The sequence below is a fragment of the Macaca mulatta genome, chromosome 9 (assembly GCF_049350105.2).
Source record: "Macaca mulatta isolate MMU2019108-1 chromosome 9, T2T-MMU8v2.0, whole genome shotgun sequence".
NCBI classification, from domain to species: Eukaryota; Metazoa; Chordata; class Mammalia; order Primates; family Cercopithecidae; genus Macaca; species Macaca mulatta.
In genome coordinates this window covers 15,925,246-15,997,334 of record NC_133414.1, presented here as the reverse complement: position 1 = coordinate 15,997,334, position 72,089 = coordinate 15,925,246, and positions in this window count along the sequence as shown.

Genomic DNA, 72,089 nt, shown 5'->3' with positions numbered 1-72,089 from the left:
GTATTTTTAGTACAAATAGGGTTTTGCCATGTTGGCCAGGCTGGTCTCGAACTTCTGACCTCAGGTGATCTCCCCACTTCGGTCTCCCGAAGTGCTGGGATTACAGGTGTGAGCCACCACACCTGGTCTGAAAACTCTTTCCTAACCCTCAATACTGTCACAAAATTTTCTGCTAAACAAAGTAGATAGGTCAAATAATCGAAGAGCATCTAAAGTCATATTTTAGAATTTTCTCAGAAAGGAAGCTGCAGGAGGACCGGCTGCTTCTCTGTTTTGATTGTTGATGTATCCCAAGGGTCTAGAACAGTGCCTGGCATATATGGGTGCTTACCAGACATTTGTCGAATGACTATCAGATAGTAGACATTTCTAGAAGCCATGACTTTTTACTAAGGATGAAAGCTATGATTTGCCAACTATTTTAATCCCCTTTCGCCCTCATTCCCCTCAACCCCCAACCAAAAAAAAAACAAAAAACAAAGAAACAAAAAAAAAAAACCTTCAAAAAAGAAATCTCCCTCTGTAGCAGACCACCAAACCTAGGTCAAGTGTGGTTTCCAGACCTAGAGAATAATAACTTTGAAAAATATTGCAATTAACAATGAAACACAACTTCTTAAATTCATAGTCACTTATAGACAAATGCCGTAAAGAGAGGATTGAAGCTTTTGAAATAGATTTCATTTTTCAACAGGGTCCAAATTATTTTTTTTCTGGTACATTTTCATTTTTGTCTGAATTTATCTGCTTTATACTTCATACAAAGATAGTCACTGTGGTGTCTGAGGCAACACACACACATTATTTTGCCATTTATGTGGTCGTGGTGGTAGGTTTCTTTTACAGCCTTGACTTTAACCTCATTACTAGCCTTTTCATTTGTCTTCCCAACTAGGAAGTTTTAAATTCTTTCCATCACAATGAAGGGATACTGCCTTCAACCTAGATTTTAAAAAATTCTTTGTATCCCAGTGAAGGGACTGCCTTCCACCTAGATTAAAAAAAAAAAAAAAGAAAGTGAATGCACAATATATTGAATGGTGAGAAGAGCTGTGGAAAAGAACATATAAAAGAAGATAAACAGACAGTGATGAGCCCAGAGTGGAGGTTGCTGTTTCAAACTGGATGGTCAGGTGACCTCACTGAGAAGCTGATATTTTCGCACAGCCATGAAAATGGTGGACAAGTGGCTCATGTGATTGATTATCTTGGAGAAGAACACTCTAGAGGGTAGAGGGAGAAACAAGTGCACAAATCTTATTTTTAAAATGCACTTTTGCTGAACTACAGTTTTTAAGAACCTCATCTTATGAAGCAGTACTTGCCTTTATTTGTGTAAGAATGGTAGCGTTTTCTAACTAGTGCCTAGTACAAGGTGTGCTCAAATTGTTAACTTCCATTCATGCTTTTAGCCTCAGTACTACGGGATTTGATACAAAAGTATGTTGTTTTAATCCATTTTTTGTTGCTATAAGGAAATATCTGCAGCTGGGTAATTCATAAAGAAAAGGGGTTTATCTGGCTCCTGGTCCTGCAGGCTCTACAGGAAGCATGGCCCCAGCATCTGCTTCTAGTGAGATCCTCAGGCTGTTACCACTTGTGGTGGAAGGGGAAGGGGAGCCAAGGTGTGCAGATATCACATAGTGAGAAAGGAAGCAAGAGAGAGAGAGGCACCAGGCTGCTTATAATAACCAGTTCTTGCGGAAATGACTCTCCCCTATAGGGAAGGCATTAATCTATTTATAAGGAATCCATCCCTCTGACCCAAGCACTTCTCATTAGGCCCCTACCTCCAAGACCGCAGATCAAATTTCTGCACGAATTTTGATGGGACAAACATCTAAACAATAGCATATGGATTTACTCTAATTTTGTCTTTCTGAGGTCATGAACTTTCTTAACCTCATCTCCAGACTGAGACCCATTTTCTTCTTGCTGTCTGCCATAATTTTTTTGGGAAAGGCCTACTCTGCTATCTTCCCATTGATGTTAGTTGTCATTACCCACTTTCAGTTTCAGGATTTTGTGTTAGACTAGGAGGATAATATCTTATGCTGCATTTGCAATCCTTGTGCATTATGAAGCAAATAGCATCATGTTTGCTATCTAGGATCCCACGTATCTTTGAGTTGAGTGCTTTAGGGAAGAATTAAAATGATTCTGATATTCTTATTTATGAGCCACTGTCTTCATCAGGAATTGTTTCATTGCAATGAATGGAAACCAATTTATTAACGTCTCGATCAGTGGTGTCCCACCACGGGCAGTATTCTCCTAGCCTGGGGGCATGTGGAAATGGGTGCAGACTGTGTTTGGTTGTCACAGTGACTGAGAAGTGCTCTGTCATTTAGTGCCCAGGGGCTAGTGATGCTAACGTACTGCAAGCTAATGGATGGTCCTACACAATGAGGAATGGTCCCATTAAAAATGCTATTAGAATTCTGTTGAGAAACACTCGTCTCTGGAAGAGATTGGGATTTGCCATAACCCAAATAACACTGGGTCGCCTTCTGTCCAGTCTCGGCGTAGGCTCTCATTAAGAAAGAAATGCAAGATGGTTTCCTAAGAAGACTTTGGAAAATAAAATCTTTACCAAAACAACCTGAAGAGTTCCAAAAAAGAATTCCATTTAAACAAATGGTAAAAACTTCTAAAACTCTTTTCTAATGTCTCATTCATTATCCTAACTGCCTTTAGTCTTATTTTATTCTCTCAAAAGATCTCAAACTTCTCCCCAAACAGTCTGTCCTGGGTATATTTCTCCAGCGTAGGTTCCCATCTTGAGTAGTTTTCTCTTCGAATACACATCAAGTCTAATCATTCTGCCTTCTTTAATTCTGTACTGGCTATATGTACCAATTATATGAGTGTGTGTAAACGTGAATGTGACTGAGTGTGAGAGACAGGATGAGGCTATAAATACTCATATTTATCACTTTTATAATGACACAGCTAAGTGGAGATTAAGACTACAGGCAATCTTTTAAAACCCAGTAGCATTCACTATGCAATGCAGATATGCATTGACACATCACACTATATTCCATAAATACGTATAATTATTATGTGTCACTTTTAAATGTACTAACACACACACAAACCCAATGGCCAGGAGTATAGCAGTGTATCACAGCAACCAGGACACCATAAGGCATGCGTTATCTCTAACCTGTTCTTTTTGGGGTAAATCTTTCCTCTATGATCTGTGATATTCCCCGCTCAGTTACCGGTTTTCTCAGCCAGCTTCCTGGTTCCTGATCACCATGACTTTACCTTGTGTTTGGTTTTTACGTGCCAAGTGGCACCCGACTTTATGTGGCCCTGATTTCAATTCAACACCATCTGATGAATTCACAGTTTGTTTCTCACTTTCGAATTCCTGTGTGGGAGGATCTCATGGTCCGGTTTAGATTGGGCGCCACCTTCCCCAATCCTAGCAGCTGTCATGGGTGGGGTTGCCCCTTCTGAGCTGTGGGTGAGGCAGATTCTTGAACAAGGGATGGTGATGAGGAAGAAATAATAGATATCTTCAGCTCAGCAGCACAAGTCCACTTAGTTCATGGTGACACTAAATCAATACTAAGAAATTCCAGCTTAAGGTTAAGACAATATCTTGAGCTCATTATTCCTTTTAAACAACCAAACTAATCCTGCCAGCAGATTAGTATAGAAGTGCAGAGAAGCTTAATGTGATATGCCTTATTCATTTCTGGCCTTTTATGTTCCTAGAACAAGTACAAAGCTGAGTTTTAACCTTCATTTTTGACTTTTCCTGGTTTTCACCCAGTTTGGTCAAAATATTAATACTTATAACATCAAGGGTGGTCTGATTATAAACTCTATGAAAATTCTAAGGATAGTCCAGACTTCTAAAATGGAGATGAGTTGCTTACTTAGTAGTAGTGCGTTAACTCTGGGGCACTGAAAATAATAATTTTAATAGCTACAAAGTCATTAATTAATATTTATGGAGAGACAGTGAAGTATACTCAGTTTGGTGCCAGGTAACAAAGAATCAAATTCCTTGCCTCTAACTAGCATTTGTTAAACCTTTCTTACATGAGACAGCAATCATTTGCATTATTGACTTGGGAAATAAAACCTAAATTATTTTTGTGTAGACAGTGAAAGAAAATAAATTATAGTTATTCTTTTTATAAACTGATGCATAGAAGATGTATATAATTTCATGTGATAATTTAATACATTCATATAATTTGTAAGGATCAGATCAGTGTACCTGGGATACCTGTCACCTCAAATATTTGTCTTTTCTTCATGCTAGAACTATTTGAATTCTTTTTTTTTTTTTTTTTTTTGAGACGGAATCTCACTTTGTCGCCAAGGCTGGAGTGGAGTGGTGTGATCTTGGCTCACTGCAAGCTCCACCTCCCAGGTTCATGCCATTCTCCTGCCTCAGCCTCCCAAATAGCTGGGACTACAGGCGCCCACCACCATACCCTGCTAATTTTTTGTATTTTTAGTAGAGACGGGGTTTCACCATGTTAGCCAGGATGGTCTCGATCTCCTGACCTCATGATCCACCCACCTCGGCCTCCCAAAGTGCTGGGATTACAGGCATGAGTCACTGTGCCCACCCAACTATTTGAATTCTTATCTACCAGCTATTTTGACATATATAATAGCATATTGTAAACTATAGTCACCATACTGATCTACCTAACATTAGGTCTTATTTCTTCTAGCCAATGATGTATTTGTACCCATTAACCAACTTCTCTTCATTATCTCCTTTCCCCACCCCTTCCTGCCTCTGGTAACCACCAACCTACTTTGTATATTGATGAAATCCACTTTTTTGCTCCCACTGCTGAGTGAGAACATGTGATATTTGTCTATCTGTGCTTGGCTCATTTCACTTAATGACCTCCAGTTTCATCCATGCTGCAGCAAATGGAAGGATTTCATTTTTTTTTTTATGGCTGAACAGTATTCCACATTTTATTCATCTTGTTCATCCATTGATGGGCACTCAGATTGATTCCGTATTTTGGCTGTTGTAAATAGTGGTACAATATCTAGTTATTCAATCAAATTGAAGACTTCAGAAATTCTGCTAATATAACTAAAACTCATCTTTTATTGAAACAGAGAAAGATAGCATTGACTGTGACCTTAGATCGAATTGCAGCCATTTGTGTTTTGGGGAGATTGAAGCCTGGATAAAGGGGCTATAGGGCCAGTTCAAAGTCACATTGTAAGGGGGTCTCCACTCATAATAGCACATTCACTGGTGACTGTGGTCTAAAGTTGTTAAGTGCTCTCTAAGTGGAGTAGAACGTTGCTTGGCAAGAGAGGCCCAATCATTGCAAACTAGAGAGGTGGTTTCCACGTTATTTTTGGTGCTTCCTTAATTAGAAGTCTTAGGGTTCTAAGAACGGTGAATAGTGATCAACTTTCCGTTATTTTTGTAAAATCGTATTCTAGTGTGTCCAAATGTGTTTGACAATTTGTGTATTTGTTATTTTTTTAGGTTTTTCTTTTATGGTTTCAAGTTTTGTGGGTTTTGTTTTTCAGAAAAGCAAAACGAGTTCAGACAGTTATCTGTCACTATAAGTCATTTAAGAAAGAGTTAATGGAAAATAGGGCCAATAGATATATACTAATCAAATAGCAGACAAATAGACCCAGGAATAAAGGATCCCCAAAAAGCAAAAGTGGAGAAAGGGCCTTTTCAGTGGAGAACAAAACAGATTTTCACATAGATTAGAAGCATCATACCGTAGCTATCTACTTTCTTAAAAATTGAGGATGTCATAGAAACAATAAAATAGATAAAATGCACTAATCATAAATGTTCATCTGGATGAGTATGTGAGTGTGTGTGTGTGTTTTCATGCAACCACTACCCACATCAATACCTGCAGTATCCCATGGAGTTGTCCCTACTCTACCCAATACCTGCAGGTATTGTTCAGTTCTGACAGGTAGCATCACTGGATAATTATATTTCTGGTCTAAAAGGAATTGAAGTTTTAAACTAGGAAAGTCTAATAACTTATTTACCATTCGTCAACTTAACAAGTGTTTAATGATTGCTCTATAATAAACTACACAGGCCCTGGCTACTCGGTAGTGAATACAACAGAAATAATTTCTCATTATTATCAGTAATGCTGCAACCATCCTTATGAACATTTTGAAAGTCTTAATTTCCTTCAATTTTGTCCTAATCCTGTATCTTTGTAAAATATCTTGTAAATATCCATGTATATTTTCTTTCTATAGCTTTAATATTGGGTTTGAAATAATTTTCTTGAGGTATAATGGGCTTGACTTTGAATGTAGACAGAATTAATGAGAACAAGGGAAGGTAACTGTTCCTCTCTTAACCTGCTGGGATCTCTGGCTGTCAGGACCAAGCAGCCTTAGCTATAGTGCAATTATTAACCAGGAGCAGCATGTCCCTGGTGAAGGCAAAGTGCCCAGACTGAAAAGAATGCATGTTCTTGTTGTGAGTTATATTATTAGTGACTGTGGTGCAAGAGGAGAATAGTCAAAGAAGGTGGTAAGAAGATGAAGATGGAATGTCATAGGGGAATGCTGCATGGATGATAGCTTCTGTAGGTGGAAATAAATCTCCACACCTCATTTCATTTTTGAAATACACAGGTTTTCTCCTAAGGGAGAAGTAGGAGGTGAATCTTGGCTGTTGTGTCAGAAGCTTCTCTGCAGTCCCCACATCTCAATGACAATGGGATGCTTGCTGAGTGTCTTCCCCCAGAAAGGAAGAAATTCCTAAGATAACTGTAAATTCCAAATACTCCTCTGGGCCCGTGCTCTTGGAGATTTCAGTCCTATCATAGGAGGTCAACATACGACTTTCTTAAATGAGAACCAGCCATCCCATTACTGGGGATATACCCAAAGGATTATAAATCATGCTGCTATAAAGACACATGCACACGTATGTTCATTGTGGCACTATTCACAATAGCAAAGACTTGGAATCAACCCAAATGTCCATCAGTGACAGACTGGATTAAGAAAATGTGGCACATATACACCATGGAATACTATGCAGCCATAAAAAAGGATGAGTTTGTGTCCTTTGTAGGGACATGGATGCAGCTGGAAACCATCATTCTTAGCAAACTATCACAAGAACAGAAAACCAAACACCGCATATTCTCACTCATAGGTGGGAATTGAACAATGAGATCACTTGGACTTGGGAAGGGGGACATCACACACCGGGGCCTATCATGGGGAGGGGGGAGGGGGGAGGGATTGCATTGGGAGTTATACCTGATGTAAATGACGAGTTGTTGGGTGCTGACGAGTTGATGGGTGCAGCACAGCAACATGGCACAAGTATACATATGTAACAAACCTGCACGTTATGCACATGTACCCTAGAACTTAAAGTATAATAATAATAATAATAAATAAATAAATAAATAAAATAAAATAAAATCTGTAATTCAAAAAAAAAAAATGAGAACCAAACTTAGATGCAGTTGTTCTTAGATGCCATTCATAGAAAGGAGAAAAGTACCTTTCAGTATTGTACCATCTTAAAGAGATGTCTACTCTCATTCATTCTAATAAACAATGGGCACAAAGGATAGAAAGCCAATCTATCTCCATAAGGAATGGCTTCTGGAAAGTGGGACTTGGTCTACAAGAGTTTATGGGGGCAGCAAAAGCAATCACCAGACTGGCCATTTAGCATTTACCAAAAAGATTTAGGAAGAAAATAGGGAGAGCTTGCAGACCAGTGTCCCAAGTAGTTGCTGGAGTTTGCTATTCTCTTTCTTCTGAGAGAATCAGTGGTAAGCTTCCCAGATCAACACTTATTTCAGACAATTAAATAGAGGGACTCATGATTGACATGTTTTCACGTTATTCTTTCCTGGTTTGACATAGAAAATCTACTGGAATTGGGCTAATTTACAAATGAAGGGGTTTCTTTTCTCTTTGGTTTGTGGACATAATTGTCTCCATTAGCTTTAATGGGGGTTCGGGGGGCTGGATCTGAAATAGGAATGATGGCTTACCGTGGAGTGTTAGCTCTGTGCTATTAAAACCATAGAAAGGAAATGCAGTGTTCATTTTTATGTCCAACCTCTGCTCTGTGAAGAAAATAGGAGCTGTTTGAAAACATTTACATTTTTCTCTATCAGTGCCTTACAAAGAAGTAAAAGGAAGCCCCAGTGTACACAAGAACAGTTTTATGTGAGCATTGAAAAGATTAAGGATCATCTTAAAAACATCACAAACATTTCGTGTTGAGTAATGGGGTATAAGCAGCAATAAACACAGGTTGCCCAGCTTCTGCATCTTGTCACCAATACAAGTGTGTCTCCAAAAGGTCAGGTGGGCCAATAAAAAGTTCCATAAAATTCAGAGAGTGGCAACCTAATCTCTTGGGAAATGAATATGAGATATTATCTGGGAAGTATTTCACAGTGAGGGTCTCTATTTTGTTCTAAGACTGTGTATCGAGTGCTATAGGCATTTGGACAAGATAATGAAGTTCACACTAAATTGGAAACCAGCTTAATTAATGAATTAACCATCACTTGGCATTATGTACTCTGTGAAAATGACAAAGGGCTCTGGGTGAAAGAAACTCTACTTAGGATTTAATTCATTTCTATGAATGTTAATTGTCTTGTCCATAGTCTGGCACATATTTGGCACTCCATAGCATTTGTTGAATGAAAGCATGAATGACTGCTTATAATATGCAATGCATTATTCTAACCAAGAGAGTTAAATATGGCTGTCGGTCTCAATAAACTGTTACAGGAAAGAGGTCTGGATCCAGACCCCAAGAGAGGGTTCTAGGATCTCACGCAAGAGATAATTCAGGGCGAGTCCAGAGAGTAAAGTGAAAGCAAGCTAATTAGGAAAGTAAAGGAACAAAAGAACGGCTACTGCATAGGCAGAGCAGACCCAAGGCGCTGGTTGCCCATTTTTATGGTTATTTCTTGATTATATACTAAACAAGGGGTGGATTATTCATGCCTCTCCTTTCTAGACCATATAGGGTGACTTCTTGATGTTGCCATGGTATTTGTAAACTGTCATGGCGCTGGTGGGAGTGTAGCAGTGAGGACGACCAGAGGACACTCTTCTGGCCATCTTGGTTTTGGCAGGTTTTGGCCGGCTTCTTTACTGATACCTGTTTTTATCAGCAAGGTCTTTATGACCTGTATCTTGTGCTGACTTCCTATCTCATCCTGTAACTTAGAATGCCTTAACCATCTGGGAATGCAGCCCAGCAGGTCTCAGCCTCATTTTACCCGGCCCCGATTCAAGATGGAGTTGCTCCGGTTCAAATGCTTCTGACAAAACCACAATACAACAGATACATATACAAACCTAGAGAATCCTTTTCCCAGCTCTAATAGTTTAAATACAAATACAAAGCAGATTATTCTAAGTGAAGAGGTTTTTTTTTTTTTTTTTTTTTTTTTCCCCCAGAAGTATACAGCAAGTATAATTGGAGAACTACAAAAGGGAGTGATAAATTCTGTCTGAAGAGTTCTAGGAAGGGTTCAGGGAGGAAGCACTAGTTGACCTAGATGTCTGATAGAAACAAAAAGGAAAGACTAAGCAGAGGACCACAAGCGAGGAGACATACACTCTTTAATTGCACAGTGTAGCTAAAGCTAATTGGGTGTGTGTGGAAAGACCATGTAGGTGGAGGAAGGTAGAGGTGCACACATTCTAATCAAATTGTGAAGGATCTTGAATATCATATGAAGGATTTGGTTTTTTTTTTTTAATTATGGAATAATTTTTTTAAAAGACAAGAGGCTGATGCCATGATTCAATCTGAGTTTTAGGAGGGATTTTCACATCATTGTAGATAGTATATTGAGAAGGAGAAAAACGGTGGTAGACATTGATATGCATGTAGACATTGATATGCATGTAGAGCCATTTTAATAATCAAGTGATAATCATGGTGGTCTGTGCAAAAGCAGGAGCAGTGGCAATAGGGACAGGGAAATAATGTACCTACCATCCCCCACAGCCCCCATCCACCCATCCACCGATCCATCCCTTCACTCAATCAACAGGTCTTTGAAGTGCTGCAGCCAACACCAGTACTTCCTCAGCAGCCATTTTATCTCCTTTATTTTTCCAACAAACCATGATTTCTTTCTGTTATTGGGCAGCCATATACTTTTGGAGAAGCTAAACTCTCCCTCAGTCCCAGGCAGCTGATCTCAATTAGCCTAAACCATTAATTCATACATGCAATATTTACTGGCTATGTTTTCAGTTCAAGGCACTGTTTCTGGAACCAGGGATACAGCGGTGAGATGAATAGCCATATTCCACTGATTAAGATGCTCACACCCTCTCTTCGGAGACACTGCCTTTGACTGGATACATTGAAATTAGTTATAGTCAGATTTGTAGTGCTCACTCATATCTTAAGCTATTTCCTGGGCACAGATTTCCCCTTGCAGTTAGGCACGACCAAAGTGACTATTTCTGGCCAATGGACTGTGCATGGAAGTGACAGTGTAAATTCTAGGCCAGCATTCTCCTCCCCTGCTGTTCTGAGTGAATGGGCCCCACATTCCCATTGGTCCAGGCTACAACTTACCAGGCTGAATCTCACTGTCTGCATGGAGGATGGTGTCCCAGAGGATCACCATTACCTGAGCAGGCTTCGCTTGAAATAGAAACAAGCCTTTGTTTACACAATAATTAAGATTTGAAGTGTTGATTCTTACTGTAGCAAAACCTAAACTGACTAATATACTGCTCAACACTAATATTTAGGTATTAGCTAAGTGGTATAGGAACCTTGGGAAAGTAGCAACTCACAGATAAAAGGAGTCAAAAAGAAAGAAGACTTTGAAGGTGATGCTCGAGCTGGGTCATGAGAATTGAGTTAGCTATGCAGATATGCAAGTAAGAGGCTTCATTGTAGTGGAAACATGCTGGGCCAAAGCTGGGGGTGGAGGGGCTTCAATGGCCTGATGTGCTGGGGGAATCATGCCTGGATTCCTTTGGCTGCGAGTAGAATGTGTGGCTGAGAGAATGGCTTTTGTCAGGCCAAGAGTTCAGCTCATTACAGCAGAAAGCCTTTCGAGCATGCTGACTGTGGATGGTGAAAGACAGCAAGAGTTTTAAGTAAAAGAAGAAAATCAAATGTCAGAGCATCTACTTAATCATCATAATTAGGGGTAGAATTAAGGGTTTCCTTTCCAATTCAGGCTTTCAGTCCTTACTGTCACTAAATACCATTAAATGAAGTGATATAACCAATTAGGGTCTTTCAGTCTATTCCCTCTGGGCCCACAGAGGTCTCTTTTGAGAGATTAAAACTTTGGAATCAGTGGTGTAAATAGAAATTATCCAGGCAGAATTAACAGGAGTGGGCGGAGGCCATTTGAGTTGTGTATATTTATAGTCTAAAAAAGGAAACCTAAAAATACCCTCAGAGCAGTGACATATTTTGTCATTGATTTAGTTCTGTAGAGAGGGAGAATTACACCACTTACCAGGCATAATTGTTTTTAAAATGTCTTCTCTATGGCTCACAAACTTTATAATAATGAAGTATGTGCTGTCTGTTATTCGAAGAAATGAAAATACCACATTTCATCAATTCTGAGATGCATTTTTTTTTTTTTAACATTTCAACATCTCCATAATCAGGATATGTCTCAACTCATGGTGTACCATAGTTTAACTGGCAGCATTTGTTGCATCATAGAATTACAGGCATTGTTGATTTAATGAAATGCGGTCAATACCAATCAGCTGAAGGAGTTCAAAATGGCTGCCTCTGAGATGCTACGTAGACGGGGTGGTGAGGGTGGTAAGGGACTGCTATTGTAGTAACAACATTGTGAAATTATTTGACTCTTTATGTATATGTGTACTTTATTAAAAAAAAAAAACTTAAAAGTTATGTTTACAAATTTTTTTTTTTTTTTGGGATGGAGTTTCACTCGTTGCCCAGGCTGGAATGCAGTGGTGTGATCTTGGCTCACTGCAACCTCCACCTCCCAGGTTCAAGTGATTCTCCTGCCTCAGCCTCCCAAGTAGCTGGGATTACAGGTGTGTGCCACCATGCCTGTCTAATTTTGTATTTTTAGTAGAGATGGGGTTTCTCCATGTTGGTCAGGTTGGTCTTGAACTCCCGACCTCAGGTGATCCTCCCACCTCGACCTCCCAAAGTGCTGGGATTACAGGCATGAGCCACCGCACCTGGCTAAACAGTTTTTTTTAAAAAAAGAAGTACATGCTGTCATAGAACTTGTTCCATATCTTGAGGGAATTAATAGCCTAGAAAATATTCTTTGGTCACCTTGCAGAACTAAAGAAAATTTTGCTTTTCTCCAATATTTCTTGGCATTTCTTTAAAAGAAGAAAACCATGGTAACTAATACTTGGGACAAAAAAAACCTCCTCTACTTGAAGGCAGAAATATGCTACTTATTTTTGTATTTATCCCAAAGCCTGGAGTTCAAGCAAATCAAATAAACACATTGATTTAGTTTCATAATAAACGTTGACCAAGTGCCTACTCTGAGCCAAGCAGAGTTCTAAGTTCTGGGGATAAAGTGGTCAGCAAAATAGACCGATTTTTCAGCCATAAGAAACTTGCATTTGAGTAGGGAAAGGAGATTATAAGGAAGTAAATGAGCAAATGTATATAATGTCAGATGGTGTTAAGTGCCATGGAAAAGTATATATATATACTAGGAAACAGGTAGGGAGTGTTACGACTTTTTCCTTAGTTCAGCTAAGAGCTGGGTTCTTGTCACGTGGCCATGAAAGATTAGGCTTGCAGATGCTTTGAAGGGTGAGAAAAAATGGAATTGATTGGGCAAAAAGGGAAGGAAGGGAAACATGGACCCTCCACAAAGCCAGAGTCCTGCTAATGCGCTTCCTGCCTCGTAGATTGAATTCCAGGTACCACCCAGGAAGAGGAGGGGTCGAGCTCCTCCCGCTGCAAAAGAACTTCCAAAGGCTCCACCCCAGGGCGCAGGTCAGTCAGAGGTTCTGCCAGGGAACCCTTCCCACCTGGCTGTCTCAGAAGCATTGGGGCTTGTTTGCTCTTATATAGAGAGTGACTGGAGACAGCCTTACCATAATATGTGCAGAGACCAAGAGGAAATCAAGTCGAAATCATGTGAATATCTAGGAAAAAGAGGGATCCAGGCAGAAGGAGCCAGCAGTGCAAAAACCTTGGCCTGGGATGTGCATCACACAATTTTGGGAAAGTAAAGAGACAAGCGTAGATGGAGTTGTGGGAGCAAGGGGGAGAATAATGGGATACAGGTCAGAGTGGTCTTGGAGGTTAGATTAGGTTGGACCTAGTAGGTCACTCTAGGAACTTTGGCTTTTTTTCTGAGTATTAAGAGGAACCACTGAAAGCTGTCAAGAGGAGTGTGTGGTCTATTATAGAGTGAACTGTATCTCCCCAAAATTTATATGCTGAGGTCCTATCCCCCAGTACTTTGGAATGTGACTATATTTGGAGATATGGCCTTTAAAGAGGTAATTTAGGTAAAATAGAGTCCTATGGGTGGACTCTAATCCAGTAAGACTGGTGTCCTTGTAATAAGAGGAGATTAGGATACATAGGTATGCACACACAGAGGAAAAATCAGGTGAAGACTCAGGGAGAAGGTGGCCATCTACACACCCAGGAAGAGAAGCTTCAGAGTGGAATCAACTTTGTCAACACCTTGATGTTGGACTTCCAGCCTCCAGAGCTGTGAGAAAATAAATTTCTGTTGTTTAAGTCACCCAGAATGTAGTACTTTGTGAGGGCATCCCTAGCACACTAATGCACTGACCTCCCCTTGAAAATAAATCTTTATAGCCTCTGTGTGAGCAAAGGTGTGGGGTGGATGGTCACAGCTGGGAGACCAGGCAGAGGTGATTTTGATAATCCAGGTAAGATTGGATGGTGCTTAGTTCTGAGAGTTAGAAGTAGGGGTGGTAAGAAATGGTCAGATTTGGGATATATGTTGAAGGTAGAATGGACAATTTGCCCTCAAAATAGATGCTGGGTGTGATGTAAATGACGAGTTGATGGGTGCAGCACACCAACATGGCACAAGTATACATATGTAACAAACCTGCACGTTATGCACATGTACCCTACAACTTAAAGTATAATAATAATAAATAAATTAAAAATAAATAAATAAATAAATAAATAAATAAATAAAAAGAATGGAGTGAAGACTGTCTGCAGAGTTTTGGGCCTGAACAACTAGAAAAATGAAGTCACCATTTTCTGAGATAGGAAAGACAGAAGGAGGAGCAGGTTTGGGGGGAGGGTGTGGGAATCAATCAAAAGTTTGATCTGTGCGTGTGGATTTCACATGCCTTTTTGAGAGCCATTTACTGGATGTTCAAGGCCAAGTAGTGGCACATAGAAGGGCTTGAAGAATGTTTTCCCGGTGTGATTTTTTTTTCCTTGTCTGCTGAGCCTGCAGCAGATTATTATAACATGCTCACTGAATAAACGAGTGGACAAATCTGAAGGTGAGACCTTCCGCTTTGCTCTTGTTGACATTGGGAAAAGCATTTCTCTCTGTTTGCATCTGAAAAAATATACATATCTGAAAAGAAATTAATGCTACCATTGAACTATCTTGCTTTAAACTAGTCTGATTTTTTAAATCAATGATGATGTGATGGCAGCTCATGGATGCACATTATTAAAAAATGTGCTGCATTTTTTTGGAGGGAATTTTCCAAATGTATTGAAATAGGACATACAATTCAAACAACAAAATGTTTCATAGTCTATAACCTTTCTGGAATAGTTATTGGTCCTTCCCTCCCAGTAAACTGTTTACTTCTTCATGTTTCTTGAGGTGTGTCTTTGTTGAGACCTCCAAGAAAAGCACCCTTTCAAGGCTATACCCTCACTGACTTGGCTAAGAGTAGCAACTCAAGAGATTATGTCCAAATATAGTAAGATGGCAGCCAGTATCCTTTGAAAGAGATAGAGCAGACTAGAGAAATTGTAAAATTCTACCCAGCTGACACACTGTGATACAAATAAATATTTGTGGATTAAATTTTTCCAGGAATGATTTTTTCTTGATATTATTTTAATAACATTTTAAACTTACAGAAAAGTGTCAAGATTGGTACAAGGAACTCCTGGATACCCTTTACCCAGAATCACCAATTGTTTACATTTTAGCCTACTCTATGTGTGTACGTGTCTGTGTATGCTCACACATACATACTTATATGTGCATATGCATTTAATTTTTTTCTGAGTTATATGAGATAATTGGAAATATCATGCCTCTTTACCACTAAATACTTCAGTATATATTTTTATAAAACATGAATGTTCTCTTATACAATCATGCTATCATGATAAAAAAAATCAGGAAATTTAACATTGACACAATACAGTACTATTAATCCACAATCCAACCATACTCAATTTTTCCAGTGGTGACAATAATGTTCTTTATAGGCATGTTTTTCTTCAGTCTATGATCTGATCCAAGACCACATATTGTCTTTACTTGTCACAGCCTGTTTTGCTTTAATCTAGAACTGTTTTTCAACCTGTCTTCATCTTGATCTTGACATTTTTGAAAAGTAGAGGCCATTTATTTTTTGGAATGCCTATTTGTCTTGTCTGATATATCCTCCTAAGTAGATTTAGGTTCTGTATTTTTGGTAGGAAGAGAACACGTGGATATTGTGTCCTTCTTTGTGCATCATATCAGGGAGGATGTGTCTGTTTGTCCCAATATTGGTGATTGTAGCTTTGCTCACATGGTTAAGATGATGTCTACCAGCTCTCTCCATTATAAAGTTACCATTGCTCCCTTTGGAGTGAGTAAGTAGTTTGTTGGGCAATACCATGAGACTTACATAAGTATCTGGTTCTTTATTACAATTTCACCTACTTAGTTTTATATACATTGATGAATTTCTGCCTTTTGGTTGATTGATTTTTATTGGCTATAGACTGAAGCATCTTCTTCCACAGCTTTTGATGATAGCATATGGCATCTATTGAACATGAGGGATTATTCCTTTCCAGATTGATCTGTAGAGCTCGGCGGGTCATACCTGAGGCACACATGTACTGATGGCATTCACTGGTATCGATACCTTGACTAATTAACGCTCTGACAGGGTGTCAAAAAATTAATGGAACTCCTGGGAATCTGAAAGGGTCTGTGTCAGTCATTATTTAATATTTGAAGACGATCTTATATAGCTGACAGTTCCATGTATGCAGAGTGTGTCATCTACATACACTTCTGGATGTTACAATAAGTGTTATAATATCAATCCTTGACATAAGATTGCTTTGTTTTCATTTGCCTTTTTCTTTCAAAAGTGAAATGCAGCAACCTTCCAGTTGCCTAAGATTTCATTTGTGTTTTAATAAATTGAAGAGTTGCATAGCTAAATATAAAAATATACTTTCTAGCAATTTTAATAATCTTTCTTTTCATAACATGGAAGTATATAGATGTTGCCCTTCACATATCTATATGATGGCTTCCACTTCCTCTCCTTGTTACAAAAGTTTTACATTTGAGTGGGCATGCATTGTAATTTTTTCTCAGTTTTTCCATGAATAACAACTATGCAATACCAGGCAAACCAAATTAAGGTACAGTTATTTATGTGTTTAAATGATAATTCATGGCAAACAGTGAATATTATTGACCGAAGAGTATTGAATTCATAAATAATAAACTTATTTTTAAAATATTTAGCAAAATGGAAAAAAACATTCTCAGAAGTTCTCAGTTCTCTTACATGTCTCAATGGCTTACAGATCATCAAATTTTCCTAGGTGATTGTAACATTTAAAGATCAGTTCAGCCCTGGGTTGGGGCCACACAAACTCTGGAGCAACCACGGCCTGGCCCACTCCAGGATTTGTTTGCTAATAACTGTTTCTTTCCAGATTCTTCCAACCCTAATATGTACCTGTGTCGACACAGGGGCTTAAATGAGAGATTTGAATAAACTTTAAAAAGCTAGTACTTACCAACATGGGTGGTTAACATAGTTCAATAGAATGCTTTTGTTACTGGAAAGGGGTCCCGATCCAGACCCTAAGAGGAGGTTCTTGGATCTCGTGCTAGAACGAATTCAGAGCAAATTCTCTGATTAAAGTGAAAGGAAGTTTATTGGGAAAGTAAAGGAATAAAAGAATGGCTACTCCATAGACAGAGTAGCCCTGAGGGCTGCTGGTTGCCCATTTTTATGGTTATTTCTTGATTCTATACTATTCATGTCTTTCCTTTTTAGATCATCTAGGGTAACTTCCTGACATTACCATGTCATCTGTAAACTGGCATGGCAGTGCTGGTGGGAGTGTAGCAGTTAGAACAACCAGAGGTCACTCTCGTCACCATCTTGGTTTTGGTGGATTTGGGCTGGCTTCTTTACTGCAACCTGTTTTATTAGTAAGGTCTTTATGACCTGTATCTTGTGCTAACCTCCTGTCTCATCCTTTGACTTAGAAGGACTTCACCATCTGGTAACGCAGCCCAGTAGGTCTCAGCCTTGTTTTACCCAGCCCCTATTCAAGATGGAGTCACTCTGGTTCACACACCTCTAACATTCTCAGGGTGCCATTTGTAAAGAGCTTTCTTCAGAACCACATGCAGAGTGACGTAGAATGGGATTTCTGCTTGCCTGTTGTTGTAGGGTTTGTAAAGCAAGTCTCAAGCATTGCTTCCAATGAGGAATGTAAGTGTCTTGGAATTCTTAGTGTGCTCTTATATTGCAAGACCGAACTCACAATCTGTTCAGAGACAGCAAGAGACAAGTATTACACTCTGATCTTGGCTGTATGTGCTCAAAATGAGAACTCCTAGGTTATAGTTCGATTACAGTGGAAGGGATGAGCATGCAGAAACCTGCCAGACTAGAGGAACACTTCATTATGATGATGGCCCAGGGTTGTATCTTTTTGTCAGACGTGAGATCCAGCAAATCTTCAAAGAAAGTAGACACACAGAGACCTTGTGCTCATCATGGGGTTACCATCTTAACCCCTAGTTTCCTTACTATGGACTGAATATTATTGCCTTGCAAAAGGCGTCCCTTCCAACCATGTTGTTTTTAATGGGAGTTGCAAATCCAGCAGCACAGGAATTAATTAATTGTTTTGTGAGAACTAAGCTCTGATTTTTTTCTTATCTTGCCCAATTATCTGAGGGGTCTGGGGAGTCATGCCCTACAAGCCATAAATTCTCATCAGATGTGTTTTGTATGTATCATTGATTTACTTTGCAATCTGACTCTGGCATAACAATATGTGACAAAGAAGAAAATCAAAATATTTTACCCCAAAACATGTTTCTTTGCCATATTTTGAAATGGCCCTGCAAAGCCGTCCTTTGTGGGGAAAAATTTGCATCTGTAAAGAATCTCTATTAACACAGCTAGATCTTTTTTTTTTGCAGGCCATCCCAATCCTGAAGAGATGAATACCTTTTGAAGGTCTGAAAGGAAAACATTTGTCTTGTTTTTTCTCTAAGGGCAGCCACTATGAGACTTCAAAAGAACCTCCACAATCTTTTATCTTAATTCGAACATTTCCTTTCTATTGATCCCAGGTCTTTAGACAAACTTAACCAATTGTCAACCAGGAAATGTTTAAATTTACCTATAACCTGGAAACTTCCCACTTTGAATTGTCCAGCCTTTCTTGACCAAACCAGTGTATTTCTCAGATGTCTTTGATCTCTCATGCCTCCCTAAAATGTATAAAGCCCAGCTGCACCCCAGCCACCTTGGGAGCATGTTCTCAGGACCTCCAGAGGGCTGTGTCGTGGGCCATGGTCACTCATATTTGGCTCAGAATAAATCTCTTCAAATATTTTACAGAGTTTGACTCTTTCTGTTGACATGTATAATATTTGGAGTATGGCTGGGATGCTGTGTAGTCTATAGGATGAATATGCTCTTCTTACCTAGGTATGTGTATACTTGGTAAAGTTTCCAGCAGTGTCCCTGAAGCTTTCAAATATTCACCGCTATTTAGAACTCAGTTAGGGTTCAGTGACTCCAGTAATTCCTTTATGCAAAATCCAACAAGGCATCTATAAATTTAAAGTGAAAGCTTACCCTTTTTGGGAGGTTCCTTACAGAGCCAGGAGAGTCTGGTTGCCTCTTGTTGGCTGTCCCCATGGATTCCGCTTCCCTTCGATGCTTGTTTATTGAACGTGTGGGCTAATAGGCCACTGTTTTATTAAGTGGAAGAGTTTATGGGCGGCTGGATGGTCAATAACATTGACCATTCATAAATCAAATAATTAAGTCCGATGAAGCCTAGACAAGGTAGGCTGACCATTGCATATCAAGTAACTTCCCAGGGGCACCTCAGTGGGTACAGTTTATTTTGCTAGACTCCAAGCCTGGGATTTAGCTTATAGTGGTAGCTTTGAGATCTGGGAATGCGTAGTAATACACACATCACAGCCTATAACTGGGTATTTGTCTCAATTCCCCCACTACAGTGAAAAGGTCACATGTAGTGAGTTGCTCCTTCCCCAGGGGCATTCCTGTCTCTGAACCTGCCAGGACTCAGACAAGAAAGCTGACATCACCATACACACCTCACATTCCTACAGTGTTAGCTGTTTCTGTGGGGAGTCCTTCTTACTGGAAAGGGGTCCCAATCCAGACCCCAAGAGAGGGTTCTTGGATCTTACACAAGAAGGAATTCAGGGCAAGTTGATAGAGTAAAGTGAAAGCAAGTTTATTAAGAAAGTAGAGAAATAAAAGAATGGCTACTCCATAGACCAAGCAGCCCTGGGGGCTGCTGGTTGCCCATTTTTATGGTTATTTTTTGGCGATATGCTAAACAAGGGGTAGATGATTCATTCCTCCCTTTTTAGGCCATATAGGGTAACTTCCTGACATTGTCATGGCATTTGTAAACTGTCATGGCGCTGGTGGGAGTGTAGTGGTGAGGATGACCAGAGGTCACTCTTGTCGCCATCTTGGTTTTGGTGGATTTTGGCTGGTTTCCTTACTGCAACCTGTTTGATCAGCAAGGTCTTTATGACCTGTATTTTGTGCTGACCTCCTATCTTATCCTGTGACTTAGAATGCCTTAAACACCTGGGAATGCAGCCCAGTAGGTTCGAGCCTTATTTTACCCAGCTCCTATTCAAGATGGAATTGCTCTGGTTCAGACACCTCTGACATCCTCACTGGCTATTTCTTCTAGGGAAGAACTGGAAGGTTTTCAGAGCCCTTTTCTCACTTTCTCTCCATGGCTATATCAAGGGCAGGAAATCCTGGAAACAAAAGAACCCCCAATTAACTCAGTGCCTTCTTTAGCTTTTAGAAATCGTAATAACAATGCTATTATTGGCTGGGCGCGATGGCTTATGCCTGTAATTCCAGCACTTTGGGAGGTGAAGATGGGCAGATCACGAGGTCAAGAGATCTAGACCATCTTGGCCAACATGATGAAACCCCATCTCTACTAAAAACACAAAAATTAACTGGGTGTTTAACTGGGCATGGTGACGTGTGCCTATAGTCCCTACTTGGGAGGCTGAGACAAAAGAATCACTTGAACCCGAGAGGCGCAGGTTGCAGAGAGCTGAGATCGTGCCACTGCACTCCAGCCTGGTGAGAGAGTAAGGCTCCTTCTCAAAACAAACAAAAACAAACAAACAAACAAAAAAATGCTATTATTTACCATGCATGGAGCGCCTGTGATGTACCAAATTTTACACTATTATCCTTACACAAATTGCCTTGGAGCCTTAAAGCACTCTTGCAGGCCAGGGACTGCTCATTTTACAGATATACTAGGCTTACAATATAAAGCAATAAGACTGTGGTTCAAACTTGGACCTGATTGCCCTAACAGATTTTAGGATGGATGAGTTAGCCTAAGGCCACAGAATTCTGAGGTTAGGGTTATCCAGCTTCACTGTAACACATATTTCTAGGGTTTAAGCCTGAGCTGGGAGGGTGAGAAGAGGGTGTTGAGGTTATGAGGATATAGATTCACAGAGCTTTGTGATCCCAAGAGGACAGTGACTATTACTCATATAGCGTTTGTAGGGCATAACGATCATTTTTCTAGGCTCTTATGTGTATAATTATGCAATTAATCCTCCCTGTGACCCTGTGAGATGTGTACAATAGGTCCTCATTTAACATTCTTGGTAGATTCTTTGAAACTGTGACTTTAGGTCAAACGGTATATAGCTGGTCCTGGAATAATGCTATTTCCTTCAACATTGTTTTGTTGACAGAGGAAAAAAATTGGTTTCATTTTACATCGTTTTTCTTAAAGTTGCAGTTTCCAAGAACCTATCGAAGATATTAATTGGGAATCTGCTGTGTTGTTATGATCCCCAGTGCAGAGTCTTAGGCGGGCAGCAGCTTTCATACTGCCCTAGTCTGTTTCCTAGCTTTCCTGAGGTATAATTGACAAATAAAAATTGTATATGTTCAAGATGTACAATGTGATGATTTCATATACATATATATTGTGAAATGGTTACCACAAACCAGCTAATTAACTTATCCATCACCTAACATAGTCTTCCTTCCTTTCTCTCTCTCTCTTTCTCTTTCTCTCTTTCTCTCTTTTTCTTTTTTTCTTTTTCATTCTTTCAATTTTTAATTTTTATTTTTGTGGGTACATAGTAGGTATATATGTTGATGGGGTAGATGAGATACATTGATACAGGCACACAATGTGTAATAATCACATCAGGGTTAATGGAGAATCTGTCCCCTCAAGCAATAACCTTTGTGTTATAAGCAATCCAGTTATACTCTTTTAGTTATTTAAAAATGCACCAATTATTATTGACTATAGTCACCCTGTTGTGCTATCAAGTACCAGATCTTCCTGCCTTCCTTCGCTCCCTTTCTTTCTTTCTTTCTTTCTTTCTTTCTTTCTTTCTTTCTTTCTTTCTTTCTTTCTTTCTTTCTTTCTTTCTTTCTCTTTCGTTCTTTCTTTCTTTCTGGAACATTTAAGATCTGCCCTTTGAACAAATCTCAAGTATACAACTTGGTAGTATGAACCATAGTCAGCATACTGTACCTTAGGTATCCAAAACTTCTTCCTCTTAGAACTGAAGTGTTGTGTCCTTTGACCAACTTCTCCCCATTTTCCAAATCCTCAGCTGCTGGTAACCACCAATCTGCTCTCTTCTTCTACAAGTTTCACTTTTTAAAATTCCATGTATAAGTGAGGTCATGCAGTATTTGTCTTTCTGTGCCTGGCTTATTTCACTTAGCACAATGTCTTCCAGGGCCATCCAGGTTGTTGCAAATGAGAGGATTTCCTTCTTTTTAAAGGCTGAATAATATTCTGTGTGTTTGTCTGTGTGCATGCACATCAACTGACGCTTAGCTGTTTCCACATCTTGGCTGTTGTGAGCAGAGTTGCACATAGTCCTCTAAATCTGCATGTTACAGCTAAAACTCACAGAAATCTGACAGCAGTAAGGTCAACAGCTTTTTCAGTTCATTGTCACTATAAAATTTGATTTGCAGTGATACTTTTGGGTCAATGGGTACATTGTCTATTAAAATCTAAGACAACTGTCTCATTGTAGACTCCTTTTGATTTGTTAATATTTGTTTTAATTACAATGATGATTTTTAAACAATGAAATTATTTTTTTTTAAAAAACTTCTAACTAAAAACTTTTCAAAGGAAAAGGAAGGATTCTCAGATATTTTCATTCTTTGAGTAAATCAGGTCATTTAGGAGAAATCTGAAGGAAACCATTACATCTCAGCTCCCTGCTTGACACCTGAATTACTGGCAAGGAAGAATCATTGCCGTAAATGGAACTTACACACACAAGCCTTTAATTGTAGCAAACAAGAAGGCCCTCCAAAAACTCTTACTAAAAATCATAATTGTATTTCTGAGTTACACGGTAATGCACCTACTGGATTTCTGAAGATTAAGTAGCCCTTAGCAGGTCATCTATCCATAGTTGTAATAATGACGTTACTAATTTACATAAAATAGCATATAGTTTAGAATAGAAGAGTGATTAAAAAATCACAAATTCATCCAAAAAATAAGGTAAAAACTATCATAGAATTATTTACAGTTTTCTTACTATTCAAGTCACATAGGTTTCTGTAGAAAAAAATTAGAAAAATTCAAGTAAACAAGAATATGGAATTGTCCATAGTGCCATGACTCATACAGACTCATGGGTGGTGGTTGTTTTTCATGGTTTTATTTCCAAGGACATCTGTGTTTTCTGACACCAATTAGTGACTGTGTGATTCTGCTTCGTGTAATTACTATTGCTAGTCAGGAGGTTGTCCTGATTTCTAGTCACTTCTAACAGTCTTCCTACTGAAGGTGGGATGGTTGTACCATTTTTGGCCAAATGGTGGGAAAAGATATGAGAATAATACAATGCATTGGGACTTCTCATTTACCAACTATAAATGAGAATAACACAGTGCACTAGGACTTACCAATCTAATTCAGTGAGGGATAAGCTGTTTCCTGTAAAGTTACGCCACAAGTCAAGGGCAAAGTTGGGGTAAAGCCCAAGATTGAGGCTTTCCATTTTCAATTGTTCTGATTTTTAATTTGGACAACTCCACCCTCCTGGTAGATGCCAGAAATTTTGGCAATGACATCTTCCCCAACTTGGTGTGATCTTTGTCTTCATCTCAAGCAGCCACTTTCTTGTTTCTTGTCACAGGTCCTCAGATGAATGGGTTTTCTTCCTGGGCACCTCTCCTGTAGGTCTCTGGTGATATAAGCAAAGAGTTCTAGGTGAAGCGGTAACTAGTGTTTTTATCTTCGCTTTTAGCCTCCATTTTAGCTTAATTCTCATAGTAACAAGGGCAGGAGGTAGGGGCCATTGGAGAGGACAAGAGCTAAAGAGGCTAACAAAGAAGAGAGTCACCCATTGGAGGTCAGATAGATTGAAGGCCACAGTCAGGGCGAGTAGGGGCTGGCCAGCATTCACAGGGGTGATGTGAGGGCAGAAATCTAGGAAATGACCCACACCCTGAAACAGAAGGATCAAGAAGCCAAATCAGAGTGACTGGGCTCCAGGAAATTCCGGTCAAGGCATTTCTTCCATTTAGTTTCACAATTTAAAAATAGTAGTAGGGTGTTGGTTTTTATTGAACTATTTCTTCTATTTTACTTAGACACACCAAAAACAGTCTATTGTCATCTGTCCCATCAATTAGCATTTATAAAGAACAAATCTAAATTTTCTATGACTTTCTATAGTCTTCAAGCTTGTTCCCTACAAAGTAAGTATATTGAATAGTAAACATTCTCATTTTACAATAGTGTGTGGAAACAGGCTCCACTTTAGAATTCAGTGTGGCTATGTCAAGAGTGAAAAATATGTTTTCAGTTAAGTTTATAAAAAACGGAGTCTTTGGTCAAATGACTGTTAAAATATAAATACGTATTGGAATGAAAAAAATCCACAGAGGGTTATAAACTGTACTGAGTTGGCAATGATGCTGGTAATAATTTTTTGGCCAGGAAAAAATTATAGCGTTTCCCATGCCATCCACGGGCTAATATCACAATTTATGGACCATATAAAATATTTTATTTAAACTCGTGGGAAATTTCAAAACTATATATACCAAGATACTACTTGAGGAAATAAAGAATCTTGTGTTTTAATTCTATGATATGGTATAAAAATTATTTATGTGTGGGAATTCACAGCTCCCTAATTCCCTTTGTCTTGGCATCGTCTCCAACCCTGCTTTATTGGAAGAAAAAAGGAATACACTACATGATCAGGTTCTTATAAAAATATAAATATATATTTCTTGGAGGTAGAGCTGAGACAATGTGCTAAGGTGTATGTAGCGTGTTGCATGGAAAAGCAAAGGAACTGGGGGCAGAGATGAGATCAGGATGGAGTGGATGAGGCATTTGATTTGAGTAATAGAGGAACAAATCCCAGGAGATTGAGAGATGGAGGGACCAGATAAATAGAAAGGAGAGGATATCTTTTTTTTTGAGACAGAGTCTTGCTCTGTCGTCCAGGCTGGAGTGCAGTGGAGCTATCTTGGCTCACTGCAACCTCCGCCTCCCGAGTTCAAGTGATTCTCCAGCCTCAGCCTCCTGAGTAGCTGGGATTACAGGCACGTGCCACCACACCCAGATAATTTTTTTTTTTTTTTTTTGGTATATTTAGTAGAGACAGGGTTTCACCATGTTGGCTAGGCTGGTCTCGAACTCCTGACCTCAGGCGATCCACCCGCCTCAGCCTCCCAGAGTCCTGGGATTACAGGCATGAGCCACCGCACCCGGCCAGGAAAGGAGATCTTAATACCAGTAGCATGGATGTAGTTTCTGACCTGCCTTAAACATTTGAGTGAGAAGCTGTGATTGAAATTTCCATCTGGATTGTTTTTCTTTTGTGTGACCCTGATCCACAACCACACAGTGAGGCTCAGGGTTATATAAGGACTGTGAAAGCAATGTGTGTGAGACTAACTCCACCCTGAGCTAAATCCATGTTGGAGGACAAAAACCTGCTTGTTCCAAGCTTTACATACATTATCTTCACTAATCCTCATAACACCTATATAATGTGACCGCTATTTAATCCCATTGACAGCCAAGGAAACTGATACTTAGATGGTTGCACAGTTGACCACGTGCTGACAGCTAGGATCTCATATCCAATATCCAAAGCCAGGCTCACCTATGTTCTAAGCCCTTTCCTCCCTTCCTTTCCCTTCCTTTCCCTTCCTTTTCCCTTCCCTTTTCCTTCCTTCCTTCCTTCCTTTTCTTTTCCTTTCTTTTCTTTTCTTTCTCTCTTTATGTCCCTTCCCCCTTTTCCTTCCTCCCCTTCCTCCCCTCCTCCCTTCCTCCCTTCCTCCCTTCCTCCCTTCCTCCCTTCCTCCCCTCCTCCCCTCCTCCCTTTCTCGCTTTTTTTCCCTTCCCTTCCCTTCCCTTCCTTTCCCTTCCCTTCTCTTTGCAAAAGAGTTGAACAGACACTTCACCAAAGAAGATATACAGATGGCAAACTAGCACATGAAAAGATATGCAATATCATTCATTACGAGTAAGATGCAAATTAAAACCACAGTGTGATACCACTACAAACTCCCCTTCCTCCCTTTCCTCCCCTTCCTCCCCCCTTCCACCCCCTTCCTCCCCCCTTCCACCCCCCTCTTCCCTCCTTCCTCCCCCCTCCTCCCTCCTTCCTCCCCCCTTCCTACCCCGCTTCCTCTCCCCTCTTTCTCTCTCTTTCTTTCCTTCTTTCTCCTTCCTTCCTTCCTTTTTTCTTTTCTTTTCTTTCTTCTTTTCTTTCTCTCTCTCTTTCTTTCTCTCTTTATCTCTTTCTTTCTCTTCCTCTCCCTCTAACTTCTTTTTCTTTTTCTTTCCTCAGATGGAGCCTCACTCTGTCACCCAGGCTGGAGTACAGTAGCAAGATCTCAGCTCACTCCAACCTCTGCCTCTTGGGTTCAAGCAACTCTCCTGCCTCAGCTTCCTGAAGTGCCTGGGATTACAGACAGTCACCACCACACGTGGCTAATTTTTGTATTTTTAATAGAGAATGAAGTTTCACCACATTGGCCAGGCTGTTCTCGAACTCCTGACTTCAAGTGATCCACCTGCCTTGGTCTCTCAAAGTGCTGGGATTACAGATGTGAGCCACTGCTTTCCTTGCTTTCTGAAAACCCTTTTGGTTTCATGTCAATTTCTTTGTTCATTGAATTTGGGGCCCCGATGACAAGTCTTTTCCTTGTGCCCCAGTGATGTTAGTAGAAAGGTGAGTAATGGAATGCCAGTCGTATGGCTTTGCCGACTGAGTTTTTTGACCTCACACAGCTTAAGATCCCTGTCTCAGACCTTCCTAAGGGAAAAAATGCAATCAAAATGTGATTCGCCTCACAGATAATTTTGAAGATTGACAAGTCAAGGCTGTTATAAAACCCCTTTGGAAGCTGAGCACAGTGGTTCACACCTATAGTCCCAGCACTTTAGGAAGCTGAGGCAGGAGGATCACTTGGGCCCAGGAATTCAAGACCAGCCTGAGCAACAGAGACCCCTTCATTCAACCCCTTCTGTACAGAAAATTAAAAAGATAACAAATTAGCTGAACATGGTGGCATGCACTGTAATCCCAGCTACTTGGGAGACTAAGGTGGGAAGATTATATGAGCCCAGGAATTTGAGACTGTAGTGAGCTATGATCATGCTGCTGTGCTCCAGCCTGGCTAACAGATCAAGACCCCATCTCTTAAAAGATAAAAACCACAAAACCCCACTTAAGAATCAACAAGAATCAATGTCCTTCCCCTGGTCATACTGTACCATGGTCTTCCAGTTCCTGTTGCAAATGAATTCCTTGGCAAATCACAAATTGATGGGGATTCTGGTTCCCTGACTGAGGCAGAGCTCAGAATCTGAGTTGCACTTTGGCTGGGTAAGAAATGGAGGTGAGAAGGGCTGGAGTCAGAAATTCTCTCCTAGATGTCTACACCTCAGAAAAAGTTGTTCGAGGGAGCACTGTGATGTGTGAACTAGAGTGTCAGACCCTGTGGAGTAAACCCTATCCAACCAGAGATGCAGGAATCGATGGGACTCCACAGGGACACCTCTTACACCATAGACACAACTAATCCTTTGCTGGCTTCCTCTGCCTGGGATAAATGGCAATGGCAGTCATATGGATTTAAAGTCTAGGCCTCTCATCCAATACATTCACAATGAACCGTCCTTCCCATATTGATTTCAGAATAAACACACATCCAGCATCGAGAGCCTCCCTGTAATTCTGGGAGGGTGGTTATTCCTTTGATGCCAGGAATTATTCAAAATTCATCTTAAGAATAAGAGAAGTGAAACTATTTGATAGTGGTAAGGACACCAGATCTTGTTTTGTCTTTGTGGTCAGGCAGCATTGCGATGGTAGATTGCCTAGCTTTCCTGCAGCCATCTGAGACCAAGAAACTCAGACAGTCAGGTCACTGTTACAGAAAAGCAGTCCCGATCCAGACCCCAAGAGAGGTCTCTTGGATCTTGTACAAGAAAAAAATTTAGGGTGAGTCCATAAAGTGAAAGCAAGTTTATTAGGAAAGTAAAGGATTAAAGAGTGGCTACTCCATAGACAGAACAGCCCACTGTTTGCCCATTTTTATGGTTCTTTCTGGATTATATGCTAAACAACGGGTGGATTATTCATGCCTCCCCTTTTTAGACTACATGGGGTAACTTCTGACGTTGCCATGGCATCTGTATACTGTCTTGGTACCGGTGGGAATGTAGCAGTGAGGACAACCAGAGGTCACTCTCATCACTGTCTTGGTTTTGGTGGATTTGGGCTGGCTTCTTTACTGCAACCTATTTGATCAGCAAGGTCTTTATGACCCGTTTCTTGTGCCGACCGCCTATCTCCTCCTGTGACTTCGAATGCCTTAACTGTCTGGGAATGCAGCCCACTAGGTTTCAGCCTCATTTTGCTCAGCTCTTATTCAAGATGGAGTTGCTCTGGTTCACATGCCTCTGACAACTCCATCCAGAGAGTAAATAGCAATTTGAAAGAAGCTCCCTTGTTTTGTTTTTTTTCTGTTAGAGCTGATCCATGGCTGATGAGATCCAAAGGAAGGGACAGATTGCCTGGTTGTGTTTTTTGCTGTGTGGTAGCATAAGCAAACAGAAGAGACAAGACCCTGGCATTCTGGCAAAATAAAATAATACAACACACAATCCTGGTGAGACCCCAGGCAGTGAGTGGGCAGTCCTGGGCATTTTGTCCTCATGTGACAAGAAATCCATTTCAATCAGGCCCTTTCTTCAAGGCTCTGGAAGCTCTCTTTACAAGGATCATTCCTTTCCTAGGTGAACAACCTTTAATCCTTCTGCAGGCTGACTTCATGTCAGACCCTAAGAATAAAAGAACATTGACAGTAAGTTCAATATCTTCGTAGATACCCGCTTTATTGAAGCATTTAGATGTATTTCATTTGTTCTCGTTGGTGTGCTATTATTTTTAACCCGGAATTCTTATCGGTCTTTACATCATCTAATTTGGGCACCCACCCATGAGACAGGGAGCAGAGTCAGAAATCAATGCTGGCTGTGGATTTCTAAATTGATTCATGGAATCCAAGAATGCCCATGTGCTTTGAGGTGTGTGCATTGCCTGGATAACATGACTTACCCACGTATGAGATGTTTGTGGATTTGATTGTCGTGAATAAGATACACATTTGTTTATAAACATCATTAAATTCACAGTAGCCTCTTGCCTTATTCAATGTGGACTGAAGGTGTAGTGATTATCATGATACTGTTTTGAAAAGCACAAAGGAGGCTGGGCGCGGTGGCTCATGTCTGTCATCCTAGCACTTTGGGAGGCCGAAACAGACAGATCACCTGGGGTCCGGAGTTCAAGACCAGCCTGGCCAACATGGCAGAAACCCCGTCTCTACTAAAAATACAAAAATTAGCCAGGCATGGTGGTGGGCGCCTGTAATCCCAGCTACTCGGGAGGCTGAGGCAGGAGAATCACTTGAACCCGGGAGGTGGAGGTTGCAGTGAGCTAAGATTGCGTCATTGCACTCCAGCCTGGGCAACAGAGTGAGACTCCGTCTCAAATAAAAATACAAAATAAGAAAAAAGAAAAAGCATAAAGGGATTTTAATATTGGAAAAGGATGGAAATAGAGCAGAATGAGCCTCAGAAAAGCACATTCCTCTCTAGAGACTCCATCACTTTATCTGGTTCCTGGGAGTAGAACCCGTCCCCTTACAGAAACCAGCAAGGATAGAATGTGGAACCGAATGGCTTGGGTTTGAATTTCAGCCCTGTTCCCCGCTTCCAACTCTGTAAGGCGTCTTCTGGCCCGAGTCCATGGCCTCTGTTTACCTCAGTGTTCTCATCTGTGACGTGGGGACAATAACTAGGCTATTCAAGGTGTTTACCATACAGCTTGGAAGGCAGTTTGTATTCAAAAAATAATAGCTTGTGTTTTAGAAAATAATAAAACAGCTACTGAGGAGGCTGAGGCATGAGAATAACTTGAACCCTGGAAGTGGAGGTTGCAGTGGGCCGAGATTGCGCCATTGCACTCTGGCCTGGGTGACAAAGTGAGACTCTGTCTCAAAACAACAACAACAACAGGAGAAACTGAAGGCTTCCAGGTAGACCAACCTGGCAGTGCGAGGTGACCGTCCAAGGGTAGCTGCTGCCAAGCGCCCAGGCTGCAGGCTCCCTCGGGCTGCCTGCCTGTGTCCCTTGACCTTGACAGTAGGTTCTGGCAGACAACCTGGCGTCTCTTACAGTCCATTAAGACAACAGACGCAAACACACTCAGGAGCCAACTGCTGAAATCAGGTTAATTTCAGCTGCCTCCTGCTCCCGTCCTCTCCCCAGCCCGTGCCAACTCGACCCAGAACTCTACAAGGTTAGGTCATGGTAAAACTCCCGCTAATGGACGTTTCTCAGCGGGGAATGTGCTGAATAAATGCAAAACTGGGTGGCCATTGAGGCTCTTTTTAGAAAAGAAATTGCTAGCCTATCATTAGGAGATGGAAGTGGGATAGAGCATGGAGAACAGGAGACAAATGAGCAGAACTGGAGTCGGGTGAATAGGAAAACGTCTTCGACTTGATCTGTGTTCATTTCCTAGAAGATCCAATTGTTTCAGGGACAGTGGACTTAATTGGGTTATGTGATTGGACTTTTTTATGAAACAATAAGGTTGATTTGCATTTTGCCGTCGCGATGGTAGTGCCTGTCTACGTGGAGAAACAGGAAGACAGTGCCAGGCTGTGCAATCACCCGCCAGACGACCGCAGTTCGGTTTTAGATCATTTGTCTTTATCTTCTTTCCCTGCATGCCGTTCTGCTTTCTTATTTACCCAAATTTGTACTTAGTGTGGAGAAAATTTGCTGTTAGGCTTTCTCTTGTGATTCAGAGTCAAATGATCTGAAGTTTCATTTCAGGAAGATGAAAGAATTTGAAGGCTGCTATTTGCATGATAACGATGGCTTGACTCCTGGGGAAAATGCCTTTCTGTTAGCGTGAGAAGGAGGGTGATGAGCTTTCCCTGTCCTACCATTACATTCCTGCTGACTGTGTTTCTCCAGTGGGAACGTCCTCTCCCCATGCTCTTCCTGGACCTCGCTGGCACCCCTACATCTTCTCTCCCATCTTGTTCCCAGCACCCAGTTCACTGAACCTGGACAAATGACCACGTGTACCTGCTCTAGGCTGGGCACGGGGCAGAGTGTTGGGTATATGAGATAAAGAAGCCTGATCCCTGCCCATAAGGAGTTCATAGTAGAAGGACTTGCCTGCCTGCAGGGGGATAGCACACAGCAATGGGAGTAGGAGAATTCTAAGCAAAGGCATTTAGTTTGCAGTTCTTACCTAGGATGAGCCTTAGGCTCCTTTGATTTCATGGGTGAATGCAGAATATGAACAGAAACTCGGTTAACTGGGCATATTTAGGAGTAATGGTTCCAGTAGCACTGCTACCTGTGGTTAAAGAGACCAAGCTTTGGAATTAGGCCGTGGCTCTGCCCTTCATCACTGTGCGATCTTGAAAAATGTACTTCACCTGTGAGCGTCAATTTCTGTATATGCCAAAATGAAGTAATAACAGTGACGTCATAGGACTGTTCAATGAGATACTGTAAGAAGTGTCTGGCAATATGGCTGGCACATAGTAGGTACATAATAAATGATAACGATGATAATTTTCTAGTGATTTGTCTGTGGATAAGTTCATGAACATCTGTGTGAGGGTAGGACTGTCGTCTTAGTAGGAGAGGACAGCTGGCATGGGTGACACATAAGCTGAGCAAGGGTGCCCAGGAATCAAGGTGGGTGTGAGGAGGTTGAAGATCCTGACAACATCTTTGCTTTGGCGGCAACTGGGCTTTCTGTTATGGAAAGGAAATGTCATGTTTATTCAGCCAGATAACCAGGTTGCTACCATCAGAGAGCTTTTAAACGGAGCTTTGCAAATGTGTTCTGTGCAGCCTGCGGTAATGAGATTCATGCTTCTTCAGTGGTAATCCTCCACTAGACAGCATTTTAAATCTTTTTCCTATTTGGTGCACAGAACTGAGGTCCAGGATATACATATTTCCAAGTGTCATTTTTAATTTAATGCATGGTTGCACACATTACCACTGGCACAGCTAAATAGTTAAACTGGAATCCATCAATTTGTCCTGAACTGTTGACATGTAGGGTAACACTACGGTTAAATTAAATTTAAATATAAGAACGAGAGGCAGCTTGGTTCCCTGGCAGCCCTGGGGCCTGCTTTGTCAGTGAGGCCTGGCTGCAGGAGGAAGAGGACATTTTAAAATATGAGGCACATTCCTCACCACCCCTCAGTATGGCTCGGGGAATCTGCTGATTCTGTGGTACTTCGGGTTATTTTCCATGACTGAATGGCAAAGCAGACCAGGTGTCTAGATACTGGCAGGAGAGCCCTGTGCAAATGTAAAAGACAATCACTGTGAATAGGACAAACCTGGTTTGCAAATCATGACAGTTTAGAGCTAGGACAGATTTGAGAGACTCCAGAATGTCAGAACTGGGGAGATGAGCCAGAGCTTCAGTCCAGCTCAGAGAGGTCAGGCAACCTGCCCAAGGACATCTGGAACTAGCGCCAGGCCCTCAGGCTCAGAGCGGGTACTCACTCTTCTGCATTTCACTGTGCTTTACACAAAGACGTGGCTGAGTGGTACCTGTTGCTTAATTCTATGAGAGCCTGGGAAATTGAGAAGACCACTCCGAGCTCAGTTTGCTTGTTTGAAAAATGGAGATAATAACAGTAACTCTCTCTTAGGGTGTCAGGAGGATTAAATGAGTTACTAGATGTGAAATGATTAGGACTGTACCTGGCACTTGGTAAGAGCTCAGTACACCTAAACTATTTTTGTTGCTGTACTAGTAAAAATTACCCATTTTTATTATTGACCCAATGTTTGCTCAGAATAGTTTTTCCAGGAATAGAGACACTCAGGGATTACCTGGATCCTTAATGGTGGTCTCTTGCGGGCAATGGCATGCCGTTCTAAGAGAGACAGGGTATTTATCTTTTAGGCCTGTTGTAACAAATTACCCCCAAATTGGTGGGTTTCAACCATAGATATTTATTCTTGCACAGCTTGGGAGGCAAGAAGTCCAAAGTCAAGGTATCACCTGGGCCATGCCCCCTCCAAAGTGTCAAGAGGAGGATGGTCCTTTGCCTCCTCCAGCTTCTTGTCTTTTTCCCTCATCACCTCACCCTCTGCCCCTATCTCCACATGGCCTTCCCTACTTCTCCGTGTGTCTGTCCCCTATGTCTCTCTTATGAGGACACTTATCACTAGATTTAGGACCCACCCAGATAATGCAGGATTTCATCTCTGATCTCATCCTGAGGTCCTTCATTTAGTTGTATCTGCAAATATGTTTTTTCCAAATGAGGTCACATTCACAGTTCCAAGGCATGGAAAAACCTTTCTTGGGGCCACCGTTTAACACATCTCAGCTGGTCATTATGGAGATGAGAGGTGGGTGTTGGAAATCGAACTACAATAGAAGGAATTAAAGCCGTTGATCTGGCTTTGGTTGAACTTTGTCCTAAGCAGCCATATTCTCTGGTACTTAGAGGGGCACCAGTGGTAGAAATAGAGAAATGAGACTGGAGTTATCATTCAACTGATAATAAAGAAACATGGATTGTGACTGGTAAAGAAGGTAGACCCTCATTCATTCATTCTCCATTCATTCATTCACTCATTCAGCAAACACTGATCGGGAGCCTCTGGTGTCCCTGGTGCTACCATATAGTACATGCCAGGATATATGTCCTGTCCTCATAAAGCCAGTAGTCTAGGGAGGAACACATATGTCAATCAAAGACTTGAAACCAACCCAAGTGCCCATCAATGGCAGACTGGGTAAAGAAAATGCAGCACATATATACCATGGAATACTATGCAGCCATAAAAAGAATAAGTTCATGTCCTTTGCAGGGGCATGGATGAAGCTAGAAACCATCATTCTCAGCAAACTAATACAGGAACAGAAAACCAAACACTGCATGTTCTCACTCATAAGTGGGAGTTGAAAAATGAGAACGCACGAACACAGGGAAGGAAATATCACCCACCAGGGCCTGTTAGGGGTGGGGGGCAAGGGCAGGGAGAGCATTAGGACAAATACCTAATGCATGATGGGTTGATAGGTGCAGCAAACCAATGTGGCACATGTATACCTACGTAACAAACCTGCATGTTCTGCACATGTATCCCAGAAGTTAAGTAAATTTCTTGTTTTACTTAAAGTAAAATATAAAAAAAGATTACAATACAATATGGTGAGCACAAAACTTGAGCTATTCTCAAAGGATTACAAGTGCAGAGAGGAAGCATGCAATGTGCTTAGGGTTGGGGTTCAGAGAGAGAGAGGGTGAGTGGTGTATCAGGGCAGGCTTCCCGAGGGAGGTGACAGTGAGTCATATCTGAAAAGAGGAGTCAAATCACACATGGAAGGAGGGGATAGGAAGAGGAAAAGAAGACTGGCCACAGGAGCACAGGCACAGGGGCAATCAACAAATGGGGGGTCCTGGAGGCAACACAGGGTTTTCCGAGCATGGAGAGGGAGGAGGGAATGTGTGATGAGTCCACAGAGCTAGACAGGGAAGATTCTGGGAGCCCTGTACACCATGCTAAGCATAGAGCGTGGCTTTTAATGGATAGAAAACCTTTCAGTGTTTGTATTTTAAGCATTTGTAGAGAGATTTGCCTTGTAGAAGACACACTCTAGGCTGTGTAGAAGAGTCTGGAGGGTGGAAGTCGAGCAGGAGATCAGTGAAGGAAGATTTTGCAGAAACTCAGTCAACAGAGGATCAAGACCTGGACTTAGTTACTGGGTATTGTGAGAGAGAGGGAGAGACCAAAAAATGCCTTCTATATCTCCGGCATAGAAGAGTGGTGGTAAGTACAGGGAGGAGCGGAATTTGAAGGGAAGAGCATGATTTCTGCTGTGGTCCACAGTCAGGAAGTCTAGGAAGAGAGGCCAGGTGGGAACAGGACTTGGAAACATGAGTTTAGGGCTTGGGGAGGAGGCAAAGCTGGTGGTATCTATTTGCAAGTCATCAGCACGTGTATTGGTTTCCAGTGGCTGCCATTATGGAGAACCATAGACTGGGTGACTTAAAACAATGGAAATTCATTCTCTCACTGTTTCTGGAGGCCGGAAGTCTGAAATCAAGGTGTCATCAGGGTTGGTTCCTACTGGAAGCTCTAGGGAGAATCTGCTCCATGTTTCCATCCTGGCTTCTGATGGCTGCTCACAATTCCTGGAGTCCATTGGCTTGTAGACCTATCACTCCCATCTCTGCCGCTGTCTTCACAAGGCATTCTCCCTATGTCTGTCCCTGTGTCTCTCCTCCTCTTATAGAGACTCTAGTCATACTTGTTTAGGGCCCATCCTATTCCACATGACCTCGCCATAATGAATTATATCTAGAGAGACCCCATTTACAAATCAGTTCACGTTCTGAGGCTCCAGGAAGGACACAGATTTTTGGGAGGGGACCCTGTTCTACCCAATACAATATATAAGTGGTATTTAAAACAATGGGATTATGAGCATATTCAAGACAGGGGTAAAGAGTTGAGGACAAAACACCAACATTTGGAGCTAGTGAAGACAGAGGAGCCATAGATGAAGGAGAGAAGAGTCTGGCAGAACTAGGAGAGGCTGCATCACAGAAATGGAAATGGACAGTTTCAGGAGGAGGATGGCAGTGGACATTGTCAAGTTTGTTAGTAGGAGAGAGATAATTTGGAATTGTCATTGATGGAAAAGTGTGCTGGCCAGCAGTGAATAAAAGAGTAAGAATCCTTTTCAGATGTAGACTAGGACTTTGTAAGACACACTAAGCAATTTTCCCTGTTATGAACCTTCGAAGTAGTTAGGACTACAGGCATGTGCTACCACGCCAACTGATTTTTGTAGAGTTGGGATCTCACTATGTTGCCCAGGCTATTCTCAAACTTCTGGACTCAAGTGATCCTCCTGCCTTGGCCTCCCAAAGTGCTGGAATTATGGACATGAGTATCCACTCCCAACCAGAAAGTTGCTATGCATTTCTCCCATACAAAACTCTTTGTGACTTCCCATTTTCTACAAGGTGAAATCTATATTCTTAGCCTCTGTTATCTGACTTCCTGTTAGCTTTCTCACGTTATTCTCCTACAAATTGTCCTTTACAGCCAGAATGACCCAAGCCATTTCTTTCCCCTTCAAAACTACTGTAATAATATTCTTATATACTTGAATAATCTACTTCTTCTCCCCCACTCTACTTAGTCCTTATATTCTCAAGCTACCAGTTATGTCCTATATCTCTTTAAATTCTTCTACCATTTTAGCCTTTTACCAACTTTTTGTTTTCTAGTGACTTCCTTTGGCTTTTATTAACCATACTGTTCATGGAGCATATTTTATTTTTCAATATTTTTACTTTTAATTTTGTGGGTACATAGTGTATATATTTCTGTTATACCTGAGATATTTGGGTACAGTCATGCAATGCATAAAAATCACACCAGGGTAAATGGAGATCCTCAGGCATTTATCCTTTGTATTACAAACAATTCAATTATACTCTTTTAGCTATTTTAAAATGTACAATTGGCTGGATGTGGTGGCTGACGCCTGTTATCCCAGCACTTTGGGAGGCTGAGGTGGGTGGATCACAGGGTCAGGAGATTGAGACCATCCTGGCCAACATGGTGAAACCCTGTCTCTACTAAAAATACAAAAATAAATGAGCCGGGCATGGAGGCAGGTACCTGTAGTCCTAGCTACTCAGGAGGTTGAGGGACGAGAATCACTTGAACCCAGGAGGCAGAGGTTGCTGTGAGCTGAGACTGCGCCACTGCACTCCATCCTGTCAACAGAGTGAGACTCCGTCCCCAAAAAAAAGTACAATTACATTCTTATTGACTATAGTTACCCTATTGTTCTATCAAATACTAGATATTACTCATTATTTCTAACTATTTATTTGTACCTATTAACCATGCTCCACCTACTACCCTACCACCTCACTAACCTTCTCAGCCGCTGGTAACCATCATTCTCTCTATCTCCATGAGTTCAACTGTTTTAATTTTTAGCTTCCACAAATAAGTGAGAACAAGTGAAGTATGTCTTTCTGAGACCACGAGGCACATTTTATGTAATACTATGCATTAGTTTTTTTTGTTTTGTTTTTGTTTTTTGTTTTTTGTACTTCTTTTCCTTTTTGCCAGATCTAAAAATCATTGGAAAAGCCAACATGGTATGGTAGAAAATCCTGAAAAGAGAGTAAGAGAACCTAGGTTATAAACTTAGTGATATAAGTGATTAACTCTATGATTTTGAGTAAATCTCAGGGAACCCCAAGTCTCTGTTTACATATGTAAGACCTGCACTGGTCTCTTGGGTATGCTTAGGTGCTCAATACATCATTGATGCTTTCTTCAGAAACCCCCTTTCCTAATTATGAAATTCTACACATGTAGAGGCTAGGGGCCACTTTGAATTCCCATGTTGTTAAGGAATACAATGGCCCTCAAAGATGGTTTGCTTGAAAATTAAAAAAATTAAATATACTCCCTTTGTTTCATTACTGATTTTCTCTTCCTTATAGTACCTGCTTCCAAGTACTCATAAACAAAGCAACCTCGATTTCATGCCTTAGATAGAGAAAAGAAGGTCCAGTTGCACACCTTCAGAAAAATGAACCACAAGGTTTGCTAGAGTCCCTGCAGGAGAGGATGTTATTTGATTTGGGCAGGAAATGGTGTTCAATTCCCTGGCCTCTTCATTGTTTAACTTCGCAGATTTTTTCCCCCCAAACTCCATGGTTCAAGGAAAAAGGAAGGTGAAGCCCATGGACAACTGCAACATGAGACACAGCTGGCTGGGCAGCTCTGCCAGCCCCCACTCAGCTGCCGGGATGCAGTCCTCAGGGCAAGGGAGGCAGCCAACCCCTGGCGTGACATTTTCAGCCGTGCAGCTGTGGGCCCTGGCACGTTGCTGCTGGAGCTTGGTGGTTGCCTTCCAGCCCCTGAATAGCTTTTGATTAGGATGGGATGCCTAGCAGATGAGTCAGATTTAAACCACACTGCATGTGGTTAGTAGCTGCCATTTTTTTTTTTTTTTTAAATCACTGTCATATTGCCGGGGATTACAACACCCCAGGAGATGTCTTAATTTATTTGGTCCCTAACCTTTAAGATGACAATCGCGTTTTGTGAGCTTTTGATGCTTTTCTTTTAACAGTCACAATTCTCCCCAGACCCATACCTTTAATTCCTTTCTGGAATTAGATGGACCATGGATACCATCAGTTCTGGGACTGATTGTACTGTAATTAGAGTCCAAGAAATGTTTGGAGCTGACTTTTACACCCTATTCTTCTTATGATACTGGAAGTTGGTGTGCTCTGGATCAGAGAGGGAATTTCAAAGCAGAAACAACTAATAAAACTGACCTGGAGTGGTGGGGGAGATGGATACCGGGCATGCAACAGAAAGGTGGTAGAATATGGGGCCTCCTAAAGTGTGATTCCACTCATGGCCACCAGGTCAATGAGTTCTGAAATTTTGCCAACAGAAAATAATTCTTCTGACTTAAGTGTGTTTTATGGGCAAGCCAAGTTTTCCTGGAAGGGATCGCCAATTTGTCTCTTTTCAGACATGAATGCCTAAATGTGCATGAGTTTATCAGGTCACTTCCTGAGGTTAGATTTTGTTGGAGAGCTCAAAAAGTGAAAGAAAGGGCTGGGTACATGCCTGTAATCTCAGCACTTTGGGAGGCCGAGGTGGGTGGATCACCTGAGGTCAGGAGTTCGAGACCAGCCTGGCCAACATAGTAAAACTCCAACACTACTGAAAATACAAAAATTAGCCGGGCATGATGGCAGGCACCCGTAAAAGCAGCTACTCGGGAGGCTGAGACAGGGAGAATTGCTTGAACCCAGGAGGCAGAGGTTGCAGTGAGCCGAGATCATGCCATTGCACTCCAGCCTAGATGACAGAGCGAGACTCAGTCTCAAAAAAAAAAAAGTGAAAGAATAAGGCACTGAACTGAGTGGTGGGACGAATCATGAGAGGGGCTGTCAGAGAGAGGAGAGTAAAGAAAGGGGGGCTCACTGTACCCATTTTCCTAGGCCTGGCACTGTTAAGGAACAGAATGATGGAAAATCAAGACATCATAGATGATATTAGGTTCGTGCAAAAGTAATTGCAGTTTTTGCCACTAGAAGTAATGGCACCAACCTATTAGTGATAGGAACAAAGGCATGGTTAGAATTCTGCTCTCACAGAGAGAGACAGGGAACAACCCAGCCTGTACCTTATAGCACTGCAGTGCATTGAGTAAGGTCCAGAGGCCTGTCTTATAGAACTTTTCCTGCATGTTAAACGCATAGCCTAATACATTTTTATATATTTTCCCTCTCCCTACTCCTCCCGCTCCAACAAAGCATTTCATAGTCCATGGCCCCTTGTTTCAGCTCTCATGACACCATTTGAAAATACAAGAGCTTTCCACAAAATCATGCTAAGAGGGTTAAGTCATTAAAAATACAATATTGTACCTATATTAAAAATAAGAGCCATAAATAGTTCTATAGCCCTTGGAGTATAAATATTCCTGTGTTTCCTTTATTATCCCAAATTAAGATTGGTTGACCCCTGTGAAAATAAAAAATGATAAAGTTAGAATCATATTATGATAGTCTTAGTAAAAACTAGAAAAAATAAGGTAATAATGGCTTTGATAGGATCAAATCTTGAAATAAACTTTATTTGTAAAGCGAGTTCAAGAACTCAAAGTGGTTGGGTGCAGTAGCTCATGCTCTGATCCTAACACTTCGGGAGGCAAAGGTGGGTAGATCACTTGAGGTCAGGAGTTTGAGGCCAGCCTGGCCAACATGGTGAAACTTTGTTTCTACTAAAAATACAAAGCTTATCCAGGTGTGGTGGCACATGCCTGTAATCCCAGCTATTCAGGAGGCTGAGGCATGAGAATGGCTTGAACCTGGGAGGTAGAGGTTGCAGTGAGCTGAGATCTTACTCCTGCACTCCAGCCTGGACAACAGAGTGAGACTCCATCTCAGAAAAAACAAAAACAAAAACTCAAAGTGCAGGACTAAGCACTTCCTAACCTCAAAAAAAAAAAAAAAAGAAAAAAAAAGAAAAGTTAAATTAAGCAGTATTCATATTTGGTGATCAATAGAATACAATTGTACAACAACCTTCCACCAAAGGAAGATACCTTTGGGTGTGGGGAAAAGGGGCAGGGGAGAAGGAGATTGATTGATTGATTGACTGATTGATTGATTATGGAAGTTCCTTCACATAATGATGGAGGCCACAAAGTCCCACGATATGGCGTCTTCAAACTGAAGACCTGAAGGAGCCGACGGAGTGATTCAGACCCAGTCTGAAGACTTGAGAACCAGGGCAGCCAATGCTGCAACTGTCAGTCTGAGTCCAAAGACCTAAGAAATTGGGAGGCCACTCACATTATATCTCAGAGTCCAAAGGCCCAAGAACCAGGAGCTCTAATGTCTGCAGGCAGGAGAAGATGCATTTCTCAGTCAGCTCGAGGAGAGGTGGCTGGGCACAGTGGTCACACTGGTAATCTCAGCACTTTGGGAAGCTGAGGCAAGAGGAACACTTGAGGCCAGTGATTCCAGACCATCCTGCCTGGGTAACGAAGCAAGACCTCACCTCTTAAAAAAAAAAAAAAAAAAAAAAATGCAAATTTGTCCTTCCTCCACTTTTAAAATTCTCTTCTGGCCTCAATAGATTGGATGATGCTTGTCACATTGGTGAGGTGATCTTTGCTCAGCCTGCCCAATTCAAATGTTAACCTCTTCTGAAAACATACATGCAGAAATAATAATAATAACTTTACCAGCTATCTGGGTATCCCTTAGCCCAGTCAAGTTGACACAAAAAATTAACCATCACAACCAGAAAGCTCACATAGTCTAAAATGAGCTCTGCCAACCTTCGTTCTTCAGCTTACATGAGCATGCTATACTTCCAAAACCCAAGACTTTGATGCCTAGTCTTATGACTGCCATTGATCAGATGTGGGGGACTGAGAAAATGCATATAGTCCCTCTTAAATCAGACACAGAAGCCTCACTGAACTCAATAAGAGTAATATATGCAGTGGGCCATTAGTCCATCTGTATTCAACTAGGAGTCTGATTTATTTTACATAAATAAAAGTAGGCAGCCAAAGTTATGTAATGAATATAGGGCATTCTCTATAATCACCTGACACACTTAGGGCTACCGTGTTCTAGATTGTCGGCATAAATATAGTCTAGTAAATAGTGTATATGTATATGTTCAAGAGAAGCGGGTAAAGTGAGCAAAGACTCCTCTAGGATTCAGTGTCATGTACGTGATTTTGAGTGGACATTCTGAGTTCTCCAATAATGCCTATCTGGTTACCCATAAGTGATCGTCGCTATAAATGATATCATAATTTTCTTAGGGGATCCGGTTTAGCAAAGCAAATATATCAAGATACTCCTTGCTTGCCTGGGCAGCTGAAAATATACCAGATTGGAGAAATATGCATTTGACAAGCATTGAAGTTGAGGTTTTGGCTTATCTCCTTCAACCGAGGGTTCTCATTGAATCTTTTGAAGGTCAATGTCCCCATCCAGCCCAACCAAGTCCTCTTAATAGTGATTTTGATCTTATGGTATATGACTAGCCCTTGGTGTTATTACTCTTCATGCAGTATGCCCCCCTATTTGAAGGAATGTTGTAAAATCCCCTGCACTTTATTGAATGCTGTTGATTAACTGATTCAGTCATTTATTCACTCAGTTCTTTGTTTATTAAATAATGCCTGAACTATTCTAGGCCATTAGTCGGGAGTTAGTTAACATATACTTTCTAAGCTCTGGGGTTAAAATGGTGAGGCAAATAGACATGTTTTCCCTTCTCACAGTCTAGCAAAGAAGACAGACATTAAGCATGTAATGGAAACTCATTAAATGCCTAATGACAGGAAGGGGAAATGCAGTAAGGAAGAACTGGATGTCATGGGCACATTTAAGAGGGAGCCAGGGAAGTCAGGAAGGCTTCCTTGCAGAAGTCAAAGCAGAAATAGGTTGGAAGTATTTGCATATCAGTGTATAGTGTGGATGCTATTTTGACTAGGTTTTAAGATGTGCCAGGGACCCCAACTCACTGATACTGTATTCTGTGGCCACTTGAATTAGTCATAAAGCTGTTTCATGTGTCCCTGCATTTCTGGAGGACAGTGATTCAATGGGACATGCATGAAAATAGGAGACCTGCACCCAGGTCGGTTGCTGGAGCAGGGAAAACTTACAGACTTTCTTCAACCTTGAGCCACTGCTGTTTATGGATTTTTATTTAAAACAGTTTCAGGGTAGTCAATGACCTTATTAAGAACCTTCCTTTCTACTCTAGTCCTAATAGGGTAATTCGGGTTTTCACGCCCCTATCAGACTGAAGGGCAACATAAAGCAACTATGGATCTCACTAGCAATGGCATCCAGTCAACAGCTCCCTCTGGGAGTTCAGCCCACAAATCTTCCCCAACCCATCGAGGAATACTTGGGGTTTCTTACATCTGCTTCTGAGTAGCTATGAGAAATTCTTTCCAGGCTGCTTCTGAGGGATCCCCCTGTTTCAGTCACTGTGTCAATACCTTTGCAATAGTGCCAGGAGGTGCACCCCAGTATGCTGACATTAACTTGGGTGTAGGTGCTCTTGCTCTTGTTTTGGCAGTCATGTGCTTTGGGTTCCTGACAGCAACCAATCTTCTAGTTGTCTTTCCTTTGAAACAAAATTCCAGATTGCCACAACCCTGCCACCACCCCTCCAGAACTTGTCGCAACTCTTCTGCAGAAGGAGATAATTAAGAAGCAATATAAGCAAGACCACTTGGTGCTACTCATCTATGGGCCTGTGCCCCATTCCTGCTATTCCCAATACACATACTTTTTTTTTTAATTTTTTTTTTTTTTTTTGTAAGAGGCAGAGTCTCACTCTGCTGCCCAGGCTGGAGTAGAGTTGCACAATCTCAGTTCACTGCAACCTCCACCTCCCAGGTTCAAGTGATTCTCCTGCCTCAGCCTCCTGAGTAGCTAGGATTGCAGATGTTCACCACCACACCTGGCTAATTTTTGTATTTTTAGTAGAGATGGGGTTTCATCATGTTGGCCAGGCTGGTCTCGAACTCCTGACCTCAAGTGATCAGCCTGCCTCAGCCTCCCAAAATGCTGGGATTACAGGCGTAAGCCACCACGCCCAGCCACCACACATACTTCTTACCTGACAATGTGGGTGCCTTAGCTTGGAGAAAGGGGCTTGGCCCAGATGCAGGTACAACGTGCAGATAATTTAGGGGAGAGGGAGTCCAATCTATTACACACAAATTCAAAATTTCCAAAGCTTTGCGTGGGAACTGCTGTTATAAATCCTGTTATCTGTTAATGGGATTTGGGCCTGAAACGCCCACATGCTGCTTTGAAATTTTCCTCCATCTGTTCATTTCTGCAAAGCTTATTTAGGGCAAGCGACGTAACCTACTAGTGTTTCCAACTGAACAATTTGGGATTGTAGATCTGTGGAGAAAATAGATAAATGGTTCGCTGGGGACTTCCTGCCGTGTATCTTCTTAGGCCCCCTCCTCTGGCATCTTCTGTTGAGAAGGTTCTAGAAGAAGTGGAGTAGGAGGAATCACTAGCAACGCTGTGTAGAAGGAAGAGTGATGGGCAAGAGTTGTCCACTCAACTGTGGAAACGAGATCAAATAAATACTGAAGAGACTCATTTGGGAATTGACCCAAGTTAGACCTAGTTCAGGAAGACATCAGTTCCTTAATTTGTCTTTGGAAAATCTCACTATAAACACCGGCCATTTTTATTTTTAATTCAACTTCTATAGTATTTTCTCATCTCCTTGTTGGTTATGGGTGAGCCACACCTAGAAGGTTTCGTCCCTCGGAATCACTTTCCTTCCCTTTCATGCCAGGTGAGTGTTGGCCCTCGGGCTTTTTGAGCCATGTTGAGAGCTGTCATGGACAAAATGAGCCCAAAGCTCTCAGGGTGCTGACCCCTTCGTTGGCCTGTTTGCTGCTCTTGGCCACAACCCTTCTACAGACCCAGTTTTCTTTTCAGAAAGAAATGGAAGTACAAAGTCTCAGAGTTATTTCATAATTACAAAGTACTTCTTGGACACTTATCCCTCCAGCAAATATTTCCTAAGTGTCCAATAGGCACCCGCACGCTGGTAGGTCCCAAGGTGAAAAAGACAGAAAAGGTTTTTGCCTCCACAGACCATACGGTTGAGTGAAAGAACTGAAATTACGCTAACAACTATATGTACACACATATTTTCCAGTTGCAATAAGTGTTATAAAGGGAAGTGTAATGCAAGATTAAAACTGGGAAACTGATTGAGATGGAGGGCTTCCTGGAGGAGGTGACTTTCAGCCTAAAGGCATTATTCCTCCCTTATGTTTAGATTCCACTTTCATTAAGGGCATGATTGAGAATTAAGACAGCAACAACAACAACAACTCTTGTGGGTTTTCAAAACAAATTTGCCTGGGTGTGACTATTCCTTTCTGTTTCAGTGCTTTGATAATTGAAACCAAGGAACCACAAAACATCTAGAGATGAGTTATCTCCTAACCTGTTTTCAGTGTCTGTGTAATTCATTTGGAAAGTACCAGATTCATAATTCTACAGATGAGCCTTTTCTACAAAGGTGGTGAAGTTGCTGGTGAGGGAGTAGGATGGGTAGTTTGGTGGGAGGAACGCTTTGCTCACAATAAGGCCATGAGGCCAAAGTAGAGGACCGTCCCCCCATGTTGGTGGAAAGGTAATTGTGGTTTTGAACCATGAATTTTAAATCGTTATAACTAGGTTCACAAACATCTTTATTAATAAAAATAGGGACCATTACATTCAACAAATTTTTGCCAATGAGAAATAAGTTTGTTTATTCCTGTAGTGTAAAAATCCATGCTTTGGAATTTGATGAACTCTTGGAAAGCATTTTCTGCATCCTGCTGGTTGTGGAAGTGTTTTCCCTGCAGAAAGTTGTCAAGGTGCCTGAAGAGGTGGTAGTTGGTGGGTGAGAGGTCACGTGAATATGGCAGATGAGGCAAAACTTTGTAGTCCAATTGGTTCAACTTTTGAAGCACTGGTTGTAGGCCCTGTGGTCTGGCGTTGTCCTGGGGAAGAATTGGGCCATTTCTGTTGACTGATGCTGGCTGCAGGCATTGTGCTTTTCTGTGCATCTCATTGATTTGCTGAGCATCATTCTCAGATATAATGGTTTCACTGGGACTCAGAAAGCTGTAGTGGATCAGGCCAGCAGTAGACCACCAAACAGTGACCAGGACCTTTTTTTGGTGCCAGCTTGGCTTTGGGAAGTGCTTTGCAGCTTCTTCTTGGCTCAACCTCTGAGCTGCTTGTCACTGGTTGTCATATAAGATCCACTTTTCTTGCCTGTCACAATCTGATCAAGAAATGTCTCCTTGTTGTTGCGTAGAATAAGAAAAGATGACACTTCGAAATAATGAATGATTTGTTTGATTTTTGCTCAGCTCCTGAGGTACCCACTTCCTGAACTTTTTCACCTTTCCAATTTTTTTTAAATGCTGAATGACTGTGGAATGGTTGTCATTGAGTTATCAGCAACTTCTCATGTAGTTGTAAGAGGATCAGCTTCAATGATTGCCCTCCATTGGTCTTTGTCAACTTCCGATGGCCAGCCACTACACTCCTCATCTTCAAGGCTCTCGTCTTTTTTGCAAAATTTCTTGAACCACCACTGCACTGTATGTTTGTTAGTACCGTGGGCCAAATGCATTGTTGATGTCGCAAGTTGTCGCCGCTGCTTTATGACCCATTTTGAACTCGGATAAGAAAAGCGCTTGAATTTGCTTTTTGTCTAATATCATTTTCATAGTCTAAAATAAACATAAAATAAACAGCAAGTAATAAGTCATTAGCCAAAAAATCTAAAGCAAGAAATGCCCATTAAAATGATATATAAGATAACCACATTTATTTAAGAATGTATCCAATATCAAATGGGAAGATTCCCACAATGCAAAAACCACAATTACGTTTGCATCAGTCTAATAATTCCAGGTGACCTATGGAGGTGGGACGTTGATGTAGAGGTGAGAATGACAACTGGCTTCTTTCAGGATTTCTCAAGAAAAGCTTTGAGATCTACACCTTGGAAACCCCAGCCCTAGAGGAGTATTTTTCCAAGACACCATGAACAGGAAAAAGTCCTGGATGGCAGCTGAGTGCCACTATATTAACCCTTTGGGATGGGCCCCAGAATCTGTATTTCCATCAAGTTCCCAAGTGATGTTGATGCTGCTCACTCTGCAAGCGACCTCTGTGGTTTCTCTCCCGGTTTCTCTCTGCTTACCTCAAATTTCTCACTTCTCATATGGACACTTATTTTTACCCACACTTCTTATCACTCTTTCTCCTTTCTACAAATCTTCCAGACCCCAACCTCCATCTCAGCTTACAATTTGGTCATTTCTGAAATGAATGAAACAGGCCGGGAGCAGTGGCTCATGCCTGTAATCCCAGCACTTCGGGAGGCCGATGTTCTGTGTGGGAAACACACAAGAGGAGAAGAAAAGACACACACACAATACCTTTAAGGGTGAATAACCTTTATCCATGTAAATGGCAATGCAGATATAATAAGCAAATGATGTAATAAGCAAATGATATAATAAGCAAATGATATAATAGGCAAATGATATAATAAGCAAATTGCAACGGGAAGGGGAGAAGGGAAAAGATATTTGCACTCACCAGACTATGGAGGATTCACCACCAGACCGGGAAGCAATGGCCTGGGCTCCAGCGTTGGCCACTCATCTGTGCACAGATGGGGAGAGGGCTCATGAGGCTTCGGCACAGTCTGGGACCCCAGCTCTTTTGTAGCGAGTTGTTTGGCATGAGGTCCAGTCACCAGGGCTCTTCATGACTGGGCTCAAGGAACACAAAAAGGTCAGCTTACTCTTGTGAGTGTCTATTGTTTTTCAATAACTAATATGTAGGAATAGATTGAAATAGAGATTTTTCTGAAACAGCGCTGGATGAAAGCCCCAAGGGGCTCATACAACCTGTTCTGGGACTCGGTGACCACTGTTTGTGTCCATGTTCAATTGAGTTCAAATCTAATATTTTTCCTCCACAGCTGAGGCAGGTGGATCACCTGAGGTCAATAGCTTGAGACCAGCCTGGCCAACATGGTGAAACCTTGTCTCTATTAAAAATAGAAAAATTAGCCAGGCCTGCTGGCAGGCTCCTGTAATCCCAGCTACTCAGGATGCTGAGGCACGAGAATCACTTGAATGTGGGAGGTGGAGGTAGCAGTGAGCCAAGGTAGCTCCACGGCACTCCAGCCTGGGTGACAGACTGAGACTCCATCTCAAAAAAAATAAATAAACAAAATTTAAAAAAACAAAATGAATGAAACAAAGAAAATATATGCTTTTTGCTTTCCCCATAGCACAGATATTCTATCCGGGGCTTAGAGGAGCATGTGGGGCTACCCAGTATCTATGATAGAAGAGATATCCTCTCTTTTTTGTTTCTTTTTCTTTTTCTTTTTCTTTTTTTTTTGAGACAGAGTCTCGCTCTGTTGCCAGACTGGAGTGCTGGAGTGCAGAGGTGCGATCTCAGCTCACTGCAACCTCCACCTCCCTGGTTCTAGTGATTCTCCTGCCTCAGCCTCCCAAGTAGCTGGGATTACAGGCGTGCGCCACCATGCCCAGGTAATTTTTGTATTTTTACTAGAGACAGGGTTTCACCATGTTGGTCAGGATGGTCTCCATCTCCTGACTTCGTGATCCGCTTGCCTCGGCCTCTCAAAGTGCTGGGATTACATACGTGAGCCACCACGCCTGTCCCCTTTCTTTTTATGTCTTTGTGGTCTCTATTGAGTTTTTTTAGCCTTATCATTTTCCAGTGTTGGGATTGTTTTCTTTCTCAGAAATACTTTTAACCTAAAACCCAGTGGTTATGAAACAAAATTGCATAATGTCTACATGGGCATCCATTCATAGTGGTTTCATTGTAGCTAGATCAACTTTAGTGAACCTTTTCTGGATTCATTTGACAATGAGTTTGGATAACTCAGGAAAGGAATTAGAATCAATGATTTATGCATTATAGTCTGAAGTATGTAGCTAAATTTCAGTACTAATAATGGCATAGAGTGGTGCTGTCCAAAATGCAAGGCACATGTGTAATTTTAAAATTTCTAGTAGTCACACTGAAGACAAGTAAACAGAAATGGGCAAAATGACTAATAAGGTGTTTCATTTAACCTAATATATCCAAAATATTATTTCAACATGAAATCAGTATAAAAATTATTAATGAGAAATGTACATTTTTTATACTAAGTCTCTGAAATCCAGTGTGCATTTTGTACTTACAACACATCTGAATTTGGATGGGCCACATTTCAAGTGCTGGGTAGCCACATGTGGTTAGTGGCTTCTGAATTAGACAGCACAGATATAAAGCATTGTTCTCTAATTTCTGTTTGGCTGCCTGGGTTTAAATAATGTCACTGTAAGGTTAACACAGTTTCGGCATTGTTTAGCCCAAATCCCGCGTTTCATGGATGAGATAATTGAGTCAGGGAAAGAGAAGGTGGCTTGCCAGAGTGCACAGTGAGCTGGGCACAGCACAGGCTCTGAGTTCACATCTCCTGCAGCCCAGCCAGGGCTCTTTCCCAACCAGACTGTGGGCAGGACTCACAGCACTTGTCTAGATGAGGAACACGTCAGTCTCTGACGATATTGCATTCTGTGCTCTGCCTCTGAATTGAGATAGGATCAGTCTCAACTTCTTCAGACAAATTTATTAATTCACCGGCTCATCGATTCATCTGCCAGCCTACTACCTGTTAGACACTAGGAATGCCAATCCACCTTAGAGAGAGTCAGTCTGTGGGAGACAAACCAGCATTCGGCATTCATTGCAGAATCACCAAATACTGTGTTAAAAGGTGTAACCAGAGTGTGCACAGGTTTCAAATAGCTCTGAGGCCATCAATGAAGGGACTGTGACTAAAGGCACATTATATGAAATGGCAGGAGTGCAGAGGAGAGTCGGAGAGTCTAACAGAATGGACAAGCACCACTGGCGACCAGACTGAAATTCAGATCTTGATTCCTTCATGCAATAAACGTTTATTGAGCTCGTGTTAGGCATGTTAGGGAAATGCAGTGTCAAACAAGATATACAGATTGTGTATCAAAGAAGGTTGCCATCTAGAGGGGAAAACATCTCAAACTCAATGTATTCAAATGAATAAACAAGTTACAAACTCTGAAGCTAGGACAAGAAACAACATAATGGGGCAGAGAATGATGAACGGGGGTAAGATATTTGACACTGGTGAACAGAGAAGACCCCTGTTTGGGGTTCATATTACAGTAAGACTAGCTGTTTTAAGCATAATAGAAACACCCCCAAATGTATCATGGCTCAAAGACAAATGATTTTCTTCCCACCCACATACAATCCAAAATGAACATGGCTTGATCAGCAGGTGCCTCTCTTCCATGCGGTGATTCAGGGACCCTGGCCCCCTCCATCTGTGGCTCCTCAATTTTTAACACTTCCCTTCCATAAGCTCCACGCTCTTCTGCATCAGGGCTTTCTCCGGAGTGGGTAGGAAGCCTGAAAGTGATGCTGGTGATTTTCGTTCTCACCATCACTTGACACACCTAACTGCAAGGGAGGCTGGTAAGTCAGGTGTAGCCCAGGAAGAACAGGTATGCCCGGTGAGATAGGCATGCCCAGGCGGAAGAGGAGACATCTCGGTGTGAGCATCTAGCTAGTCCCTGCCACACATACAAAGCATTAAAAGGATTTGTCCCTATAAAGAATAGAGAGAAAAAATGTTCCCCACAGAGGAAGTGATACATGCAAAGGCTCTGAGGTTGAGAACAAGCTTGGCTTTTTTGAGAAACTGAAGTGAAAACAGGACGTCTGAAGCACAGACGCAAGAGATCAAGAAATGTCAGAGAGTGGTGGACAAATGAGAAGGGGCCATATAGGAGAAGGGTTTGGGATCTGAAAATTTCTTGTTGTTGAAAAATATACATAATACCAAAGTTACCATCTTAATTATGTTTAAGTGGCACTAAGTACATTCACATTATAGTGCAACCATCACCACCATCTATCTCTGTAACTTTTTCATCATCTCAAACTGCAACTCTGTACCCATTAAAACACCAACTCCCCATTCCTCTCTCCCTGCAGCCCCTGGTAACCTCTATTCTACTTTCTGTTTCTCTGAATTGGCTACTCTACGAACCTCAAAAGAGGAATCATACAATATTTGTCCTTTTATGTCTGGCTTATTTCACTTAGTGTAATGTCTTCAAGATTCATCCCTGTTGTAGCATGTGTTAGAATTTCCTTTCTTTTTTAGGCTGAATAATACTCCATTGTGTGGCTATGTGACATTTTGTTGATTCATCCACTGATAGACATTTTAGTTGTTTCTACCTCTTGGCTGTTGTGAACAATGCTGCAATGAACATGGGTGTACAAATACCTGTTTGAGTCCTTGCTTTCAATTTAAGACTATATCCAGGAATGGAATTGCTGGATCCTATGGTAATTCTATGTTTTGGTTTTTGAGGAGCTGCCATACAGTTTTCCACAGTGACTGCACCATTTTACATTTCCACTAGCTTTTCACAAGTCTTCCAGCTTCGCCACATCTTTGCCAACACTCACAATTTTCTGAATGTGTGTGTTTTTTAATAGCATCCCAGTGGATGTGAAGTCTCATCTCATTGTGGTTTTGATTTGCATTTCTCTAATGGTTAGTGATATTGAACCTCTCTCCATGTGCTTAATGGGTATTTGTGTGTCTTCTTGGGAGAAATGTCTATTCAAGTCTTTTGCCCATAGTTTAAAATTTTGTTGTTGTTGTTATTGAGGGGTTTGAGATTTTATTCTAAGTTCAATGGAAAGGCATTGTCAATCAATGCAGATGTCACTCAAGCAGAGGAGTGACATGAGCCAATTTTCTTTTCTTTTCGTTTTTTTTTTTTTTTTTTTTTTGAGACAGAGTCTCACTCTTTTGCTCATGCTGGAGTACAGTGGCACTATCTTGACTCACTGCAACTTCTGCCTCCTGGGTTCAAGCAATTCTCATGCCTCAGCCTCCCCAGTGGCTGGAATTACAGATGTGCATCACCATACCTGGCTAATTTTTTTTTTTTGAGATGGAGTCTCACTCTGTCACCCAGGCTGGAGTGCAGTAGCACGATCTCGGCTCACTGCAAGCTCTGCCTCCCGGGTTCACACCATTTTCCTGCCTCAGCCTCCCAAGTAGCTGGGACTACAGGTGCCCACCACCACGCCTGGCTAATTTTTTTTATTTTTAGCAGAGATAGGGTTTCACCATGTTAGCCAGGATGGTCTCGATCTCCTGACCTCATGATCTGCCCGCCTCGGCCTCCCAAAGTGCTGTCATTACAGGCGTGAGACACTGCACCTGGCCCAAATTTTCATTTTAAGAAGAAGTGATTCCCCTTCTGTGTGAATTTCTCCAGCAATACCAGCTACTGGATCCCGCAGCAGAGTGGGCAGATGCCGAGGATACCATCGACCATAAGAGTCCTTGTTCACAATGGGCAAAAATCAAGTGTCATTAGAGCAGAAGGCCTGAATTCTAGTTTTCCTCCCACAAGCTTCAGCAATGACTCATGCTTCTACATTGCTACCGTGGTGCCTCGTATTTCCCGTGCTCTGGGGCTCCACTGGGGTGGGGGCATGTGACTGGGATTAAAGGCAGCTCGGAGCAGGTAAAGGGTCACTTCATCTCCAGGGCCCACTTAGTCCCTGTGATCCTCAAAGGGCCTGACGAGGGCAGACCAATTAGTGAAAGTCATGGTACGGGTTGCCGGAGGTATGGCAGAGACACCTGCTCCTTGGGAAGCTGGTGACATTGCTAATTCATTTCACACCAGCCTGACAGGAACAGCCACATTGAAGCAAGTGGTCAGTGATGAAGAAGAAACAGGATTTCCCCTCTCCCGAGAGAGCCAGTTCCCTCACCCTGATGTTCTTATTTCAGTTTCATACAGCTGGATAAGTAAAGCTGGAACTCAGTATTAGGATTAACATGGCCTTTTTATTTTTTTATTTTTATTTTTGGAGACAGGGTCTTGCTCTGTTACCTAGACTAGAGTGCTGTGACAGGACCATGGCTCACTGCAGCCTCCATCTCCTGGTCTCAAGTGATCCTCCCATCTCACCCTCCCAAGTAGCTGGGACTACAGGCACATGTCACCATGCCTGGCTAACTTTTATTTGTTTTGTAGAGATAGACTCTCCCTATGTTGCCCAGGCTGGTCTCAAACTCCTGGGCTCGGGCAATCCTCTTGCCTCCACCTCCCAAAGTACTGGGATTATAGGCATGAGCCACTGCACCCAGCCTTAACATGGCATTTAAAAATTTTTGTCAGTTTTGTGGATATTTTTTCTTCCTTCCAGACATTCTTGTTTGTCCACTGAGGCAGAAGTTCTCAAACTTCACTGCGTCAGGATACCCAAAGGGCCCATTAAAACACAGAGTGCTGGGCTGAACCCTCCAAAGCTTCTATTCAGTGGGTCTGGGGTGGGTTGAAGAATTCAAATTTCCAGCAAGTTCCCAGGTGCTGCTGCTTCTGCTCTGGCCCACTCTTTGAGAAACACTGCGTGAAAACAATCAGTGTCACTCTGTGGGGTCATGAAACAAGCTAATTTAGGATCTGTAATATAGCGGTGATTGCAGCCACTGTTTCTACAGCCTGGACATAGACTGCCTACCTCTCTCAGTAGGGTTTCCTTCTGTACTGCAGTGTGCAAGGGTGTGTGGGGGTGTATGTGTCAACACAGACAGTGAGCTCATAACCTCCGAGAATTCTTCAAATACCACTGCTTTTCTAAACAGAAGCAGCAGGTGGGCAGTCCCTGGCACTGTTACAGCTGGGGGAAAACCACTTATTGTTTTTCTATTGTTTCCCTCATGTGATCAAAAGGAAAAATGAGATTGTTTCTCTTACTCAGGGGTGCATGAGAATTAGCACTCCTTAAAGCATGTGACTTCATTCAGTTCATTAAATACATCTTAATTGAACATCTACTTTATGCCACTCTGTTTCGTGCGCTGGATACAAAGCGGTGAACAAAACAGAGTAAGTTCCTGATCAAGTGGAACCTTTTTTTTCTGGTGGCAGGGATAAGAAAGAAACAGAGAGAAAAGTAAATGTGTTGTATGTCCATGGCCGATTGATGCTATGGGGGGAATGACTCTGTGTGTGTATATGTGTGTGTGTGTGCGTGCATGCATGCGTAGTGGTCAGGGAATTATCTGCAACAAGGTGACACTTGAGCATAGGCTTGAAGCAACTGAGGAAAGAAGCCACGTGGAAATCTGGAGGAAGAGTGCTCCAGGCAGAGAGAACAGCAAGCAAGTGCAAAAGCCCTGAGGCAAGAGAATTCTTGGCATTTCCGGAATAGCCAAGAGGTTAGTATGGCTGGTGTAGGATCATGAAAAAGAGGAGATGGGAGAGATGAGTTCAAACGGGTGATCAGGGCCAGATTGTGTAAGACCTCGTAAGCTATTGTAAGGACTTAGTGGGAGTCACTGGAGAATACTAAGCCTTAGAAGCGTGTTTACACATTGGAAGGATATTCCTGCTGCTGAGTGGAGGGTGAACATAAGGCCGTAATAGTGGAATCGGGAAGCCTCGTTAGGCTGCAGTTTCAATAACCAAGGTGAAACTTGGTTTGAGGATGTAGCATCGAAGGTGGTGACAAGGGATAGAATTTTGGAGCTATGTTGAAGGAAGAGCCAATAGCGTTTAGGAAATTTTGGATGGGAGGCAGGAGATAAGGGATCAAGGTTGACTCCAGGTTATTTGACCTGAGGACCTGGAAGAATGGAGTTACCATTTTCCCAAGACAGGGAAGTTGGGAGAAGCAGCAGGCCTGTGGTCTCGCTGCATGCCCAAGAGAAAAAGGAAATACAAGGAGGAAAGGAAAGCGATGTTGTAGGATACAAAAGAAAATCACTCAGTCCTACAACATCAGCAGAGCTGATGTTTGTCTCTTAGTATTTTCACAACTCTTTCCATTCCTTATTCATCTCCATTCATATTTTACAAATAGTAATAATGAACAATGTGGAGTGGTTAATATGTGACAGGCACAGTGAAAGGCATTTAACACACATTATCTCATCGAATCCTGGCAACAGCCCAGGATAAAGATGACAGAAGTGTAGACAGGTTAGGTAACACCCCACTAGTAAGTCAGGGAGCTGGAATTTTACCTGGGATTTTCTCACTCTGAAACTCCTGGTTGTTTCCTACTTTCCTACTGTGCTACATGCCTTGGCATTATTAATATTTTTCAAATCTCCACATTGCCCAGAGATCTCTAACTCTTACAGTTTAGGGGATCATGTCTCACCTTCCGCAGTGTCTCACAAGTTCAGGGATGACAGACATTCCCTGGCCCATCTGAAATAATAAAGACCAGAAGTAAACATGCACTTTCCAGAATGAAATTTATTATTATTATTATAAAGATGGCATCTCACTCTGTCACCCAGGCTGGAGTGCAGCAGTGCGACCTTGGCTTACTGAAACCTCCGCCTTCCAGGTTCAAGTGATTCCCATGCATCAGCCTCCCGAGTAGCTCAAATTACAGGTGTGCACCACCACGCCCAGCTAATTTATTTTATTTTATTTTTTTAGTAGAGATGGGGTTTCACCATGTCTGCCAGGCTGGTCTCAAACTCCTGGTCTCAGGTGATCCACCCACCTCTGCCTCCCAAAATGCTGGGATTACAGGTGTGAACCACTGCGCCCAGCCAAAGTTTATTATTAATACCATGTTGCAAAAAGGGCAAGTGCCCCCAGAAAGCCATAGAGGGCCTTATCAAACAAAGCAAGCAGGAGGTTATTTTAGGATTTGGGGAAATGATGGGATTTAGCTAAAATTCAAATGAAGCAGTGTTTTGATGAGCACAAAGTAGGGCTGTGTGTAATTAACATCAGGCTGAGCTGGGGAGCTGACTCAGGGTTCCGTTTCCTTGGAAACTACAGGGTTAAGAGAAATGTAGAATGTTGTGCCCCCAAATCCCTTATCTGAAGCACTGCACTTGCCTTGGAAATGTAGGCTGCTTCTCTGTGTCAAAGAGACCCCAGATCTTTCAGGCAGGAATGGGATCTTCCATTCTTACTGATAGGATTTTGAAGAGGAAACTGTCAGGAGGTCTGTAATTTTTGAGAATACGGTTTCTCAATGCCACGTCTTCTTGTTGAACCATAAAGGCAGTTTTGTACAGGTTCACAGAATGCAGCTGCTCCTGGCCCTTGCTCCTGGGGCCGCTGTCTTCCTTCCCTGCCAAGGTTGCCAAGCGGTGGCCCCTGTGACTGTTCGTCCCCATAAGAAGCACTAACGTTGGGCTGCTGCATTGCTCCACTTGCTGGAGTGTTTACAGGCACGGCATGGAATTCGAGTACAGTGCTAACTATGGCATAAGGCTGGGATAGCAAGACGACTGTCTTTCAAAAGCGTTCCCTGCATCATTCCCAGTTGTTCCTTGGCCATGCCTTACCTACCACAGTTTTCTCAAGCTTCTCTCTCCTCCCTGTGACCTTCTCCCTGCTCTCCTCCTCTCCCCCATTTTTCTGCTTCTTAATTGTTTCTCTCCGCAAAAGAATCTCAAATGTGCCCTACTTTTGTATGCAGAGCAGTTCTACTCCTTTCCTTTCTCTTTCTAAATTGGGACCTGGTGGCTGGTGTCACGCTCACCTTCTGTGGGTAAAGTGGTGGCCGGGGACCTGGCTGGACTCGGGTTCAAGGACTTGTGGGAAGGAGGAGATGGAGGCTGGGGAGATGATAGAAGAGGTTCTTTGTGCTATGCTCAGGGCAAAGCCCACCTCCTCTGATACCTGTGATGCCATTGGGATGGTTTTTGCAGGTGCGGAGTAGGTTGGGGGCCTGTTTGTATTTAGAATACAGATACTTTTCTTGGAATTAAGATCACACTGCAATGAGAAGATTAACTTGCATTAGAATCGATGGATGGGCCTAGAACGAATACACAGTGTCTTTTATTGGGAAGACACAGGAGGAAGGAAATGAAAGGGCTGCTGGAATGATAGTGTCATCTGTCACTGAACAGGGACCCAGAACCGTGCATGCTTGGACACATGCTTTAAGTAATGCTGTAACTGTACCAGACCAATCTGGCTCGGCTTTTTTTTTTTTTTTGAGACGGAGTCTCGCTCTGTCGCCCAGGCTGGAGTGCAGTGGCCGGATCTCAGCTCACTGCAAGCTCCGCCTCCTGGGTTCACGCCATTCTCCTGCCTCAGCCTCCCGAGTAGCTGGGACTACAGGCGCCCGCCACCTCACCCGGCTAGTTTTTTGTATTTTTTAGTAGAGACGGGGTTTCACCGTGTTAGCCAGGATGGTCTCGATCTCCTGACCTCGTGATCCACCCGTCTCGGCCTCCCAAAGTGCTGGGATTACAGGCTTGAGCCACCGCGCCCGGCCCCCTGGCTCGGCTTTTATGTAACAAAGTTGCCAGTTGTTTTTCAGTTGCCATGGGCTGCCCCCAGGTTGAAGGTCACATACCCTGTGCATGCGCCTATGGACCAAGCATCCACCCACAGGCAGAACCTAAGTGCTTTGGTGGAGGAGCAGGACTGAATTCAGAAGTGGACACCACATGACAGGATCCAAGATCCAATCAGATTGAGCCCTGGTGTCACTCCATGGCAGGATCCAATCAGATCATGCCTCCCAGCATCATGTCATTGCAAGACCCCATCAGATCTTGCCTTATTACCCTGTGCTTATAAAACACCACAGCCCCAAGCTCAGGGAGACAGATTTGAGCATTTCCTTTGGTCTCCTTTCTAGTCAACTTCCAATAAAGCTTTTCTTTTCTCAAAAGCTGGTGCTGTGGTACTGGCTTCTATGCACGTCAGGAAATGAGCCATTCGATTGCTTGGTAACAGTGCAAGAAGTCAAACCTGGCTGCGGGTCTACCTCATCTACACAAGGGAACAAATAATGAGCTCATGTCACAGAGTTCTTATTTATTGAACAAAAGTTTTATTGATTGCCTACTTGTGCCAGACACTGTGCAAGGCTATGGATAGAACATGAATAAAATATTAATGTTACTGGAAAGGGGTCCTAATCCAGACCCCAGGAGACGGTTCTTGGATCTGGTGCAAGAAAGAATTTGGAGCGAGTCCATAAAGTAAAGTGAAAACAAGTTAACAAACAAAGTAAAGAATTAGAAATGGCTACTCCATAGGCAGAGCAGCAGCATGGGCTGCTGGACTGAGGATACTTATAGTTATTTCTTGATGTTATGCTAAACAGGGGGTGGATTATTCATGAGTTTTCCAGAGAGGCATGAGCAATTTCTAGAGCTGAGGTTTCCTCCCCTTTTTAGACTATATAGGGGAACTTCTTCACTGTTGCCGTAGCATCTGTAAACTGTCATGGAGCCGGTGGGAGTGTCTTTTAGTATGCTAATGCATTATAATTAGCATATAATGAGCAGTGAGGATGACCAGGTCACTCTTGTTGCCATCTCGGTTTTGGTAGGATTCGTTAACTTCTTTACTGCAACCTGTTTAATTAGCAAGGTTTTTATGACCTGTACCTTGTGCTGACCTCCTATCTCATTCTGTGACTTTGAATACCTAATGCCTGGGAATGCAGACCAGCAGGTCTCAGCCTTACCTTACCCAGCCCCTATTCAAGATGAAGTTGCTCTGGTTAAAATGCCTCTGACATTGACATGCCCTATAACAGCATAACCTACTGGGAGAGATGGGCAAGAAAATAAACAATTCAAATAAAATGCAAAATTAAAGCAAATTAAAAAAAAAAACTTTAATAACATTTTGCCCAGGACAACTGTACATCAGAGAAGGAATGTAGCTTATTCCAGACTAAAAATTCAATGTAGCCAGGAGAAGAAGTTTGGATTGAGATGTTAAGGAAACACGGAAAGCGAGCGGGAAGAGGTTCGGAATACTCCAGTGGTCCGGGTAGTAGGCATGGCTAGAGTGGAGAATGCACATGAGAAAATGGCTGGAAACAAGCTGGAGAAACAAGCAGGGGCAGCTGGTGAAAGAGCATGTTTGCAGAATGAAAAGCCTGCAATTGTGGGGAGTCATCAAACTTCTAGATCTGCTTTTTTTTGAAGACAGGTGTATTAGGATTCTCTAGAGGGACAGGACTAATAGTATAAATGCATATACGAAAGGGAGTTTATTAGGGAGTATTGACTCACACGATCACAAAGTGAAGTCCCACCGTAGGCCATCTGCAAGCTGAGGAGTAAGGAAGCCAGTCCGAGTCCCAAAATCTCAAAAGTAGGGAAGCCGACAGTGCAGCCTTCAGTCTGTGGCCAAAGGCCCGAGAACCCCTGGCATAAGCCCAAGAGTCCAAAAGCTGAAGAACTTGGAGTTCAATATTCGAGGGCAGGAAGCATCCAGCATGGGAGAAAGATGAAGACTGGGAGACTCAGCCAGTCTAGACCTTCTACATTCCTCCGCCTGCTTGTATCCTAGCTGCGCTGGTGGCTGATTAGATGGTGCCCACCTGGATTGAGGGTGGGTCTGCGTTTCCCAGCCCACTGACTCAAATGTGAATCTCCTTTGGCAACCCCCTCTCAGACACACCCAGGATCAATACTTTGTATCCTTCAGTCCAATCAGGTTGACACTCAAATTAACCATCACAGTAGGGATGTCTCTGGTTCCCCTCCCCAACCTTTTGTGGTTTTTTTTTGAGACGGAATTTCGCTCTTGTCCAGGCTGGAGTGCAATGGCACGATCTCAGCTCGCCACAACCTCTTCCTCCCGGATTCAAGTGATTCTCCTCTCTCAGCCTCCTGAGTAGCAGGGATTACAGGGATGTGCCACCATACCCAACTAATTTTGTATTTTTAATAGAGACAGGGTTTCTCCATGTTGGTCAGGCTGGTCTCAAACTCCCGACCTCACGTGATCTACCCACCTTGGCCTCCCAAAGTGCTGGGATTACATGCATGAGCTACCACAGCCACTCTGGTTCCCCTTTTTATATCCACCAGACCTGTCTTAATAAGCGTTAAAGTGAACTAAGGTGATTGAAGTGATCCCATTTGTCCTACAGGAAGATCATGCTAGATGTATGTAGATGAGGTACCAGAGGCAGGAAGACCAGTTAGGAGGCAATTTCGAAAGCCCAGATTCAGGCTCGCGGCAGAGTTGGAGAGGGAGAAGGAAATGAAATCCCAAGAAAGCACATGCAAGTAGCCAAGAATGTAACTGCCCAGTGGGTTCAGAGCTGGTTCATCAAGACAGGGGAACTGCAGTAGAGAAAGAGTGATTCATGCAGAGCCGGCTGTGCAGGAGACTGACTGTAGTTTTATTATTACTCAAATCAGTTTCCTTGAGCATCTGGGGAGCAGAGTTTTTAAGGATAACTTGGTGGATGGGGGGAACCAGTGAGCCAGGAGGAGTGCTGACTGGTCAGAGATGAAATCATATGTAGTTGGAGCCGTCTTCTCGTGCTGAGTCAGTTCCTGGGTGGGGACCACAAGATCAGATGAGCCAGTTTATTGATCTGGGTGGTGCCAGCTGATCTCTCAAGTGCGGGGTCTGCAAAATATCTCGAGCACTGATCTTAGGAGCAGTTTATGGAGCGTTAAATCTTGTACCTCAAGCTGCATGACTCCTAAACCATAATTTCTAATCTTGTGGCTAATGTTAGTCCTACAAAGGCAATCTAGTCTGCAGGCAAGAAGGAGGTCTGCTTTGGGAAAGGGCTGTTATCATCTTTGTTTTAAACTATAAGTTATAAAGTTTCTCCCAAAGTTAGTTCAGCCTACACCCAGGAATGAACAAGGACAGCTTGGAGGTTAGAAGGAAGATGGAGTCATTTGTTATATGTCTTTCACTGTCTCAGTCATAACTCTGCAAAGGCGATTTCAAGAATGGCCTCTAGGGAAATACTTGGTGGGACAGCCAGGGCCTCGCTGATGACAGAAGCCCAAAAAGGGAAGGGCTGTGGTTCTCAAACTCTGTAATGATGGGAGCAGATGCATGTGACAAAGGATAGGTCACTAGGAAGAGGAGGGGGACGGAGACTGATCACTGGACATAACCCGGAGAGAGTTGGTGACGTTGACCTTGGGAAGTAGGTTAGATATAGACATTCCTTGTTTTAAGAATGCAGGAAATGGCTCAATCTAGAACTTTCATTATGTTTCAAATTAATGATGGCACTCCAATCTCCCTGGGCCACTGAGAAGATTGATGTAAATGATTCAACAGCAATGATTGCAGTAAAAGCTGAGCCTGACTAGTTGTCTATATCATCAGGAAGTGGATAGGGGATTTTACTGTCAATTTCCTTTCTTGAAACAAGCTTCAGAACAGGCAATGAAATCTGACTTCAGGGGGCGTTCCCAGAGAGGTGCTGCCAGGTTCATCTAAATGACACTTCAGATCTAACTATTAATTTGGGTCAAACCATGGAAAGCTTATATGGAAGTTCTGGTGTTCCAGGCTTCAGGAACTTTGATTTAGAGTACCATCAGGGTTCATAGAGTTATTTATTTATTTATTTATTTATTTATTTATTTATTTATGAGATGGAGTCTCACTCTGTTGCCCAGGCTGGAGTGCAGTGGCACGATCTCAGCTACTGCAACCTCCACCTCCTGGTTCAAGTGAGTCTCCTGCCTCAGCTTCCATAGTAGCTGGGATTACAAATGCCTACCACCATGCCTGGCTATTTTTTTTTTTTGCATTTTTAGTAGAAATGGGGTTTTACCATGTTGGCCAGGCTTATCTCCCACTCCTGACCTCAGGCAATCCACCTGCCTTGGCCCCCCAAAGTGCTGGGATTACAGGCGTGAGCCATCGCACCCTGCCTTAGAGTTGTCTTTATTGATTGATTGATTGATTTTTATTATACTTTATGTTCTAGGACACATGCGCACAACGTGCAGGTTTGTTACATATGCCGTCTTTCAATTGCCTCTTTCCACGTTCCTACATTGCCTGAGAGATAATCTGCTTTGGTCCTGATGAGACCTGTGCATTTTGAAAGACATCAGACTGCCTCTAGCGTAACACTAGTATTACCAGCCAAGAATTTGGGTGCTCGGAGAGCGGCATGACCTCCCTAAGCCTCACAGCTACCGTGGGAGGAAATCATGAGGACTCAGGACCTGCAGTCCCGGCTTGTCGTGCTCCACCTGCAGACCCTGAACTGCTTATTGGGATTTCCTTTACCAGCACCACCGTGGGGCTTCACAATAGTGCTCACGGCCATTGTCATCTTCTTACTGTCTTCCTTTTACTACGACAACATGCCCTGCCGATAAATTATACCTAAGACTAGAGAGACAGTTTATTACTCTATAGCCTATCACTTTCTAGAAAGACCACATAGTGGTTACCATCAAAAGTACATAATAAAGTGTGTGCATATAGACCCTATATATGTGTATATGTGTGTATATAGAAATATAGACCATCTATATATACATATATATCTGTGCATATGTATATTATATAACATACATATATACATACATTACATAATATGTATTATATAAATATATGTATGCATACATATATATTTCATATATATATATTTATATGAAAAAGCGTGATCAAATAAAAGGATCAACCATTACGTCACTAGAGAAGTTAAATAATTTGAAAGTGACTGTTGAGGCCAAGGCTGCGTGGCTCACACTTGTAATCCCAGAACTTTGGAAGACTGAGGCTGGCAGATTGCTTGAGCCCGGGAGTTTGAGATCAGCCTGGGCAACATGGTGAAACCCTATTGCTACCAAAAAAAAAAAAAAAAAAACAAGAATTAGATGGCATGGTGGAATGCGCCTGTAGCCCCAGCTACTTGGGAGGTTGAAGTGGGAGGATCATGTGAGCAGGGAAGGTCAAGGCTGCAGTGAGCTGAGGTTGCGCCACTGCACTCCAGCCTGGGTGACAGAGTGAGACCCAGTTTGAAAAAAAAAAAATATTGTCATTTGACCTTGATGTCAAATACAAACTAACCAGGAAAGCATGGCTTTGGTGGAAGAGGAACCATGGCGTGCTATTTATTTGCTCACCAGTTGAGCTGTAGTGGCCAGGTGCTCTGGTCACACCCAGCCGACGAGTTTACCTCCAGGTGTGTGATGCAGCTCCATGACCTCTATGCTGGCATGCAAGACAGCCTGTGAGAGCTTTCACACTGTTACTGCCAGAGGCTGCGGCAGATGACGCAGGTGGGTCCCTGGACACCCAGGAAAGTTCTCTGCTCAGAATGATCTCCTCCACCCACCCCGGCCTAAAACATCCACGATAGAGCTCCTTCCCTTCATGTTAGATACTGGCTTTTCTCATTTAAAATGCAGCAATGGCAAGGCACCCTTGATGGTAGCAAGGACAGACAGGAGTGGGGCAGTGATAGCCCCTTCTTGTGCGTGGGTCTCTAGACAGCGGCAGCTTCTTCTGTGACGATTGAGATGAGGTTGTTTGCAGGAAATACCTTCCTCATTTCTGTGTTCATTCATTCAGCAGATATTCACGGGCCTACTGTGTGCCCTGGCACTGCTTTAGATGTGGGGGATATGGTGGTAATCAAAACAGATGCAAGTCTGTGCCCCCACGGACCTTCTAGTATAGCGTGGGGAGGGGATGACAAAGACATAAATATATAAAATGAACAATTTATGTAGATTGTGCTGAGAATTTTGGAGATAAAACAGAGGGAGGTAAAGGTTTCCAATGAGAGGGGATTAGTGGTGCCTTTTTAAAGAAGGATGGTCGGGAAAGAGCCACTGTCTGAACAGAATGCACAGACTGGCTTTTGTTGGTGGAGGCGGTTTGAGCTACTAATTTAGGTGCCTGCTCAGACAGGTGGCAGAGACACTGAGCTCATGAAAGGCATCTGTTGGGGGCACAGAAGGATCCTGGTGCCCTAGTCCATGGCCTTGCCCCAGCACATTTGCTGAGGTCCAGAAAGGCAGCTTCTGTCTGTCACTATTCCAGCCCATGGACAGGAAAGTGCAGATGGCCAGGGAGAAACCAAAGACCTGAAAGAGGAGAGCTGTGTGATTAGGAGGCTGAGAGTTGTCCTAGTCCTAGGCACAGGGAGCGCAAAAACCCGGAGGTGAGTCTCTGATGGTGATGGAGGAGCAGCGAAGGGCTGGCGTGGTGGGGGCACAGGGCCCAGGGAGAGTGACAACGGAGGAGGCCAGGGGGCCCAGGGAGGTCAGATCATGCTCTGAATGGAACAGGGGCTGTTACAGGCTTTGAGCAGAGTATCCACATAGATTAAACTGAGACTCTTTATCACTGTAGCCACTGGGTTTAGGATGGCACAGGAAGGGTGCGGGAAAATGGTAGGGTCAGCGGGGAGCCTGTGGCCATAATTCAGGTGACAATGACAGTGGGGATGCAGCAAAGGGAAACATGCAAAGGAGGATTCGCACTCAAGGACCCGGAAGCCAAGAAGTGCTGCCATCTTCATAACTTTGTCTATTCCCTATTTTGCCCCAAATCGCTCTGCCTCCTTAAGATGCATCTGACTCCAGAACCACCTGCAAGTCCATGGAAGGGGTCACCCACTACTCACCCTGCTGTACCAGGCCCTGGGTCACGGGCCAGACTACCTCTCCACACTGTGTGCACTTGTGCAGCAGCCGTGACTTGCAGGGACCTCACTGCCTCATGCAGAGGGAAGATGGTGCTTCGGGCTTGTTTGCAGCAGGTTGGAGGCACTGACTCTCCTTAGCCCTTTCTAGTCCTTCACAGCTCTAGTTTCTGTGTGACTATGGATAAGCTGCTAAATATATAAGCACTGGCTTTTGTGGAATGGAGGATGTTTCAGCTGCTAGTTTTGGTGCCTGTTCAGACAGGTGGCAGAAGCTCTGAACTCACAAATGGCATCTGTTGGGCACAGAAGGGTCCTGGTGCTCTGGTCTGTGGCCTCAGGCCAGCACATTTGCTGAGATCCAGAAAGGCAGCTTCTGTCTGTCCCCTCTCCCTACCCATGAATGGGAAACCACAGATGGCCCAGCAATTTGATACGTTGCAGTGTTTCCAAAGCTCCCAGAGTGGGACGTGAACCTGAATTGCATGCTTCCAGGAAAGTGCCCCCAATGTGGAAAATTTGTCATTTTGTCTCTAGATCCATTACAAGCTTTGTAGCAGCACAAACCCCAGGCAGAAATGGCCGTTTCATAAATGCCAAGGAAATACTGGGTCGAGATGCCCTGTGTTAGTAGAAAGGAGCAAAGCCAGGGTGATTTCTCACACCTGGTGCCCACCCTAACCTGCTGTGGATGTGAGAAAACATCCCAATGACAATGAGGTAATTTTCCCTATCTCATGGTCGATTACCTGAGAGAAAATTATTTTTCCAATGCTCACCAAAGAACTTTCTTCAGGTTTAGTACTTTTTTCATTTTTCTTTTTTTAAGTTTAGGAATGCCATGCCACAATAGCTACCCAAATGACAAAGTTGTTTACACTTTCATGCAGAAATCCCACTTTCGGAGTTTATTTTACAGATTCACTTTCATACATATGGAATGTCATCTGCATCATTGTTGGTAATGACAAAGGACTAGTTAAGAAAAGCAGTGGCCGCATTTGCGAAACGGCAAACTACGCCCCTGGAAAAAGGAATCGGAACAGTCTCTTTTTACTGACGTAGTAAGATTGCTAGGATATGTTCAGTGGGAAAAAAGCAAGAAGCAGAAATAGAGGAAAATATGCATATATTCATATTTGCTTGCATATGTATAAAGAAACACTGGAAGGTAGAAAAAACTAATAAAAATAGTTCCTTTGGGAGACAGAAATGGAGTGGATGAAAACATGGGTGCAAGACCCTCTGTGTATTCATTTATTAGAGTTTTGGTATTAGTCATGCAAATGTATTCTCCCAGCCCTTTTTTTTTTATTTTACAAAATGGAAAGACATACTCAACTATGTCTAGACCTCAGTGATCACAGCTTGCCTTCTGACAGTGGTGAAAAGAGTTTTGAGAATCAGGGAATTTTTCAGCACCTCCCTGTGTTAGGTAGGAGCTGAGAAGGGGCTGCAGAGGGAGAGATAGAGACCCAGGACCTACCCAAAGGTGCTTGCAGCCTAGTGGAGGAGACTAGTGAGCAAACCATTGGTATGTTAGTTCATTTTTTTGCCACTATAACAGAAACCCTGAGACTAGGTAATTTATAAAGAATAGAAATTTATTTCTCACAGTTCTGGAGGCTGGGAAGTCCAAGATCAAGGCAACAGCATGTTTGCTGTCTGGTAAGGGTCCAGTGTCTGTTTTTAAGATGACATCTTGTTGCTGGATCCTTTGGAGGACAGGAGCACTATGTCCTCACATGGTGGAAGGTGGAAGGACAAGAAGGATGAATTCCCTCTGTTTCCCCTCTAATAGCCCTTTCTTCACAGTCTTTTGAGAGTATCAACCAATATAGTGCATGGAAAGCAATTAGCACAGAGTCTGGTGTTGAGTAACTGTGCAATAAATATTGAGCTTTTTTTTTTTTTTTTTTTTTTTTGTAGTGGCATTAGTCCATTGATGAAATCAGAGCCCTCGTGACCTAAACACCTCCACAAAGGCCCCACGTTCCAACAGTGTGGCATTGGAGATTAAGTTCCCAGCACATGAATTTTGGGGGACTCATTCCAACCATAGCAGCTGGTGATGATGTATTGAAAGCCACATAAGAGGGAAACACAGAGGCTGTGGATCTCAGAGAAGAGGCAGCTGCTGGGGAAAGGGGAGAAGAGGATCATCAGAGCAATCCACAGGAGAATGGGGATTGACAAAGAGGTAGGAGGGAAGAAGCTGGAGAAGAGAAGGGAGGCACAGAAGCTCAACCAGGCAGAGAGAAAAGGCCTCTAGTATGAGCAGGGTCTAGTGTGCTTAGGTAAATGCAAGTAGTTAAACATGGTTGAAATGGAGGGGATGGGTGTTGACGTTTTCAAAGACAGAAGAGAAGTGACCTGACTGTAAAGTCTTGTTATTCTGTGACATGCTGCTCATCGTGCTACCAATATCCATTCTCTCTACCCAATCTCTCTGTTTTGCTCTGTATATGGCCTCTTAGAAGAAAAGCCGCGTATCTCTGCCTCCCTTGCAAATGGGTATGGCCCATGTGATGAAATCCTGGCCAATGGGCTGTAAATGGAAATGATGTGTACAGTTTTCAGGAAGCGTCCTTCAGGGAGAGGGTGTGTCTGTCTCTTCCTTTCCCCTCTCCTGCTAGCTGGAATACAGATATAATGGCTGGAGCTACAGCAGCCCTCTTGAACCAGATCAAAGACACTTGTAGAGGTGGGAAGAGCAATAAGACCTAAGTGCCTACATTTACATAAGAGAGAAATAAATTTCTTACCTACTATAAATCACTATGAGAGTTCTTTTGTTCTTGGCAGTTAAATTCAATACTAACTAGCCTGTATTTTGAATTTCCCCTATTTATTATCCTAAGCAGCTTAGGGTTATGTTTCTAGTTTATCCAACTTTCCTTTAGTAGCTCTATCTCAAGCTAGGAATCTTGAGTTTGTCTATAAATATTTTTGGTCTGTACAATGTTTTTGAGTGAATATCTTATTCTTTCTGTTTGTTACATATATTTTGAATCCCTGAAAAGTCATCTCCTTTGAGCTTGATATCATGGGTTTAAATTGAGACAGAATGGCAAAGTGACTCAAAGCAAGGGCTCTAATACCAAATTGCCAGGATTAAATTCTGTCTCTTTCACTTACCAGCTGTGTGACCCCAGACAAATTAGTTATTCCTGATAAGTCTCAATTTCCTCATCCTTAAAATGGAAACACTAATAGCCCTTTCTTCACAGCCTTGTTGAGAGTATCAACTGATATAGAGCATGGAAAGCAATTAACACAGTGTCTGGTGCTTAGTAACTGTGCAATAAATATTAACTACTGTTCAATCTAGGGTCTATATGTGTCTTCCATTTTTGAGAATTTCTAAGCACATGCTAACACAGTCTTATCAACATCATAATAATCCCTGCCCAGAATCTTGTAAGTAAGTAATTTCCTCTCTATTTATACATACAAACAAGTGAAATTGTAACTCCCACAAAACATAAATTTAAGTAGAACCAGATCTACTGACATTCCCATATTAAACATAATACATGTGAAAAGATGGTGTTGGTTATTGCAAGATTTATAAAGGCAAGATCTTGGTGTTATTCCCTTTTCCTGGTTTCATCTACCTGGTAACAGGCAGCCACTGGAATGTTTGGCTTTACCTCTTGTGTTTCTGTTACAATCTACTCCCTTCCTATCTGACCCCACTGGATGTCAAGCATTAGCGGAGAGCCGGCAAGGTTCTCTCTCCACTGGCTGCCATCATCATCAGACACCAAGTTACCTCCACCCAAGATTGGTACAACAAATGTGGAAAATTGTCACTTCAGTCATTTACTCTCTTCAGTTAAAAACAAAAAAATGAAATGAGGCCTGGTGCAGCAGCTCACACCTGTAATCCCAGCACTTTGGGAGGCTGAGATGGGCAGACTGCTTGAGCCTAGGAGTTTGAGACCAGCCTGGGCAACATGGTGAAACCCCATCTCTACAAAAAAAAATTAGCTAGGCAAGGTGCTGTGCACCTGTAGTCCCAGCTACTCAGGAGGCTGAGGGTGAGATGATTGCTTGAGACTGGGGAGGTTGAGGCTGCAGTGAGCTGTGAATGGCGCCGCCACTGCACTCCAGCCTGGGTGACAGAGTGAGATCCTATCTCAAAAAAAAAAAAAAAAAAAAAAAAAAAAAAAAAAAAAAAAAGAAAAGAAAAACAGAAGAAAAGAAAAAGAATGAGGTGAGAATAAAATATTCAGTATGGAATTGTATGGCTGCTCCATGTGGATATGTCTCGGAGCTAACATGCAGGGCTCAAGAACGACTCTAATAGAAGATACACATTGGATATTGCATCAGTTACCCCTGAACTTGGCAAAACGATGTAATAAAGATGTTGAGTTGTGGAGTGAGACTGTCTGGATTCAAATTCCTGGACTGCCACTTTGTTTCTGTGTGAATTTGGGCAAGAACCTCATCTGCACATGCGGATAACAACCGCGTCCTCACATAGGACATGAGACTGCAGGTGAGGTGCTGTACCTGAGGTATGCGCTCGGCATAGCGTCCAGTACTATGTGATAAACATGATAATCCCAGCACTTTGGGAAGCTGAGGCGAGTGGATCATGAGGTCAGGAGATCGAGACCATCCTGGCCAACATGGTGAAACCCTGTCTCTACTAAACATACAAAAATTAGCTGAATGTGGTGGTGCATGCCTGTAATCCCAGCTGCTGGGGAGGCTGAGGCAGGAGAATTGCTTGAACCAGGGACTCAGAGGCTGCAGCGAGCCGAGATGATGCCACTGCACTCTAGCCTGGCAATTGAGCAAGACTCAGTCTCAAAAAAAAAAAAAAAAAAAAAGTGATAAATGTGTGCTGGAGGGAATAAGTGGCATCCTTCAAGGACAGCTACGGTTTCTCCTCCATGAGGGCTTCTCTGGGTACTTAGCCCCATTCGACTGTTAGCTTTAATCCATGTGTTTCTTCCTATGCACACAGTCTTTCTGTGCAAGTAGATTATGGGTCCTATAGTTTCTTTCTTTCTTCTTTTATGAATCTCAAGACTCCCCTGCAAAGCCTGTATCAGTTTGTCTTTGCTGTGTAACAAACCCGCTGAACACTTAGTCATTTTGTACACTGGCAATTTGGACTGGGCATGGCTGGGCAATTCTGGTCTTGGCTGGGCTCTGCAGATCTCAGCTGGGCTGGCTCCTGTGTCTGGTCAGCTGGAGGCCAGATGGGGAGGGCTGGCTTGTCGGGGCCTTATCTTGGATGCTGGATGGCTGGAGGCCCTTTCCACAGGGCCCTTTGTCCTCCAGCAGCCTGGCTGGGACCAGCTGATGCGCTGGCTGCAGAGTCCAAGAGCGCCAAGACAGGGCAAGCTGTAAGTTGCAAGCGCTCTTCAAGTCCCCACTTCCATCACGTTTGTCCACTGTCCTATCTACCCAAGCAAGTCACAGGCCAAGCCCAGAGTCAGCGTGGGAGGAGACAGCTGCAGGCATGGATGCCAGGAGGTGGGAGCAAATTGGGGCCATTCCTGACGTAGAGTGCTGTAGCCCCCCATAGAGTTTTCAGGACTGTGTACCACTTGAGTGTTTATAATCTGGCCCCTTTTCCAAACTGAGGAGCTGTCAGAAACCAGAGTTTCCACTTCATTCTCTGAGGTCAAGGTCCCAGTCAGCCCTCTTGAGCTCTATGAACTCCACACCAGAAGCCAGGTGTGAGATGCTATGCCTTTGGTTGGCTCCATCTCAGAGGAGAAGGGGTGTCTCTTGCTTTATAGGACATCCAAGGATCTGTGGGTCAAAATTTGGGGATGCCATTCCCGTCATTGTGTGAATGCAGTTCCTTAATTGTGCAGTGCACAGCTTGTGCAACCGTGTCAGTGCTGAAGCTTCAAGCAGAGCTTCTTTCTGGTGGATGTGAAGAGTTTTCAACCCTACTGAGGAGCAAGGTGACAATTTAGGCAAGAAAGAAGGGGAGAGTTTGCACAGCCACAAATTCTTATGTTTTTTAGGAGGGGTTTGGTCTTTAGGCCTCGTCTTTATCACCTGTAAACTGAGCAGCTCACACCAAAAACTCTCAGGTAAGTTTTCTTCCAGTTCTAATCTTCTCATTTGTTCATGAAACATGAAACACCAATGAATACCACTCTAGTTGAGAGACAAAGGAATGGAAAGGGAGCTAGCATTTATCTAAGGCTGATTAGACACCAAGCACTTAGTACATATTAACTCCTTCAGTGTTCATACCCCAAACTCGGTGATGTGGGTATGATTAGCCCAGGTTTTGCAGAAGAGAAAACAAGTTCAGAGAGGTTAACCAACTTGCCTGAGGTCACACAGATGGTAAATAATAGGGCTGGGAGTTGAACCCTGGGATTTCTGGAGCCAAAGCCTTTCCTCCCTGCTGTGTTACAGCAAAGGCCAAGTGAACAGCAAACAACGTGTCTGTTACACTCTCCCCAAGGATTCTTTTGCCAGACGCAGGTTGCCCATGGGAAACAGCAGTTGTTGACATAGGTGGGAACGTGGGCCTCTGCAGGTGACAATGCGCCCTGGGACAGCGGATCAGCTAGGCCATGGGGCACGTCATTAGCTGAACGTCGACTCTGGGGAACATCAGCTGTTTACTGGAGATAATAAAACAGGAAATATTTCAGCATTTGGGCATATGAGTTTTGGCAGCGAAAGACTTGATGACTTAATGATGAGTGCTGTAGGCTAATTTGAAAACAGCAGATATCTCTATCTACAACTAAAATAGTAGGCTGAGCTATTCAAATGGAGTATGCCAACAAGCCTGGAGCCAGTATTATTTAAATTGGATGGGATAGAGGATGTTCAGTGACAGATGATGGCTTTTCTTTCTTTTTTTTTTTTCTTTTTTTTCTTTTTCTTTCTTTCTTTTTTTTTTTTTTTTTTTTTTTTTTTTTTTTTTTGAGATGGAGTCTTGCTCTGTTGCCCAGGCTGGAGTGCAGTGGTGCAATCTCAGCTCACTGCAACCTCCATGTCCCCAGTTCAAGCAGTTCTCCTGCCTCAGCCTCCCGAGTTGCTGGGATTACAGGCACACACCACCACACCTGGCTAATTTATTTGTGTTTTTAGTAGAGATGGGGTTTCACCATGTTTGCCAGGCTGGTCTTGAACTCCTGACCTCAAGTGATCTTCCCACCTTGGTCTACCAAAGTACTGGGATTACAGGCATGAGCCACCATGCCAGCCAGATGATGGCTTTTATTTCTATTTAGGATTAGTGATACAGTGCCAGGTCTGTTCAGTCCGTAGTCTGGCTGTGTGAATGGTACCTCCTGAAGGCTCCTTTGACCGGAGGTGGCTGTCAGCCTCTCTAGCAGGGTCTTCTGTCTTTAGAAAGTGTCAGAAGAGAAGCTGGGGTCATTAGCAGCTCCATCTGACCCCCTCAGCTCTGAGTGGCATTTCCTAATCTGCCTCTGGAATCTCTACAGCCAACTCTCCACTTCCTGAGGTCGGGAGGAGAACTGGGCCCATCTGCAGAGAACTCAGCGTTTCACCTGGTGCTGCGATGTGCCAGGCTGGGCTTGGGGCTGGGGGTATGAAGATGCATTAAACACCCTCCTCATCTTGGACCCTCCTATAGAATGGTGTGTCAGAGGACAGCGAACAGGCAAATTCAGGGTGACAAGCAGTGACTGGATAGAGCCATTAGTGGAGAGGTATAGATGGCGATGGTAGTGATTGTTGACAGCAGCCCTGGTTGCGAACGTGGGCCTCTGCAGGTGACAGTGTGCCCCGGGACAGCGGATCAGCTAGGCCATGGGGCATATCATTGGCTGAATGTCGACTCTGGGGAAAATCAGCTGTTGACTGGAGTTATTAAAACAGGAAATATTTCAGCATTTAGGTATATGAGTTTTGGCAGAGAAAGCTTTGATGACTTAATGATGAGCTCTGGAGCCCTAGGCGATGGCAACCCAGACATATATCAGCCTGTGCGGTATTCTGCGGAGACTGTCATTCCCATGAGGAGACAGGTAGAGGCAACACTGGGGCAGCCCTGGCTGGCAGCGGGTGGTCATGTCCTCAGGAGCCGTGGGGGCACTGGGCATTTGCCTACCAGGGTGCCAGAACTGTCACCAGGGCAGTCCTCTTCCTCCCACTATCCAGCCCACTCCAGCTGAATAGACCTTGTGGAGAAAAGAAGCCCAGAGTGGTTAGAATGGGGGCACACAATGGGCCTGGGCAGCAGCTCTGTACCAAGGTGAAAGCGTAGGTGTGTTGGCCTTTTGTCTTTGACCCCGTTTGTTGAAGCTGTACCTCGTGTGCAGGCTCAACATTGCCAGGGAGCAGCGTCTGGCCCACCT